Raw genomic sequence first — 72,089 nt, forward strand, 5'->3', positions numbered from 1 at the left:
AGCTTTCTTTGACTGTGGTATTTCACATCAAATTTTCCTTCTGTTGGTTTTAGCAGGTCACCAGCAAGATACACATACTATACACCTGGGCAGATTTTTCATGGAAAATACTAGTATGTCTTTTTACTCTGTGCATATGGAGGGAGAGTCCTGCACCCCTCCTCCCCCCACCCCCAAATTTCCAATCCCAGAGAAGCAGTACAGTACAGTACTGTAAATTCCCTGTGAATTGTGTCATTGATCTGAACTCTGCAGAAATGATTTGTGACGTTTGACAGCAAGTCAACAGCCTGTGAAAAAACCTACTGACTGCCAAGGTTCCCTGTTATGATGCATGTGAGAAATACTGAGTGTACTTCTCACTTCCCTTTTTGGGAGGGCTGTCAGAGGCATTTTCTCTAGTTTTACTGGGAAAAGAATGAGTCTGTATGTTCCCGGCTGCGATGGCCCAAGTCCTGAACATTCCATGAGACCGGAGCTAGAGAAAGAACATCTTCTATTTTATTGTGTACTTCTTCAAAGCTAATGCACATTTGCTTCTACTTTCAAGCAAAGAACACCTTCTGAAACTCCCTCCACTCATGTTCTTCTCTCCCCATCCTGAGGATGGTCTGCTGGCCACATTTTTCGAGCAGCAACAAGCTTCATGAGAGAGATGCCAGCACCCCTGAAGAGATGCCTTGAAATCAGTAGGACTACATATAGGGGTCTATCCATGCACAACTTATCTAGGATCTTTGCAACATAGACTTTGTCTTCCTCTGTGTTTGGAAAGCACATGGTAGGGGCTACCACAGCTTCCATGATAGTAATGTAACACATTCAAAATTGGCTAATTGAGCACAAGTCCCAGTGACTTCCATTGGGCATATGTTTATTGAGTTTATTCCCACGTGGCACAGTTAAAACAATAGGACTCTTTGAAGAGGAGCAAACTACAAATTATTTTGAAGGCAAAAAAAGCAACCTTCAAATTGTTATCCACAGTGGAATGTCTGCTGCTTTAGAAATACCAGAGGAAGGGGTTTATTTTTTAAAAATACATTATTGCTTTTGCTGAGACATTTAAAATGAATATTCACTAGTGATGTGAGGCTCATGCAAAAGCAATACTGCAGGATTTTGTGCTCCTGCTGTTTCTTTAGCAGCAGCAGCAGATTTATCGGCAGCATTCACAGAGCTGCATCAACAGATAACAATTGATAATATCCATGTTGACAGAGAAGCAAACATGAGAAGCCAAGCTGCCTGAAGTTTCATCAAGAAGCACTTAAGAGAGGGAGAGAAAAAGCCAGAGCCTGGTCTAAGGGACTATATACCCAATTTTTTGAGCTGTGTGAACTTCAGAAGTATGGGGATGTTGAGGTGGTGCCTGGCTACTCTGTCCAGGGGTCAGACAGTTAGCGAAATGAAGATTCCCAAGTACCATCTCTGTAAATGGGACTTGCACATTTTTGAAGATGTTACCCTTATCCCCCAGTTTATTCCATATAAGCTTAGAGGAACTGAGGGCACATTTGGGCTGCAAGTGTAGAGACGTCCTGTCTAAGCTACCTCTCATAACCATCCTGGCCTCCCAGTAGAATGCTGCTAATTAGTTCCTTCTCTGATTCTTCAGGGACTGGTAAATAAGTTTGCTGTCAAGTCGAAGATGGGTCTTCAAGCACAAGGTCAGGCAGCCTCTCTCTATGTGACATGGAGCAGCGAAGTCTCCTGGGGCTCTTAAGTTCTGAGACAATCAAGCTGGCTGCATGCATCACACTTACTTAAAAAGCACAGTGACTGGCTGTGACATCTTCACAGTATGGGACACCTCCCCCACTATGCCCCGTGGCCTGGTGTGAGCCTGAACAACAGATCTTCAGTTCTCAAGGCATTGGGTAAAAATAGCATCAGTCTCTTCAGTCATCTTGAGCTGAATGCCGCGCCCCTTATTCCCACTGGTTGATCATGTGAGAATTGAAATGCATGGGACTCTTTCTGCTTGCTTGTGGCAGTAAAATGTTTGCACTTTGGCCCTCTTTGGATGACCTGATTGTATTTTGGACTCAACTGTCATGTCATTGACTATGAACTAGCATTCATTATGCAGGTGGTGTCTGCATAGTGTGTTGCTTCTCCCAGACCCTTTCTTCAGATGCGCTGGGCTGGTTTGAAGTTACGCAGTGGATTCACTCCTCCCCACTGAATGTTACTTAACTTTACATGCAGTATGGACTGTGCAGGCTTAAAGTTCCAGATGGGACAGAGCTACTCCTTTTGTGTCCTTTGGTTAGGTGAGAGACACAAGAGTTAGACCAGGATGTCAGGCCTTGAATAATTTTTCCATAGATTTGCAAGGTATTTGTATGTAATATCACTTGAAAAGTAAAAAACTAGTCAGTACCTCACTGATATCAATGCAATTATTCTTGGAGACAGATACTATTCAAAATAAAAACTTAGGACTGGAAGGAAGGAACCTCTTGAACCCCCAAGTCCAGTCCCCTGGATTCACAGGCAACAGTTAAAGGAGCGTTCAGCCTGTCATATCCACCATAACCACAAATACCTTTTGAACACAGACCTCAAACACCCTACATCAGTAAAGCTCTTGGAATCTGGCCCTTAATTGGATGAACAGATTAGTATCTTTGTTAAAGTATTAGGAAACTTTGACAAGAGTCATCTGTGACAGAGTGGAATATGTCTGGATTTCAGTGTGAACTCCATTCTGTATTCATAGATAATAAGGCCAGAAGAGACTTGACCTCCATCTTGTAAACTCTATCTTGAGGACATCCAAAAGTTCCGGCAACAGTCCAGAGTACTGAAAACAGAAGGCTATGCAGCTGGCCACCTAAAATACTGCAATTTGAGCAATGAGCAATCAGGTTCTTCTGTCCAAAGCAAATTATTTCCACAAGAGTGAAGATATGAAGTATTGATTACAGGGGAATAAATGCTGATAAAAACTAATTCTGAATGTAGAAGACTACTAGAAGAACATGAACATAGCCCTATAATAACATTGAACTCTTGCTTAGAGTTTTTCTTTTATAGAGCCCAAAAGTACTTTAGGAAAATGTTGTTATCTTCATTGTAAGGATTAGAAAAGTGAGGCATGGACAGACACATTGAATACAGACAGTAACAGAACCAGGTGTCTTAAATCTTAACCCAAGTGACCCGGATTTGGCTTCTAGTCTTAGGAGTGCTACTGGCTTGATTTTATCATGTGTTTAAAAGTGACTCTCTATTCACTTGTCACCTTGCTTGTTCCCTTCTGGGAGTCCTGACATTGTGGCTTAGTCCAGGTTTCCCAACATTTATGCTGAGGGGAAGAAGTTGTTTGTTTGGGTGGTATCTGGTAACAGATCATAGAGGTGGGCCTACTGAAACTGGAGCTGCACAGTGCACGAACAGATCTCTTGGTATTCAGGGTTAGGGAGTAGGGCTGCACAAAACTTCGGTCCCTGATTTGATTCAGCAGAGATTCAGCCCAATTCAGTGGCCAAATCTCCAAATCTGAATTGAATCAGGAGACCTTTTAATCTCTCTGAATCAAATCGGAACCCTCCAAATCGATTCGGAAAGATTCAGCGATTCGGACATAGACACAGCTTTAAATGTTTTTTCTACATACCTCTAGGTACCAGGCAGCTTGTCTTGTGAATGCTGTGATGCTGGGGTGGATATATCATCCCACAGGAGTATGCGGTGGGGGAGTGGTCCCCAGCGCACTTGGCAGCAGACCCAGAAGTGGACCAGAAGCACTTCCGGTCCACTTCCAGGTCCTTTGGGGAGCGCACAGGGGGCCCCCCCCGTACCCCTCCGGCTTGGCGACTGGTAACTCCTGGGCCTGGGGGGGGGACACCTGGGGTCCCCCCACGGCCGATTGCTGAGCTAGCGAGGTGGGGGGGGGGGCCAGCAGGCTCCCCAGGAGACCCAGAAGTGGACCAGCAGTACTTCCAGTCCACTTCCAGGTTTGCCGCTGAGCATGCAGGGGCCCCTCCGCGCTCCATCCATCCTACCATCGCAGCATTCACGAGCCATGCCTGGTACCTTGAGGTATGTAGAAAAAACATTTAAAGTTGTGTCTATGTCCGAATCAGCATTGAATCTTCAGATTTGGATTTGGCTGAATTGAGTCAGGGACAGTGATCTGAATCAATGACTCGAATCACTGTTCCTGAATCAGGGTGAAGCCAAATCCGAATCTAATATGGCCCGTTTTGCATTATTAGAGATCTATCTTGTACTATTAGGGATCTGCCTTGTACAAGGAAACAAGGGCCATATTCTCTATGTTCAGCTGCGTTCCCACTAGGGCTGTGCAAAACAACACCATTTCATTTTGACTTCTGTTTCACCATTTTGAAGGGACAGTGTTTTGTTTCATCGTTTCATTTTGAAGCTCTGTTCCATTTCATTTTGTCAAAACGGTTTTGCTGTTTTGATGCTTTTTGAAGTTTTGCCCACAGGCTATAATGGGGAATCATGAAAATTCCTATAATTTTGTCATTTCCTGCCTGCTTTGGATGAAAATTGCAGGGATGGTAGCCCCTTCTGAGGGCATGAAGCCTGCCAAGTTTCAAGGAGATAGACACAGGGGGTTCTGGGAAACTGCACCTCAAACTGCTAAAAGCAAACCTCATGTCACTTGCTGGCAGCAGCAGCGTCCTGCCATCCCATGCACAGATCTGGGGGCCTGCACCCCTGGGAGGACTGTAGGGCTGTGCCAGACTTCTCCCGTGGCTATGGGCCCCCAGATCTGCATGCAGGATGATAGGAGGCTGCTGCTGGCGCCTGGGACCAACACTGGGTGCAGCCTGTGCTCAGTGCCGGGAAGATTGCTGCTGCCACTGGCCCCAGGTGCAGCCCTGGCCAGTGATGGGGGAGAGCCACTGGCCAGGGCTGCGCTAAGAGCCAGGGCTGCACTCCAAGTGGCTCCACCAGCCCTCTGGAGTTCAGCCCAGCAGTGGAAGGTGGCAGGAGAGCCAGTGGAGGAGCCACTCTGAGCACAGCCCTGGCTTCAAGTGCAGCTCTGGTGAGTGGCTCTCCCACACTTCCCACCACCAGGCTCAGCTCTGCGGGGCTGCAGAGCCTCCCATCGACAGGCTGTGCTCACCAGGGCTGTGCTTGGCAGGCTTCATGGCCTCAGCGGGTCCACCACCCCTGCAGTTTTCACCCCCCTGTGGTGTAACACATACACATGACATGAGTTTTGCTTTCAAGAATATGGGGTTCAGTTCCCCCCAAACCCCTCTACCTATCTTCTTGAAACTTGGCAGGTTTCATGCTCTCAGCAGAGGCTAACACCCCCTCCACGGTTATTCAGCAGAGGCTACCACCTCTTCAAGGTTCATCCAAATCAGACAAAAAACAACAAAGTTATAGATATTTAATTGATTCCCCATAATACCCTATGGCTGGATCTCTGAAGTGGCTCCAAAGCTTTCTGATGTGGTTTGGAAGCTCTGAACTGCTTTAGAAAGCCTAAAGAAGCCAGTGCTTCAATCTGGACATGCAGCATTTGCATCCAAAGTGTCTGAATCTTCTCCAGATCTGAAGCGCAGTCCGAAGCCTCGCACAGCCCTACCACTTGGCATCTCTGTGCTTCTAGAGTAATTAATTCTGTATCCCAGCAAGACTACTCCAGCTGGCAGCATTCCCCAAGAACTGCTCACCAGCTAGAGGGGTCTAGTATGCCATTCTGACATTGCCTCCATCACACCCCTCCTACTCCAATGTTAGGTGGAGGAAGAACAGGAACTGTAGGCAGGCTCCAGGCCACACCCGACAATGCCCCAGCACCCAGGGAATTCTCAGCTGGATGGATCTGGCTGCTTTTTGGCCCAGTAGATTCAAAGAGCTGTATTATGAAAACACAGTTCCAACAATCTTTAAATTGTTTTATCAGCTTCTCTGACATGTGGTTTTATGGTCAGATCTCTTATTCAAATGTTTCAAATGCTGAAATGGCGAATCAGTCCCCAGTTGTACAGTCAAAGAAGAATACTCCCTTGGCAAGGGGAATGCAAATTCTCCTGCTTCCAAAATCAATTTGGAATTTCAGTTTGTCAGCTGCAAATTACTGTTCAAATTGATTTCAGTGGCTTTTAGGACTCTTAGCTGGAACACATAAAAAGGTAATAGTCTTTGAATGTGTAGGCTTTCCTAGAAGAGCCCTAGGGACAAGGTCTTACTTGCCCATTGCGATAACTAAGGCATTATAAACAAATTATGAACCTCAATTCAGTCCAACAGGCTATTATCCCTTTTTGATTGAATTCAAGCACAGGCAGATCTAGGATTTTGAAAAGGAGGGTGCAGAAGCTGTGGTACTTCATCACATATAACATGACATATCTATCTACAGTTAAAGATAAATTAGAAGTTTTACTAATATTCTAGGGACCTAGCACTATATTATTCAGGTTAAAATCAAAACAAAAACAAATATAACATTATTGGAAATGTTTACTAATTTTCTAGATTCCATATTAAGTTTTAAACACATAAGAAATAAAATAGGCAAAGAAAATGGTCAAAATAGTCAAAAGATATTGTTTCTTTAGTCCTGTAGTCATTATAGTTAAACATACATCTCTTATTCAAATTTGTAAAATGCAATCTAGTGTTCTTGAGCATCTTGACAGTGCCTCCAAATCTTCACTGTCAGTCATTTCTACACCTGAGCTTATGGCTACTTGAAAACATTAAAAAAATCCCAAAACCTCACTTTACTGGAAGAAGTAGCACATTACTTCAACTTGGCTCTGCAGTGTCTGTAAAGATCAGACACTTCAGCAGGGCTTTTTGGCACTTTTAGCTAAAGCTGATTTAATCAGCTATTAGATCAAAGCCCCAAAAAAGCCCCACTAAAGTGCCCAATCTTTACAGATGTCAGGTGAGTCAGTTTGAAGTAATGTGCTGCCTCTTCTGGGCATGCATGGGGCTCGGCAGGGGAACACACCGAGTTTAAAATAAAGTGCCATTTTGTTTGGGGCTTTTTTATGTCTGCAGGCACCCAGTATTACTACACCTGAGTTAAGGTTTTTAGCTAGAGCTAAAAACAGTCTACAGGGCCATGAAATAGAAGAGAGACATTACCAGGAATGGCTAACAGACAACAAAATTGCAGAAGAAAGGATAGCTTGACCATTAAAATGATAAACTTGTTAACACTTTCAGAGCAGAGAGAGATAAGCAGGAATCATGGAGGTGATAATGAGCCATGAAGGTAATTGACTTTCTCAGCCCTGCCTGATTAGAAATGTTGCTGCCCATTCCAGGCAGTTGGTTTCAAAATTTGAGTGGAGCAGGAATTAAAGCGGGGTGCAATTACACCACTGCACCCCCACTAGATTTGCCCCTGAGTTCATGTACCTAGAATGAAACTTATTCTATCAATGAAGCCAGTGCTGTCAGTCCCGCCACTCTTTTTACCTGCAAGGGAATTTAAGGTACTTTGACTTCAAAGATTTGTTCAAGGAGTTCTCAGGTGGGTACAGCTTTACAGGCTTGAATCATAAAACATCGGTCTGATCTTCCTGTATTTTAGCTGAACAGTGCTCCAGGCATTAACACTGTTTAAAGGGATATTGGTGGGTAGTTGAACTCCAGTCTTGATTTCTATCTGCTCTCTCCTTCATGTTGATTTTACAGCTGCAGCAATTGTCAAATACATTTGTTCACCTGCTCTGGAGTATAAAAGAAAAAGAATCAGTGACATCCAGCTTTCATGAATTCTGTTTGCAGCTTGTGACAGATACAATCAAAGCTCTTGTTAATGCTAATCTAGGTCTGAGGCTTTTCCTACTGTTGCAACTAAGGTCAGGCTGAGTGTTTTTGATGCCAGTCTAAGGTTCATTATCACTCAGATAGGAGGCAAGAAGTTCTCAGGGTTAGGACCTTGTCTGTGTCATTCCTCCTTGACAATTAATCTAAAGCATAGTAAAGTCAACTGGACTCTTATCATTGACTTCAAACAGCCTGAGCTCAAGATGTGAGCATATTGTTGGGGGTCTCTTGGATTGTTTTAAGACTCATAAACTTTTCATTTTTGACTGAGCCTGATTAGGACTATTTAAGCCCTCCTTACTCCATCTACATTTTTTTTATATAAACAAGGAGGACAGGAGAATTGATTTGATTCTAGAGAGGCATGTAACCGGGCCATCAAACCCAGTTTTAAGAACTGAATAATTTTTGTGCGTTTTTTTTGTTTGGAGCATTATTAAAATAGCTGTCCACCATCCTTGGGTAATCTACATTCCCTGGGTCTAAAATTTCTGGGTCATAGATTCTTTCTTAATAAAAACAAATGTTTACCAGAAACACTACCCAAAAGGCTTAAACTTGAAATCACTAGAAAAGCAACAAATAATCCAAGTTGCAGGGCCAGATTCCATTCTCACTTTCATTGGTGTAATCAGGAGTTATGCTATTGAACCCAATGACATTACACACGTATGAATTTAAAGCCCACAGAATTCTAAACCAAGGTATTTTACTTTGGAAATAGCATAGCCTGTATGGATATCTCAGACTGCACAGCTTGACACAGTTCCAAAAATCCCTGTCTCTAAATCTCAAGAAGGGATAAACTCTTAATTCTCTGAAAATGGATCAAGATAAAAAAAGACCCCAACATCATTCAGTTACCCACTTCTTAATGGCCACCTTTTGCCCTCAGTTATCGAGGCACAAATCTGGAACAATGTCAAAGCTCAACACAGTGAAAACAAAATGACAGTGAAAAACAAAGTAGTCACAGAACCAGCTACAAGTGCAGTAGTATTTGTAACCTATACATGCGGGAGTATTCTAAGAAATGGGGATTTGCTTTGTCCTCACTCAAGTCATGGAGGGCGTGATTAGGCTCATGATTCCTAACCAGCCAATGTTGCTTGTAAAATTAATAATTTTCTAAGAATTAGAATTGTTAGTAAAGTTTCTTGGTTGTCTGCAGCTAGAGTTAGAGGGATCACCTCACAAGATCTTCCATAAGTGTGTTGGAAGGCCAAGGATCAGACTCATACTCTTCTAACTTTTTTTAAAATGTTGTGTTTGCTCTTCCTCAATATTTTAATGGGAAAACTATATGGACATAGCTGAGTTCCAAAAAAGTATAGAAAGCCCAAGTATATACACATGCAACTGCTCTGACAGGTGATAATGGCTTCTGCAATAGAAGATGAGGAGCCTGAACTAGGGCTTCTAAACTATTTAAACAGACATTATCCAATTCTTGTACAATACAGGAAGTGCTGGAGTGTCTCTCTTTTTCTTTCTTTCTTTCTTTTTTTTTTGGTTATGCTTTATGTAGAAATCAGAAAATATGCATTATCAAACCGTAGATGGAGAGATCTGGGAAAATCATTTCAGGAGCCTTTTCTAGATCTCACTTCAGCACAGCACCTCTGCATAAATTTAACTTTAAGCGTATGAATTGCCCTATTGATTACATTCAGCAATACAATGAATAGTCACATCGTCATGAAATCCAAACCAATTCTGTTTTCAAGCACAGTATAAGTTCTCAGGGAGGATTATGTCCTTGCCAAGTTTTAAAATTCAGCCATGTTTTACTGTAGCTCTGATCTTTTGTTGTTAGATTATTTTTTTAACACAATGAGGAAAGTGTTTTACTTTTCATTCTCCCATTGCTAATGCTCAGATTTTCCAAAAATATTAACCTCTGGGCAGAGAGAAGTATGGAACTATTCAGTATGAAAGGTAGCAATGACAGAAATTTATGGGCAAGAAAAGAGAGTTACAATGGAAACAGTTATCTTAACCATATAATAGTACCCATTGTAATCTACTGTAGCAGAGATTGTTCTAAAGTTCACCTTTCATACCCCTCAAACAGACACTGATTGTACATTTGCACTGAGAAGGCATATTTAACCCAGAAGTCCTGATTCTCTTCTTACCCTGGCATAACTCTATTGAAGTCAAAGTAGTGTCACATATAAAACTGGCATACGTGACAGAAGAACGTGACCCATAAAATGAAAACTGAGTGGGCAAATTCTGCTGTTACACTGATATATATCTAGAATGACTCCACTGAAATGAATGGAGTGACTGAAGATTTGCACTGAAGTAACTGACCAGTCTTATGATTTACTGAGGGTCCTCATCTCCTATTGCAGTTAATGGGTCGGCTTTACAGCTGGCTTAAACTATCATAGTTCTTTGGAAGTTATGGAGGCTGAGGATCAGCCCCAGTGACATGAATGCTCTAAACTTCAGGGTCCTTCGATGTTAAGGATTATAAGAAAGAAGATCTGGAAGGGACCTCATGAGATCATTATAAGAAAGAAGGACTGGAAGAGACTTCATGAGATCATCCTGGACTAAACCATCTGAGCCATTCAGCCAAGTATCTGTTTAACCTGCTCTTGAAAACTTCCATCTTGTCTTCTCTAGGTAGCCTGCTCCCATCCTTTACCATCCTTATAGTCAGAAAGTACCTCCTAATTTCCAACCTAAATTTCCTCAGATGAAACTTGAGGCCACTGCACCTAATCCTGTCTCCTATGGTCACAGAGAAAAGCCCATCTCCATCCTCTCTGTAAATGCCCTTCAGGTAAATCTCCCCTCAGTCTTCTCTTCTCCAGACAAAATAACCATAATACTTTCAGCCTTTCCTCATAAATCTTGCCTCCCAAGGTCCTAACTGAGAGATGAAGATACTTAGCATCTTGAAGAGTGTTTACACCAGAATAATACTGTGTCATTCTGGATCTAAGCCACTGATAGAAGTAGAAGTTGTCCCAAAAGACTGAATTGTTCCAGTGCAATGCCTTTGTCATTAATAAAGTTTAAGTAAGTCCGACTCAGAATAATTAATTCTAAGGAGCCTGCATCTCCTTGTGTTAATTTCATATCCCCATGTTGTCTGTAAATCAGGTTTAGAAATAATTCCATGTTTCGTATCCATATCCATGTACTTTTTAGATACGATGTGGGGTACTGAGGTCTACTGTGTTTATAGACTGGAGTGCCATTCCACATGACACACAGGTTCCAGCTAGAATGCTGGCTGAATGCCATCATCCCTAAACAGGATTTAATTTATGTTCAACACTGGCAGGATTAAGATAATTACTTATTATTTTTTATTGTTCGCTAAGAACAGTGTGTTTGGTGTTGTCTTGTCCCCAAGGAGCTTACAGTCCAAGACCCTGACTGAACAAGGAACTTAAGCATGTAAGTAATGCTACTGAATGCATTAACTTCTGTCACATCCTGGCCTAGACCCTTCTGCTGTGAGTGGACACCACCACTCTTCATAAAAAAGTGCATCAGCATCCCCATGTCCTCACTGAACGAGCTTTAGTTAAAGCACCCCTGCTGCCATTTTTCAGCATGGGGACGCAGATACATGTGACTCTGGAGTCTGCTGGAGCGTGGTAACTACCAATGCGTTGTAACTACATGATGCACATGTATAGGTACCAAGATTAAAATCAGAGGTGCCAACAGTGGCTGTGTCATGAAATCACCTGAGCTGGTGTTATTCTGCATTGCTTCTGTATGTCTATATGGAAACAAAAAGGGAGAAAGACCATTCTGCATGGTCTCTAAGAGGAAGAGCTTCTATCTTCTGTCACTCTTTTCTTGCAATGCATCTTGGAACATGAGAAATCACCTGGGCAAAGGATATATATATATTTTTGGAGTAGTGGTTGAATCAAAAAAATCAGGGAAAAATGGTTCAGATCAAACTAAATCACATTCTTTTTTCTCAGATTTTTCAATGAAACAAACAAACAAAAACAGAAAAAAATGGTTTTGTATTAACTTGAAATAAAATGTTTTATTACACTTTATTTCACTTTTTGAAAAATGTTTTAAAATTTAGGTTAATTTTTTAACAAAAATACCATCCTCAAAAGAAAAAATGAGAACTTCACTCAGAAAATACCAATATAAAACATTTTGGTATTCCAAAATGAGTCATTTCATTTTAAAAAATTGACATTTTCTACCTTTTTCCCCCCTGCCACAGCTAGTCACCATACTTGGCCCAATTTTACAAGCAGTTTTGGTCCTTTCTAAACTCAATTTTTCAGCAATTTTACTATTTATGAGGAAATTTCACTTAGCTCTACATGAGGACAATTATAGTTTTTCAGGAAACAATGATCATTGAAATCATTTGGAAAAAGTGCATGGGGTATTTGCTTTGTGTTATAGTAAGACAGCAGAGTTGATGTTTTCTACCAGGGGAATTTTAGAAGGAATTTATGGAGCAAAGTCAAGTCATCAAATACTGACAAACAAGACCTTCCCTACTATGGTCATGGCAGCTGACCTTTCCTGTGAAACCTGGAAGTTAACTTTGCAAGCAGAGTTACTATCATTATAGCTGCTTCACAGGTCAAAGCTGTATCAAGCAAGATATTGCTGATATCCCCTGAGGCAACAGTTCTGTGAGAAGACATAATGAGAGAACATTTCCTAAATGTCAAGGCTAGGCTTAGGAACTTTTTGAAGAACTTTACATAGAAGCAATATGAAATGCCACACTTGCAGAATGTGGTTTTCAATATTTCTTTGATCCAAAAGAGTCAGTGTGACTTACTATATATTTTTAATGAAATTTTGCTTCCTAACTCCCCTTACCAGTTTATCAGGGTGAGATGGAGAATTTATTTAATACAAGGCTCTTTGAGGGAAACTTAGGATGAAATCCTCAGAGTTGCTAAGGGTCCTCAGCTGCCTCTGATTCCAATTTAAAGGGCACCAAGGACTCTGCACTTTGCAAGATCAAGTTCTTGCAGAACAGTTGTAGATTAAAGAGCCATGACCTGCCACAAATTAATGTTTGAAATCTGGTAGCTAGTGCTACTGCCTTTGTATCTCTATATATAGCCAGAAGCAGAGCCCTTGTGGGGTTTTGATAAAGAGAGGGAATTGATTTTTCCCACACAGGATCAAAAGGGGTGTGTGTGTGTGTGTGTATGTGTATGTGTGTGTGTGTGTGTAGGTCTGCTGCTATGAAAGTATTTTGGTGAAATGGGACCTAGTAGCTTCCTTTGATCAAATCTGACTGATCAAATCTTACTGAATGGACAAATCATTTTACCTCCTTGTACTACAGCTTCCTTATTTGCACAATGGGAATAAGGACACAGATCCCCTTTGTAAAGTACTTTAAGATCTACTGATGTCAAGTGCTTTTTAAATGCTCAGTGGTCTTCCTCTTCTTCTCACATGATTTATCCTTATTAAGTCACTTAAATTATTTGCTTTGATGGCTTAGAACAGCAGAGCATTGGAAAGTAGAATAAATGCAAAACCTTCCCCCTTTAAGGGTATATCTACACCAGAGACCTTGTGTGTCTAGAGATAGGCTCTCTCCAACATGCCTTGCCCATCTGTGAGTGCTCATGTGCACCAAACTCAGACCATGGTGATTAAGCTTTTCCACAGCCCGCTCTTGAGCAATGAGGTAGAAACTTTCCCTGCTAAGGGCTATCACTTACTTGGTATGCAGGCACAGGATGGTTTTCTGTTTCAAATCCTGTTAGAAAGACACCTTTTGCAAGCAGAGGTTTCACATATAGATAATAGAGGTCCACACGTAGAGATGTGCTTGTGTTTATGGCAAATTCACGTATTAAAAAATCACTGTTTTGTGTTTAAATATATCCAGCCAGAGCTACAGGTTTTTGTTTCAATGGAAGGAACCTTAGATATACTAACCTCAATAATGTAGGTGGGGACAGCACAACTGGCTCAGTGCCACAGAAATGCCAGTGCCAGGGCCACTCCCAAATTTCAGGATTAAGTAGCAAGTGTTAACTGATCATCAGGTGATTTTTTTTTTTTTTTTACCATCTTTGCTTGCCACTTCAGGTTCATCTACACAGTACACTGTGGTGCTGCACATAGATACCCAAGCAAAAGTTAATGTTATTACCTCAGGTACTGGAAGCAATGTAGCCACTAAGAGGCATGGTAAATTAGCTTGTGTGGAGGTTCATGATATTATAGCGAGTCTACTTCTGGTGCCCAAGCTAGTTCAATAAGAATTAACTTGGGTGTCTCTGTGCAGCACTGCAGTGCACTGTGTAGACCAGGGGTGCTTAATCCTCAGGCAACAGGCCAGATCTAGGCCATGGAGCCATGACATCCAGCCTACAGGGATCCCCACAGGTTGGGAAATCTGGCAGCAGGGAACTGGTGGAAACTCCATGCAGCTAGATGCAACCCCACACGGGCCATTGCTGTGCAGTGGAATCAGGGCTGGGCCTAACCCTGACATGTCCAGATCAGGCCAGGCTGCTTCTAGTCCTTGTTCCTGTCCCTGTCCCACCTTCCCAGCATATCAAGACTGGGGACAGGCTATTCCATCCCCAGTCCTCTGCCCCTGGGTGGCCAGATTGGAGTCAGACTTTGTACCCCACTTAGCCAGATTGGGACCCCACTGTGCTGGTCCCTTGTGGCAGACTGAGCCCACCAGCCAGATTCAGCCTATGGCACTGTCCATGCAGCCCACAGAGTGACAAGACTGGGCACCACTCGTGTAGACCACCGATTCTACAGCGTGCTGCAGCATTTTAGGGTGCCTTAAGATCCTTTCAGTTGTGCCACAGGATGCTATGCAATATTAGCTCTCTTCGATGTGCAAATATGAAGATAAACCCAGAAGGCGCTTGTACATGTGATGAAAATTGGCCGTTTTTGCTGTATAATTGTGTCACACTGTACATGTGCAGGGGGTTTTAGGACTTAAACGAGTTTGCTACGTTGCAAACTAAACCACATCTGCATGTAGTTTAGTTTGCAATGTAGCTATTTGTAATGTTACTGCCTTTGACAGCTTGTCCCCCCTGCTGTGGGAGAGGCAGGCTGAAGGCAAAAGCAGCAAGGGGCCCAATCCTTTCTTTTTTCCGTGGAGCCTGCCCATGTCTTCCATGGCTGGGGGGTGAGCTGCCAATGGGCTGAGTGGCCCCTGAGCTGCAGAGGGCCCTAGTCCTTCCTTCCATGATGATGGCGCCCCCTGGGGCCGTCCAGGTGGGCTACTAGCAGGTGGGTGCTGCTCCAGCTCAGGCTCAGGGAACAATTGGGTTTGGATTGTGTGCTGCCTGCAAGCTGGTGCAGCACCTGCCCACTAGCTGCCCACCCACATGGTCCCAAGGGGTGCCACTGCCATGGAGGGAAGGTCCAGGGCTCCCTGCAGCTCAGGGGCCTCTCAGCTCACTGACAGCTCAACTCCCAGCTGTGGGAGAGGCAGGCAGGCTCCACAGGAAAAAAAAAAAGGATCAGAGCCCTGGCCATTTTTTTCTTTCTTAGCAGAACCTGTCTGCGTGAGCTGTCACTGGGCCGTGCAATCCCTGAGCTGCTGGGGGAGCCAGTCCTAGCCTCCATAGCGGCAGTGCATGGGCTCAGGGAAGATTTAGATCCAGAGGGTGCTGCCTGCGAGCTAGGGCAGCACCTGTGCAGGTAACACCTGACCTGGGCAAGCCTGGGGTGCACCACCACCATGGAGGGAAGGACCAGACCCTTCTTCACAGCTCAGGGGTGCAAGGCCTGGTGGCAGCTCGTGCGGGTAGGCTCTGCTAGGGGGAAAAAAACAACAGTGAGAGGCCTGATCCTTTTTCTCCCCCTACGGAGCCTGCACATCTCTCCTGCGGTCAGGCTGAGCTGCTGGCAGGCCCTGAGCTGCATGGGGCCCCAGGTCTTCCTTCCATGGTGGTGTCACCCCCTGGGCAGCATCCGCCTGCTAGCAGCTCACCCCAACGTCCCCAGGGGCTGCTGCTGCCACTGCTGCAGAAGGAAAGACTGAGGCTCTCTGCGGCTCAGGGGCTGCTCTTCTTGTTGGCAGCTCCCCCCCCAGCCACAGGAGATGTGGGCTGGCTCCATTTAAAAAAAAAAAAGGATCGGGCCCCTCACCATACCAGTATTGGAAGCCCCTACATTGAAATAGTGGGTTTTTAATCATCAAAATTAAAAATCCACCCTTTCAGTTTAGGGTACTCAACCCTCACCACGTGCAGAAGAGACAGAAATTTCAAATAGGAATTTGTAGTGTTAAAAACATTCTGACCTGTTGCGGTCTTTCTGAGTGCTTTGTAACAGAAGAACTGTTCTATTATTTTTCTGTAGTCAAGAAGTGAGTGAAAAATAAGACCTGGCATTCTGTGAGGGGTGCCTTCAAACTAAGGAGGGGGTGCCATGAATATAAAAAGGTGAGAACCAATAGTGTAGACAGATTCTCAGTTTTGATACACAGTTATAGGTGCATAGAGTTTATGGCCAGAATGGCCTTTGTGACTCAGACCTCCTGCATAACAATTAATAGATTTCATAGATTTCATAGATTTTTAGGGTTGGAAGGGACCTCAGTAGGTCATCGAGTCCGACCCCCTGCCCTGGGCAGAAAAGAGCGCTAGGGTCAGATGACTCCAGCCAGGTGCTTGTCCAGTCTCCTTTTAAAGACCTCCAAGGTAGGAGAAAGCACCACCTCCCTTGGGGGCCCATTCCAGATTCTGGTCATCCTTACCGTAAAAAAGTTCTTCCTGATGTCTAATCTAAATCTGGTCTCTGTCACTTTGTGGCCATTGTACCCTGCGGGGCACTCTGGTAAACAGAGTATCTCCTATTTCTTGCTTTCGCCCTCCCCCAGTGAATTTATAGATGGCCACAAGATCACCTCTCAGCCTTCTTTTGCCGAGGCTGAAGAGGTCCAGGTCCCTCAATCTCTCCTCATAGGACCTTACCTGAAGCCCTTAACCATACAAGTGGCTCTCCTCTGGACCCTCTCAAAGTTATCCATGTCCCCCTTGAAGTGGGGGGCCCAAAACTAGACACAGTGCTCCAGCTGCAGCCTCACCAATACCGCATAGAGGGGAAGTATCACTTCCCTGGACCTGTTCGTCATGCATGATTACCTCCTTAGATCTGTTCATGATGCACCTGCTAATGCATGACAGCGTGCGGTTAACTTTACCTAGCACTTTGTCACATTGACGACTCATGTTCATCTTGGAGTCAATTATGACTCCGAGATCCCTTTCTGTTGCTGTGCTGCTTAGAAAGTCATCCTGCCAGTCGGTAAGTGTGTTGTTGATTCTTTCTCCCTAGGTGCAGCACTTTGCATTTATCTTTATTAAACTGCATCCTATTCTTTTCTGTCCACTTTTCCAACCTGTCCAAATCCACCTGAATCCATTCCCTGCCCCCCAGTGTGTTTAGGTTGGCCAATAATTTGGTGATGTCCACAAATTTGGACAGAGTGCTCTTCATGCCCTCATCCAGGTCACTGATGAAGGTATTGAACAGCACTGGTCCAAGGACCGAACCTTGAGGGACTCCACTGCCCACATCATTCCAGGTCAATACCAGCCTGTCCACCACCACTCTCTGGGTGCGTCCCATGAGCCAATTTGCCACCCACCTGACTGTGTAATCATCTATGACACAGCCACTTAGTTTATTTTTAAGAATGGGATGAGACACTGTATCAAAGGCCTTTTTGAAATCCAAGTAAATGACATCTACTTCGATTCCTTCATCTAAGCATTTGGTGACCTGATCATAAAAAGAAACAAGGTTAGTCAGGAAGGATCTACCTGCTATGAATCCATGCTGGTTGCCCTTCAGCATTATTTTCCCTGCTGGACTCCCACAAATGTGGTTCTTAATAATTTTTTCAAAGGTTTTCCCAGGGATAGAGGTAAGACTAACTGGCCTATAGTTACCTGGATCCTCTTTTCTCCCAATGGTCACCCATTAATTCCTGTGTCAAGTTTGTAACTTCTAGGTGAGCTAGAATCTTTTAGAGGAATATCTAGCCTTTAAATACTCCAAGCTAGGAAAAATCTATTCCCTTGGTTAATTGCCTTCACCACTAGACTAAAGAGCTCTCTAGTTTCAGATATAGTCTCATGGAGGTACTTATAGGCTGTGATCAAGTCCCCTCTTAACCTTCTCTTCAATAATCAAAACAGACTGAGCTCATAGTAATACAGCTGCAAAAAATCATTTAAAATGCAGCAGTTTTGTACAGATGTGCCCAAAGGCATCTGCAGCCACAAGCTCCTATGTAATCTTGCCTTTCTTGTGTATCTTAATCTTGTATGAGCATTTGTGGTCATCTGACCAGGTGCCGGGGGATTGGAAACTGACTAATGTGGTCCCTATTTTTAAGAAGGGGCATAAGGAGGACCCAAGTAATTATAGGCCTGTAAGCTTTGCCTTGGTGCTTGGGAATCTCTTGGAGAGAATCATCAAGGAGCATATCTGTGGGGGGGCCTGCAGGGGAGATCATGGTCAGGGGCAATCAGCATGGCTTCACCAAAGGCAGGTCCTGCCAGACCAACCTGATTGCCTTTTACAACCAAGTAACTAAATCCTTGGATGATGGTGTCGCTGTGGACGTAGTCTTTCTAGACTTTAAGAAGGCCTTTGACACTGTCTCTCACCCCATCCTCATCAATAAATTAAGTGACTGCGGCATTGATGCCTGCACAGTTGGATGGGTAAAAAATTGGCTGATGGGGCGCACCCAGAGAGTAGTGGTGGATGGGTTGTACTCAACCTGGTGAGAAGTGAGCAGTGGGGTACCCCAGGGCTCGGTCCTCGGGCCTGCACTGTTTAACATCTTCATCAGAGACTTGGACAAGGGGGTGGAAAGCACGCTGTCCACGTTTGCTGATGACACTAAGATGTGGGGCGAGGTGGACACACTTGAAGGGAGAGAGAGGCTGCAACTAGATTTAGACAGACTACAAAAGTGGGCAGATGAGAATAGGATGGGGTTCAACGTAGACAAATGCAGGGTGCTGCACCTTGGGAGAAGGAATCCACAGCATACATACAGGCTGGGGAGTTCCCTTCTTGAAACCACAGAGGCGGAAAGGGATCTCGGAGTCATTATTGACTCCAAGACGAACATGAGCTGCCAATGCCAGACCGCAATCAGCAAGGCCAGCCATACCTTGTCATGCATCCAAAGGTGCATCTCAAACCGGTCCAGAGAGGTGATACTCCCCCTCTATGCGACTTTGGTCAGGCCTGCGCCACTAACAGAAATGAAACCTTAACCTTCTTTGCTTTACAAAAATCATTATAACTGGTCAGAGTAATACAGGGAGTAGCCCTAAAATAACACCCTAGCGAAAACCGCTATATAATTAGTGATTCTAATTAAATTTATGACGTGGCGAAAACCAATTGGCTATTACACAAACAAAACCTGTTTTCACTTCCGTGAAGTCGGAGACCTCCGTACACACCTTGGAGACCTCTGATCACACGTATCAGAGTAATTAGACAATTTAATCACTTGTCTAAGTTCCCCGTCTCGACCAAATCTCAGACGTAAATCAACGACGGCCGGCCTGACCATTTCTGCCCGAACAGCGAACACTTATGCAGACCGACCTGACGAACTCTAAGCTGTAACTAACCAAGTACCTCTGACCTCCGTTATTCACCACCTTGACGGCGTGAGTAAACAATCTTGCTTTGCAACCGATAAGTGTCCACCTAATTAATTCCACTCCAAGCGTCACAAGTACCCGCCTGACGGCCTCTAAGGCTCCCGGACTCCTCGCTGCAGTGCACGGCAGGGGCAGCGGCACCCCTCTCTGCGACTTTGCTCAGGCCGCAGTTGGAGTTCTGCGTCCAGTACTGGGCTCCGCACTTCAAAAGGGATGTGGCCAGCCTGGAGAGGGTTCAGAGGAGGGCCACCCACTTGGTGAGAGGGCAGCAGGACAGGCCCTATGAGGAGAGACTGAAGGACCTGAACCTGTTCAGCCTCAGCAAGAGGAGGCTGAGGGGGGCCCTGGTGGCTGCCTACAAGCTCATCAGGGGGGATCAACAGCAAATAGGCAGAGCCATTTTCTCCCCAGCACCACCTGGGGTGACCAGGAACAATGGTAATAAGCTGATGGAGAACAGGTTTAGGTTGGAGATCAGGAGGCAATATTTTACAGTTAGGGTGGCCAAAATCTGGAACCAACTTCCCAGGGAAGTGGTCCTCGCCCCTACCTTGGGCAAATTCAAGTGGAGGTTGGATGATCACCTGTCTGGGGTCTTGTGAACCCAGCATTCATTCCTGCCTGTGGCAGGGGGTCAGGCTAGATGATCTGTTCAGGTCCCTCCTGATCCTAGCTGCTATGAAAATATGAAAACTATGAAACTCTGTTTCACTATAATGGGACTGAGGAGAGTTGTCATCTTTTTGTGTTATCCTTACATAAAACAGAATAAGGTGGCCTTGCATTGCTTTAGTAAGCTCAAGGCATTCTCAAAGACCAACAACATGGGCACAAGGAGAAAATTGTTTCTTTTTTATGCAGATTTGTAGGTGGCAAATGCTTTTTGATTGATTTTGTCCTTAGCACGTTTTCTTTGCCAGCAGCAGGAACAAGAACCAAATGATAATTCTATGGATCTCTGAAGACTATAAACAGACATTGCCTTTGGAGCAGGATCAGCTGTACCAGGAGGTGTCCTGGCAGAGTCAATCTACTTCATTGGGTGGTACAGACATCACCTGTTGTCCTGAGATGGGTCACAGCAACACAATACAGATGTCTGGGGAAACCCCTGCCAAGGGATTCCCAAGGTGCACCTTTGCAAGCAAGGAAACTGAGGCAGGTTCTCCTGGGGCTTCAGGGGCCCAGTCCTTCAAGGGAAATCCTGGGGCATTAAGGATCAGGCCCCTGAAGCCCTGAGAGGAACTGCTCCAGATAGCTGGAGAGCACAGGCAGGTCTGAATTGCCCACACTTTCCCACCATAAAGAAAACAGATTTTTGCCACAAAGAAGTGGCACAAATTTTGACCACCTCTTGTCACAGTCACAATTCGGGGCATCTGTACAATGACAAGGGGCATAGATGTCTGCTTGTTTGGGCTTTGTGCCACCATAAAAGGTTTCAAGGGTGAGAACCACTGGTGTAGACAGCCATCTGTTTCCAGCCTGATTTGAAATCCATGGGAGTGTAGGGATGTCAAGGAATGGAGGGGCTGGGCATGAGATTTAAATTCATGCTACTTAGAGTGGCAAAGAGTTAATTTTCATGTGTGAGAAAAGGAGCCCCTAGTCTGCAACATCATGAACCAAATTTACGAGCCATGAGAACCTGGACACTCCATCTCAAGAAACTTCCATGTGCAGGAAAAGCCTCCACCCAGACACACACATTAGGTCATAGATGATATAAAACACTGTTTAGATGCTCACCACCAAATCTGTTCATATAAATGTGGGATTCTGTTGTGCTCTCTCCAGTACGGATTGAGGAATGCACTTTAGCACTAATTTCCCCCCAAACATATGCTTCAATTCCACTGTCTGTGTGCTTCCTTTACTCGCGTGCATTTTTCTGAATTGGGCCTCTCAGGCACAGACTTGGAAAATTTACCTCCATGCACTTTGTCATTGCAATGAAACTGAATTGCCATGAAAGGGTTACATTCCCAAAAGCAGGAAAACATTGCCACAGATGTTTCTCACACAGTGCGTGCGCTCACTGAAGACTTCAAAAGTACCTTAGAGAATGTGCAAGGGAGGTTTCACATTATCCTCCTACTGCACAAAACATCATGTAAGATCATATTGAAAACAACTGCCCAGGCAGACACTGCATTATTCATCAGAACGGACCACTGATCTGAGACCAGGAAAAAAAAGGAAGATAAAAAATAACATTACTTAACTGTCAGAATAAAAGAACACAAGGCACCAGGAGCAAACTGTGCCTCTAGAGATTTTGTGCCTACAGGAAAGTTGTAAGCTCTAACATTTTTAAAAAACTACTCTACTTGTTAATGGGAGTGGGGGAGACCCCCCCAGGCACACTGTGCTACATAACATTTTATTTATGGTGAAGAAATTTACATAACCTCACTTTCATTACAGCAGATCTTCAGCATCAGCTAGCACCAGAAGCAGCTGCTGTTTTGGTGGAGGTGGGGATGGTTGCTGAGCCAGTAGGTTTCTGCCTTCCTCCACCTCCTCCTTCCTTGCCACAAATTCTAGATGCCGAGCGCTCTAGCATGATTCTCAGGCATTTTTACTTTGCTGCTGGGTGCTATATTCCAGTGTGCTCCTTTATTAGAAACAAGCACAGCTTGGTGATTTAGGAGGCATTCCCTTCAAATAGTGACAATGGGCAAATTGCAGAAAGGTTTGGAGCAGAAGAGCAGAAAATGTACAACCTTTGTTTCAGCTGGCTAAAACAAAGTTGTTGTCACAAGGGTTTTGTTAAGTGATAGTGCGATCTGGCGAGTAGGGGAGGAGGATGGTAGCCAGGCCTATTTTTTATACATTCATGGTATGCCTAGGCCTACCAAGAACTACAAGCCCTCCTTCAATGGCTAAAGGGAAGCCACTAAATGCATAGCAGCAAATCCCATGGGACAAGGCAGGAACACAAGTGCAGGTTGAAGGTTGGTCATTAGGGTGTCAAGGAAAGGCACTGACCAGAGAACTCAGGCTGCTGTCCGCAGCCCCTTGAATGTATCTAATGAGCAGGGATGCAGGTTTTCCATTTCCCATGGGAAAACAGAAAAAAAACATAGATTTTCCCTTTTACTGGAGAAAAATGCGGATTTTTCATTTTAACAGAGAAACACATGGATTTTACTCTTTTGCAAAGAGCTCTCTGCAGGCTGGCAGAGTTGCAGGGGCACATATGGTCTGGATCTGTGCACAGGCAGGGGGGGTGTGGGTGTGGGCTGCCCATTGCAGGCTTGGGCTCCCCCCCCTGCTGCCGTTCCCCAAGGCCATGGTCTGGTGGGTGGAAACAGGTGTAGAAGGACAGAGTGGGGCCAGGCAGGGAAGCTTGTTGTGGCTGTTGTGAGCTCTGTGCTACCCTGGTGATGTGCCCCCTGCCTGCCCTAGAGCAGTGAGGGGCACAACCCCACACCGCTGCCCCCACTACTCCAGGGCAAGCAGGTGGCACATTGCCAGAGCAGCACGGGGATTACAGTGACTGCAATAAGCTTCCCTCCTGGCCCTGCTCTGCCCTGCCATGCTCGCAGGGCCACAGAGGCCACAGGGGAGTGCACCAGGCCTGGGAGCCCAAGCCCACTGCAGGCAGCCCACACCTGCTCCTGCCCACACACAGATCTGGGGGGTACAGACCCCCAGGAGCACACGCAGTGGCAGGGAGCTGGTCCCCCCCCCTGCCTGAGCCCATAGTAGGCAGTCCGCCCTCTCCCCCACTGTGGGCTTCATTCCAGCCATGCTGCCCACGAGGGAGAGGGAGCCAGGCTCTGCACTCCACTACTCTGCAGCAGCTGCCTCCCAAGGGTAGCAGCTGGGACTCGGGCACTGCTGCAGGGGGCAGGGAGCTGCAGGCCTGGGTCCCTGGCCCCATAGCCCTGGAAGCTGGGGCCCTGCTCCAGCAGGGCTGGGGGGGGGGGGGGGGGGAGGGACACCAGCAGGGCTGTTGGGGCTGTGGGTGGGGAATGAAAGGCACCAGTAGGGCCCAGGGGGCTGTAAGTGGGGAGTGAGGGGCACAATCAGGGCTTGGGGGATGTGGCTTGAGAGTGAGGGGCCTGGACCTACATCTTGATAAGCTAAGGGAGCAGGGGGAGCTCTGATTTTCCATGATAAAAATCCCAAAATCAAATACAAAATTTATAAGTACTTAGAATTTATTTTACTATAGTGATTGAGGCACTGGTAGGCTTCCAAATTGCTTTAAGATTGTAAATATATTAGTAAAACATTGTATTCAATTGATACCCATATATATAATGGTGTTTCAGTTTAATTGCAGATTTGGAGTTTTTATCAGAAAATTTGCAATTTTTTTCATCAGAGAATTTGTGATGTTTTTTTCAGGGAAAACCAAGACCCCTGCTAATGAGCTAGTGGATGCTGCCAAGCATAACTCTGCCCAGAGATGTGCATGCACAAGAGAATGGAAGACAGCCCCATAATCACCCAGGATCCTCCCACCCCTAGCCAGCACCTCCTTTCTGGACTGGTAAATGGACACCTTGGCCAGAGCCATCGGGAGTTAGGGAAACTGGGTTGTTCAGCTACCAACTCTGCTACTAATTTGCGTTTAAGCTTGAGCAAGTATCTTGGCAGTTGCTTACCTCAGTTTCTCCCTTAGGAGAATGTCTATCATAATATCTAAAGCTCTGTTTCAGCAGAGCATTTATTCTCATGTTTTACCATAAGCACATGAATAATGTGCTACTGATGATAAAGGGACTACTCACACTGAGATAAACATGTAAGAAAGCCACAGTGCTGAGTCAGGGCCTCACTTTGTAAAGTACTTTGATAAAAGGTGCTAGGAAGCAGAAGCCATTATTTGTATTAGGCTATTAGAAGTTATTTTAAGACATTCATTTGTGAAAACTTTGATATAAGTATGATAACCATGCCATAAATACCTAGATAAGCAGAAAACCAACCAAAGGTAATTATATTTTGTTTCATACAGATACTACATTTTGTGTAATCACAGATGTGCTAGAAAGTCAATGTTTAGGTAGTGTTGGAGTGATGTTGTAGCTGTGATAGTTCAGGAACCATAAGAGAGACAAGGATCCCAACTGCATGGTTGGTATAAAATTAGACCTGAGGAAGAATGCCTTGCATTCAAAAACTTGTCCAGCTTTATCCCAACCATGCTGCAGTTGATCCAATAAAAGATATTGCCCACAGAAAATCCTTCCCTCTCGCATAGGAAGTCAATAGCATTCAGTTTCATAGTTCCATAGCTGGTGAGGTTGGAAGGGACCTGAGCAGATCATCAAGTTCGCCCCCCTGCCATGGCAGGAAAGGATGCTGGGGTCAAACAACCCCAGCTAGGTGATTTATCTAGCCTCCTTTTGAAGACCCCCAGGGCAGGAGTGAGCACTGCTTCCCTTGGAAGTTGGTTCAGATCCTAGCCGCCCTGACTGTGAAGTAGTGCCTCCTGATGTCTAGCCTGAATCTACTCTCAGTCAACTTATGGCTGTTATTCCTTGTTACTCCTGGTAGTGCTTGGGGGAACAGGGACTCTCCCATAGCTTGCTGGTCCCCCTTGGTAAGTTTATAGACAACCACCAGGTCCCCCCTCAGCCTTCTCTTGTGAAGGCTGAACAGGTTCAGGTCCCGTAGCCTCTCCTTGTAGGGCCTGCCCTGCTGCCCCCTGATCATGTGAGTGAAATGCAAGTATTGAAATCAACTATGAAGAATAAATTGAAAGCTAAGCCATCCTCACTAGTAAGTCTGCAAACTTTTTGCACCCAAATAACTCAGCTGGTTGAATTTTTAGAATAGGGGTGAACTTCGCGATTTACAGATTTGAACAACTCCTGACAGAATTCTGACAACTTCAAAATTTACCAGTGAATAAAACCTGCATTTTGCACAGAAATATACCTGCTACACTTGAACCCCCCCCCCCCCAAACCTGGCATTTTAAACCAACTTGTTTACTTGAAATAAGGTAACACATGTGGACACACGCCTATATGTGTGTACAGCACACACACAAAAGAACACACTTTAAAATTCCAAAATAATGGTGTACAGCTCAAAACCTGCCAACTATCTCCAGTACCCCCACAAACTGCACACCGGACTCTATCAAACACAACAATACCCAACTACCTGTGGGGGCATATTCCTCACCAAAAAAATACTATGCCTCCAGTCTCTCAAAGTGCTTCTTCCAATTGACCTGAAGCTTCCCCCAAACAAACCACAAGACAATTTCAGTTGGAAAAGAAATGTATACAGTACGCTTGGGGAAGACATTTTAAAATAGATATTAGGGCTAAGTACTGGCAGTCAAAAAGCCCAAGGCTGAATTGATTCAGTCGTCACAGGTTAGTTTAAGCTGCATAGATTGAACCAATAAGCAAGTGAACAGACATTCACTTTTGATTCCAGTAATGCAGCCCATGCCTGCCAGGCCAGAAGCTGGGGGGTGTTAGAGCATGCCTCCCTGCTTGGCTGGAGCAGACAGCCTGGACCAAGGCTAGCCCACCCACCCTGTCCCTGTGAAGGAGGATTTGGGGAGAGGTGCAAAACATCCGTGGATGCTGGAGAGACTATGAGTTAACTTGAATCTGGAGGGAATCTGGGACAGAAATTCAATAAACTGATTTAACCTAAATCAGTTAAGTCTGATACTACATCCATTCACATTTATCTTAAACCAGTTTTGGCCATTTTGAAAGCGGTTTATGTGCACTGAACTTCTGTTGTGTTACAGATTTGAACTGGTTGAATCACTTATACTGGTTTATATGTAAATTCTGTTCCTATCCTATAGGGCAGGGGTCAGAAACCCCCAGCATGTGTGCCAAGCATGGCACACAAGGCCATTTTGCTCGGCACATCACCGCCAGCCCGGGCTCTAAGCAGCTGCTGCCAGCCACAGAGTCCAGGCTGCTCCCAGCAGGCAGCTGGGAGGCTGCAAGCCCTGCTGCAAGCAGACTGGGCTCCGTGGGCTGGCTGCAGAGGAGGCTGCAAACAGCTGTTTCGGGCTCCAACATGTTGGCACTCCGGCACCTTCCAAGGTAGACATTGTGTTTTTTTCAACACTCCGGCCAAAAAACATTGCCTACCCCTGCTATAGGGCAAAGTGAATTGCCACCACAATTCACTATGGAGTTGCTAGTTGCCATTAGATGGCAGTTTCCTGTTTGAGTCTGAACTGAATTATTGTGCAAGGATCACTGTGCTGCTGGGATGCCTAATTCCCATGAGATATTCCTTAGTTCTTGACCATCTATCATTATTAAAGATCCCCTAGCACTTTTACTGAGAAGTAAGAGTGTTTTCCCCAAAGAACTTCCACTTTGAGTAATTATATTGTGGCTAACTTTCTTTTCCCTATAGTTTCAGCTGGCATTGTTGGCAAACTCCTCACCTCCTTAAGACCAATGGTAGCTTTGTCATAGAGTTCAAGGGCCCAAGGTTGTATTGCTTCCTGCCATTCCGTATTACTGAATTCTTTTGCATTTCAGTAAGGTAGGGACATGGGAGCAGCTGAAGTGTCTTGCTGTGTGAAGACATGCATTCAGGCTCTGCTCTGGACTTGTGCCAAGGCTACTCCTAGCTGTCTGTACTGTAAATTGGTACCTGGTCATTTGGGCTTGGGAGGCAAAGCAGTCAGATGTGATGCTGCCAACATCTCTCCCTTATATCCCATTTGCTACTTAGGTGGACCTTTCAACTTTATTTTTATTACCAGTAAGGTTCCAGGGCATTCCAGGCTTGATTAAACTTCTGCTGAATTCAACAGAACGATCAATGCCACTCGATAAATGCTCTTGTTCTGAACTTTGCTATCGATGGCTAAAACAACTACCATGTCCCACCTCAGGACTGGGTGCAGGTCAGTGGTATGCAAAAAGAGATTGCTATACAAACAATTTAAAAAGCCTTTTGGGGTTCTTTCAGGCTGAAGGGTATTATGCAAGTCTGAGACAATATTTTTCATAGTTATTTTCTCACTTTTTACAACTAAAAAAATATTGAACTGGGGGATGTATTGTTTCAGAGAAATTTCTAATTTTGATTTTGTGTGGCAGATGTTGTTGCCATACTGTTGTCTGTGTTGCTATGGTACCTTTTTATGTGTTTCTATGAGACTGTGATTGGTTAGGGCCTCTCATAGTATGCTCTACTCATACCAGCAACTATAGGGATGTTACTAGGGTGAGTCATATAATAATTTCCTTTGATTGGTGGATTGCAGAAATAGGCCAGCAGGTGGAGTTAATTAAGTTCAGATAAGTACAAGGGGGAAAAGTAGAGGAAAAAAGGAATGCAGACCCTCCTTGACATACACTTGTAATTTTGTTTTTTATGAGATAGCAGCCATCAAGATACTTGGAAGTGACTACAGGAACGTGTTCTTAAAATAACATACAAAACAGGCTTATTGCAACGTATGTGTATAGAGTATCTGGTAGTGAGCTGTGTGATGTTGCACAACTCATTTGGTGTCAGGGTGGTCATTCCTGATGGAAAAACCTATAGACTGACAAATTAGTAAATGGTAGGGTAAGGGCCAGGAGGTGTCCTACTTAAATTATAGCTGCAGGGGCAGGGAATCAGCAGTTTGCATGTCGCTCTGACACAGACTTTTTGGGTGGCCATATAGACTGCTTGTCTTTGCTCTGCCTCAGGTTTCATGTCTGCAAAATGGAAATAATTACACTGGATTTATAGATGCCCTGCAAAATCAGTTTAATAGCCCATAGAGACCCCAGAGGTGTTGACAGAAGTTGCTATGCATCAGACAATATTAATACTTCTTATTTGTAGAGCCATATTCACCTCCAGATTAATGCAGACCTGCTCTCCAGACTGATTTCAGTGTGGTTTCTCAGGGGATGAATTTTGCCCAACTAGGAGGAGGAACTGTCTTACTGTTTTTTTGTATCCAGACTAAAGCCAGCTCTTGAGGAGTTCTCACCTAGAATTTGGAAACTTAGAACTTTCTGAAGCCCCCGTGGCCAACTATTCGTGGGGTCTAGTGAGCTCTGCAATTCCAATAATCCTATATTTTCAGTACCTTGTTATAGGGTCTATGGAATTGGAATACACTGTCACCAAAGGCAGAATGCTGTGTTTCAAGGAGGGAACTCATGGGACATGGTCTTTAATGGGCTCATGGCATCTTCCATGAGCTGAGAAAGCTTCTAGCATCTCCCACTCTGGATTTGTTACTCAAGGCTTTTGCACCTCTGTCCTAATTCCACAGTGATTTCCAGCCCTGTGAACCTGTGGAGTCCTCTGATCATTTTGTGCACTACAGCTTCAACCCAGAGGTGTTCAATCCCTGGCATCTGCTGGCCAGATCTGGCCTGGGGAGCCATGTTATCTAGCTTGCAAAGCTCCCTCCAGGTCTGAAAATTTGCTAGGTGGTAGCATTAATTACCACTCCCCTGCTGCCAAATCTCCAAACCCATGGGGATCCCCCATGGGCTAGAACCGCAAAGAATGTTCCTTTGTGGATGAATAATGGACATCTATCTACCTACCTCTTCCCTCTTTCCACTCCTTCTTTAATCAGCACTCCATCTGACTCCTCCCTCACCCTCCATGGAGATGTCACCTTCAACCCCCTTGACTCATTCTCATTCTCTTCTCTTTGAGCTTGAATCTCACTGTTCCTCTCTTCACAGACCCCTCCTTCATCCTCAAACACTTCAGCCTCTGTGTCATTGTCTGTTGGTTCCCTCATCCCCCACCACTGCCTCACCTTCTCTCTGGATAAGGTGGCCATCATAGGAGACAGTCCAGTTGTCCTCTATTGATATGAAATCAGATGTTTTTATGTCCTCTATTTTTGTTTTCAAGAGAAAAGTAGAGGACATAAAGGCACCTGGTTTTGTATCAGTAGAGGACAGAGTAGCAGAAAACCGGAATGTCCTCTATGATGGCCTCCCTATCTCTGGCCAATCTATCTATTTATCCTGGCTTCCACTATCTTGGGGTGCCAGTGACTCACAGATCTCTCTTTCCAGCCCTGATTCTCTCTTTCCATTCAGTCCTGTATCTCTGTTCATCTGACATCTCAGCCTCTCTCTCCTGGATGTCTCACAACTGAGTTAAAAAACAGCTAACGCCCAATTCCTTGTCTTCATTCTCAAAGTCTCCTGACTCCACAACTCTTCCCCTCTCACTGTTGACACCACCACCATTCTCCCTGTCACCTGGGCCTGAAGCCTGGGGGTTAACTGTCTCGTTCCTCTCTCAGCCTGAACCCTGTTGTTATGTCCAAATCTTACTGCCTTTTCCTCCAGACCATTTCTGGGACTTGGCTTTTTCTTTCTCTATATATCTAAATCTCTTGCCAGGCTCAGGAAAAATGAAACAAACCAGAGACCGTTTCCTTGCTCACAGCACTAAGCCCAGGTCTGCAAAGGGTTTCTAAACTTCATTGAGACAACTGTATTACTGGAATGGGGTCCTAGGAGAGCTTTTCAGGGGTGATACTGCCATGGCTGCCACAGCCAGGCAGAACTGCCCTGTGCACCTCTATTTCTAGGAAGAGCATGCAAGGTCAGACTGTGAAGGGCTGCAGCAAGAGTGGGTGCTCATGCCTACTTTAAGTTTAATTGGATAACCTAAGGCAGGCAGCTGCTTCCTGATCTGGCTCTGCAGCCTGTGTGGAGCAGTTTCACTTGGTGGGCATGGCAGCATCCCAGTTGAAAACCCCTAAAGTAAGCTGAGGCTGCACAACACTGGCTCTCAAATGGGGTGCCGTTAAATTCAAAAAAGGGGTGCCTTGAATCTGAAAACATTGAGAACCACTGTGCCACTGCCTGTTTGGTCAGGCTGCATTTCACTTCTCCTTTTGTTTCTCTCCTGCTTCTCTTTGTCTCTTCTCCAGTGGCAAACATCTCTGCTCAAACAGTACCCAGTGAAGGCCATCACCCAGGTTGTTTAAATTCCTGAGTGGACTGATTTATTCCTTTGTCTTCATCTTGTGACTTTTATCACCTCATAACAGAGCCTAACTGGTTTTTACCATTTTAAGTGAAAATGGTGGTTACACCTACCAGTTGCTGGTTTTTACCATTTTAAGTGAAAATGGTGGTTACACCTACCAGTTGCAATAACATGTGGCCCAGTCTAGAGAGATTGTCACACCTAGGCAGGGTAACCACGAGATCTTATCACTGTTATCCTCATTCTTTCCCCTCTGTCTTTTACACCCGCTTCTTGCCTCTTCTTACATAAATGTTAAGCTCTTCAAGGCAGAAACTGATGATGACATCCTATTAGTCTGTCCAGCACCTAGCCCCTGGTACCATGATCCAGCTCGGGATCTCTTGGACCTCTCAAAATATGAATACTAGACAACAAAGATAAAATCCAATGTCCCAGGAGGCAGGATGGTCCACTGGATCGGATACGGGACAAGGAGACCTGGGTTCTATTCCCAGTTGTGTCACCCTCTTGTGTTGTGACTTTGGGCATCCTTGCATTTCTGTTTTCCCACCTGAAAAATAGAGATAGTATTATCTGGTCCCCTTGCAAAGAGCTCAGAGGTCTGTGATTGAGGAGTTCTAAGTGTTCTGTCAGAGACTCTTCTCTGACTGTGAGGCACTGTCCTATGTTGGGGCAATAAGAAGTTGCACCATCCCCAGAGAAGATCATGGAGGTATTGTGCCCAGGTCATATGGAGAGATGAGCAATGCCATCACCCCAGCTCCTCTCTACCTCTTTTGAGGGAAGGGAAAAACATGAAGGGAGGGCAGGAATTGCTATCACCCCTGCTCCTTGTGCTGGGTAGATGTTGGAGGAAATGCTTCTTGCTCTCCTCTGAGAATGTACAACTTATAAGGTAAATCTTACTGTCAACTTGGGGCATCTTTCTTCTCCATTTCATTATTGTGTAGCCAGATAAACCTACTAGGTAGAAATAGGAGGTAAGGGAAATGTGGAATGTGGACAGTAATTGTCAAAAGAAATACTCCCCTATACTACCTTTTTAAAGCTTTTTTGGCTTAAAATATCATAACTAGTATTTGCATTGGGTCTCCTCCTTCCCCTATCATAGCTAAAAAATTATTCTTACAGCTTTTGTATGCCTGCTTATCTTTCAGGTGGTGCTCTGTAAAAGCAGGTACTCTCTGCACAGATCTTAACTGCAAAGGCTTTATATTTATGATTTGTACGAGTTCACAGTTCAGAAAGCTAAGAGTTCATGACTCTTAGCAAGGGCTAAATGCAGAAGGTAATGTGTGAAGGAGTCATGTGGGCAATTCTGAACAGGCATCTTTTTTAGCTGCACCTTTTTTTACATGTAGGACGTGATTCTTTAGACCAGCAATACCTCATGTGGGTGGGTTGAAGTTGTGACTGTCAAAAAAAAATCCTCTTTACCTCCCAGAAGGCTCCATCACAAGAAGGCTTTCTGGGGCAAACAGTTTGGGGAACATGAAGTGGCCTAAAGCTCAGCTCAGATTCTCATCTGAACTGAACCCAAGAGATTTACATTTGAGAACTGGGAGGGGTGGGGTGTATCTTGAAAAGTGTTCTTTCATGGTTCCCTATAAGCGCTGAAATCCATCTCAGGGTTTCACAGCACAGTCAGATGGTTTTGCTTTTTTGGCTGCTGTCCTCAAATTTCATGAGTTCCAGATCTCCAGAGTAGAGGGAATAAGGTATCTTGGGGCACCTCTGCCCCAGGAAATCCAAGGAACAGTAGAGCTCTGAGTAAGGGAGCTAAAGTTCAACAGAGTATGTGTCAGACCCCAAACTCTCCTGGATTACCTCCTGAGGAAGAGGGACTTGTAGAGACTGGGACAAAGGAAATAAAAATCAGGAAAAGTTTGGGGGAGGAGAGAGGATGACCTGCTGAGGGGTCACTCAAAGGGCTGTTAGGTAGTGGGAAGTATGAGCCGCGGGATAAGGTACAGCATGTTTCTGCTGAGTTGGAAGGAAAGAGAGAAAAAGAAAAGGTGTTGGAGCAAAGGGAAAAGACCTCAGAAAATCTGGATACCTCATTGGACTTGGGACAGGAAGAGGAAGGGAACTAGCATATGGGCCTTGGGACATGGGAAGTATCTAACCTGATGGAAAATAAGACACGATGACCTTCCCCGCTCAACTGATTACATAGTTCTGTTATCACACATTCGGAACCCAGGTGTCACACGATAGCTCCTGAAATACAATGACGCACATGCCACTGTGAATATTTATCTCACTAAGGAACCCAGCTAGACACAACACCCCTGTCCGGAAGGCACTTGCACATGTACGACACATGTGGCTCTCCCCAGAGTCTAAAATACAGATGCTCGGGTTTTGTTCCAATGTGTGGGCCCCAGGTCACATGGGGCCCAGAGTGAGATGCACCCTGTGACCTGCCTCAAGGCTTGTCTAGTTATCATCAGTAATCCGCTACACACAACAGAGCAGACCGCAGATGGAGCCTTGGCTGCTAAGGAGTTAGTTCTGTATTAACACCACAATTGTTCTGCTGCCATGGCAGTGGAAACTCTGTTGCATCCTCTACTGAAGTGATTGTCAGAGATTGACTGGGTCCCTGTCAAGTTGCTATCCCCAGTTTCCCTTTTCTCTTTCCTTCTATTTGTGCCACCATGAAGTCTGTGCTTCTGATGTAAAGATGCCCACGCACATTCAACCAGCTCTTTTTATAAAACTGTATTATATAGAGCTAGCTCTGCATTCATTAAGGACGAGACAAGTCTAGTGCCTTAGCACTTGGAAAACAAGTCTTTCAGCTTTAATTAACCAACCCAAGAAATATCCCTGAAGCAATCTAAAGAAAATAATCTATATGCTGAAATGAAAGAAAGGAAAAAAGATCTATTGAATCTAAAATGTTTTCAGTACTTTTCCCTCTCCCCACAACTACCTATTCTTAGGTTTGTGTCCTCAGGGCTAAAACCCATAAAGCAGCCACTTAGTGGAGACGCTGTTGTCAATGGTTAGAACAAGACACTTGGAGAAAGAAGAGGTCGTGCATAGGAACTGGACACAATTTTTTTTAAATAGTGTGTGAGCCCTCTACTGGTCATCACTTTCTTCTGTGCCCCAGAAGCCATCAGAACCTTGCTTAAAAAGGGCTACATCAGTAGCATAACAAGGGGTGGGCAAGCAGGGCATCAATTCTTGGCCCCAACTTCATGCCAGAATGGCAACTCCCTGGAAAGTCCATGCCCTGGTAACAGCAGCAGTTCCAGGCTGGATGCAGGGACCCCGCACTGCTGCCGTAGCAGCAACAGTTGAGGTAGGTAGACTGTGCTGAAGCAGGAACAGCTGGGTTCTTTGAGTGTCCTGAGCAGGTAAGACTCCTGCCCTCCCTGCCCCTCTTCTCATGCTAAGCATTCCCTACTCTCCAGCTCTCAGCAGCACCCAGGGCACAAGGTGCTCAGGGCTCAAACCCTTGTAGTTATACTCTGGGTTTTAACATAGGCCTCATATGTCACATATATGCTTAATAAATGAAGTTATCTGCCCCTCTCTACCCCATGCCTGTGCTTTGCATCTGTTATACAAAGAGCAAAAGACGTAATATGAGAGACAGATTCTATTTCCTGCCTCACTGTTGACTTTGCATCTCTGGGTCTATTCAAGCCACATATTACAAAAGTGCTGAACCTCCATAAGATGCTGGGTCCTGAAACTTAGCCTGCTTTTCTCTCTGAGGCCTAGTTTCCCTATGTGTAAGAGGCATAGAAATAGATCTATCATCAGGTTGTTGCAACTAGCAGCTTGTAAGGTATTTTGAGATCCCCCAAAAGATCTCAAAGGCTCAGATAAACTGAGAGCACAGGGAGAGAGTCACCAGAGCCACAAGGTCCCAGAAAGCTGCTGACAAATCTGACACTACTGACAATTGGAAGGCATGGTCATAGAGCACAGATTGATGAAACAGGATCGTTTGCAAGTTATCGGGTCAAGATGGAAGTAGAAGCCTTAAGGAGTGCAGGGATGTTACTGAGTGTGCTGTAGGCAGGAAGAGGGTGAAAGGCAATGCACTCCCTCACTTCCTTTTTCCACTCTTCTCAAGGCATGCTGTCCTGCTGCAAACCTATTGTCCAATGATAATTAATATAACCTGGTAAATAAAAGGGATTGAGCCCAGGAGGTGCTAAACAACTGCACCTCTTGTGGAGGCCAACATTTGTCATGCAATGCTACATAGAAGCAGAACCCTTGAAATTGTTTCCCACAGGTAAGAAGGTCTGCCAAGCAGAGTTTGTAGGGCCATATAAAAAGGCTTTTATTTGTAATACCTCATCAGTTCAGTGTGTTTTGAAAGTAACACCTCCTTTATTCATGTGTTCTACATAGATTTATTCACAGCAAAAGAATTAGTTCTGCCATCTATCATAATTAATTATATAAAATCAAGCTACCTGCTTGATTATGGATTAAACAGGCATTGAGTTTCTAAGTATATTAAGACCCACATCCAACAAAATGTAATCTGAACATATTTGACACTTAAATTTGCACTGTAGAAACTCTTTGGAGATCAAAGGTTTTCTAAGTTCCTTGAAGTTGTGCTTGAAATAAACAACTTTTTTTAAATCCTGCATTTTATTTAAAGATCACTGATAGCTGGTAGCTTGTGTTTATTCTTAGTTTCTATGTGGGGTTCTTTTTTTCTTGTAACAAAACTTTTTTTTTCTTTAACCCCTTCGCAGGCTGATCTTGGAACAGACAGCCTTTTACAGTAGAAGTAGGAGGGAGATATGCTGAACACAGAAGGCAGATCTAGTACTGCAGGAGGTGTCCTGCCCTGTACATTGGGTTTTGTGCTATATTTCCTTAAGTGCTCAGGCCCCCTATATCTCACTGTACTCATTCAGCTCAATCCCTTTCATGAACTCATCCTCATAATGTAAGGCTACATTAGACTACAAGTTCTTGGGAAATGGCTTTCACTATAGGTTTGTACAGCTCCTAGCACAAGTAGATTGCACCTTAATTGGCCCCAGGCACTACTACCAACTAAATGGCTACTAGCGCACAGAAAACTAAGAGAAAGTTACAGAGATTACAACATCAAGTATTTGCAAATGATGAAATGACATGATTAAGGTTATCTGTGCAGCTTAATTTGGACTCCCCACACACATGCATTTTGATGAACTCCTTAATTATGTGATCACATGCTAGATTTTTCACTGAACTCCGGAGGCAGAAAGATTGCAGTTCCAGTGGTTGGAACTGAGCCATGATAAACAGCTGAAAACATCATCTTGCACTGGAAAGTGTCAGGCACCCTTGACTTTAGGTAAAGCTACCAGCTCTGCTGATAACAGTGACTGTAAAAGTATCTCAAGGACAGAGCTTTCAATCTGTGTAGGTGGGCAGGCCTGTGTGTGTGTGAAGGGAACACACATGCAGCACCCATGCCAAAGGAGGCAAAAGGCCCAAATGGAACATTTAACTATGATGATTTTACCTGCACTCAGCCAAGACACCAATTCAAAGCTGGTGGAAACAAACAGTTGTCTTATGATGTTCCCTGTTTTGCACTTGGGTGGAGTAGGCGTTCTGCAGCTGTCAGACCGGACTCGGTAATGGAGTAATTACAGAGACTCACACCAGGGACTGTCAATGTTTGTAATTCAAAGGCTGCTAGAGACTGCTAATGAGAGATGGGAACCACTGCCTGCCCACAAAGACTGAATGTGCTCTCCCTTCAGCACTCCAAGCCACTAACAGCAGGTGGCTAAAACAGGCAAACAAACCTACCGGTGATAGAGTGATAGTATGAGCACTGACCCATAAGCCACCAGCCCAGGTGGAAATCATTTATTAACAGCGTGTCTTTCCCAGGATTGCAAAATAGTGCAGGGATTAAAACAACATTGACCTGTTAGCAAAGGAAATGCCACGGATACTGACAGAGCAGCAAGTGGCTTCCCCAAGCTAACTGCAGGAATCCTCTGTCACTTCAGCACATTTCATTATCATTTTGTATCACCCAAATTAATTTCAAAGGGAAGCAGGATGGGTCCTGCCCTGCAGTTTGCCTGTGTTTTTGTAATGGTGTTCCAAGCCATAAGCATTGTTTTTTCGTATGGATTTCCATGTAGGGAGGAACCCATTAAAACCATTATGTGCTGCTTTATAAACCTCCATCAGCAGTGTCCAATGGTTAAGTAAGTGACATTTCTTTATAATACAATGTATAATTAGACCATCTATTTTTAAGATGGGACATCTCATAACAAAGAAAGCACAGTACCTCAGAAAATATTATTAGAGCTGGAAACAGGATTATTTTCTTTGTTCTTACCAAGGACAAGCAAGCTGTTTCAGAAGCCATATGAACCTAACAGCAAACAGGAATACCTCTCTGGTCCAGACTACTACTACACCTGAACCTCCCAGATTTTGAAAGGATCCATGCAGCCTTTCTCTGATTGGGCTCCAATACCATGAAGCTTGCTGTGATGGGGAACTTGAGAGCTAATGCGAACTGCAGCCTCATCCTTTGTTTTCAGGTGTAGTTGTTAGTTTCAAATACCTTTAACATTTTTAAAAGACTGTTTGCTTTCCTCCTTTTTTTTATTCTTCTCTATCATTATTCTCATAATTTGTTCCTCCTACTCATGTGCTTTCCTTGGAGTGTCTAATTGGGTTTCTTTTTCCTACTACTCTCTCTTTTTGCTGCTCATGTTTTCATGTAAACTCATAATTAGAGATGAGCCCAAACCAAAACCCTTGTTCCCCAGACTGGCAATCTAAATCTGGCTCCTCTGACCCACCTCTGAATCACAGACCCAACTAAAATGCCAGGTGCAAAAATCACCACTCCCTGAATCTGCCTGATGGTGTCACAGGTTGTTCTCATCCTTATGCTAAATTGTGTTTCTATACATAGCAGGCTGGCAGGTCTGCTCTGAGCTGAGGGAGTGACAAAGGAGACTTATACACAAGTTCATTACACACATGCAGTTCAAACAGCTCAGTAGCCTTGTGGAGCAAAGAGAGTCACTCTCTCTCTGAAATTGAGTTGGAAAAAAAGGAGATCAGAGATGGGTGACTCAGAGCTGATTGTATTTTCCTACTTCTGGTCAGGATTCTTCCCCCTGCAGCCCCAGCCTCAAGGGAGTGTCCCAGTGTCTAACCTGGGCTTGTCCTGGGCTGGGGAGCAGGATTTCACCCAAGGCCCTGACCTTCTATGCTTTATTGCAATGTGAGTTGGCTAATGATTCATATGAACAGCTAAGAACTCAGGCTCACATCTGAATTAAACTCAGTCATCCGTTTCTAGATTTATCTTTCACAATGAATTTACAGCAATATGGACTGCCACACAATCAGTTTTCCTACCACTCCGGATGAAATCCTCAGCTGTGCTAGGCACAGACATTCACCAATGAAATCAGTGGGTAACGCAGATATTCAACACCTCTCTGGATTACGGGCAACAGAAGTGTAATATCCCCAACTGTGTGCACACAGATCTCATGGTAGCTGAAGGAAGCACTTGTGGCAATGAATCTGGTTATTTTAGAGTGGGGTTGACGGGCATCTGGTTATTTTAGAGGTGGTTGATGGGCATCTGAAACAAACGGCAAGCTGTTTTTCTGAGTTCTCAGTCACTTCACTCGGAAGCATCTGATTTTCTTTTTTAAATGCAGCAAGAGATGACTTTGATAGATGTTGATAATTCATATTTCACATGAAGAAGCTATAATGATGAAGTAGAATGATGAGGGAAAATAATGTCCCATGTCTCTTTATGGGGCCAAAAGAGTATCTGTTCAGTGTTAACAGCTTTCATTAAATCAAATTGCCCCAAAGAAGCAGGAGCTATAAATGTGGGCAGAAAAGTCCAGCATAGCATATAGACAACTTCTCATATACACTGGTAAAAAGAATGAAAAGGATAAAGGGCAAGACAAAGAATAGGCATTCTTCTTTCCTTTACGCTGGCATAAACCGGGAATAATTGCACTGAAGTTAAATGATCTAGTTCTGTCTGCGTGTCATATTATGACTTAGTGCTAGCTGTCTGTATATGCTAGGTGTGCTGCATAGTGTTCCAGACAGAGAAGGAAGCCTGGTGAACATGAAAGACAGTTGGCAATCAATCTGTATAGGCCTTTTGTTTGTTTGTGCTTGTACTTGTAGCTGTTTCCTTTAGTAACAGAAAACGCATCTGACCTAATACAGATAACAGTTTTATATTGTGATGGAAGTGAGAAGTGAAATCAGGCCCAATGACTTTACTGTAGATGCTGTATATACTAGCAGCATTCTCAGATAGGATCTTTGGTCTGGTCTGATGATACAAAAGGCATTAAGAGAGAGAGAGCAGAGAGGGATTGGAAATGGGCAGAGATGGATGTCTATGTGATGTTGCCTAATAAATAAGTGTTATGCTGAAAGAAGAGAAAAGAAAGCTATCTTGCAGTTCCTCCCTGAGAAATGCAAGGTTTCCTTTATTCATTACAATTAAGCAGAATTCAGCTGTGTGCGCTCTATGCAGGCTAACATATGTTGTATTGCACGTATAGTTTATTTGTAATATGCTTTTCTCTCTATCTCCTTACAGGATCTGGTTTTAACTAAATAATTTAGGGGTCTTGGGTTGTGGTGGTTGGGAATCTCTCTCATGCACCATCCCAAACAGGGCTTTTGATGTGCCATTCCAGAACGAGGATCAAGTCCCACCAAGTAGACTTATAAGTCCCCCTTGATGGGCCGGGGTGGGGGGGGGGCACTAAAAGCACATCACTGATTGCTTGGGATACATAAAAGGCAATATAGGGATGGGAGTGAAGGTCAATGGTTCACATTGAGTGCACCAAGGTAGGACACAGAACAGAGTACACCAGACAGTGCCTGCTGACTGTCAAACATGGTCAACAAGCCAACAAACATGGACTAGTGAAATTGCCTGGACATGAATGGACTAGGTACAGGAAGATGGCACCACAGTTCTAGGTGGTCTTGCCAGCCAAAGCCACCTTTCTGGTCAGAAATATCATTAACTGTGCTAGGGCCAGGAGGAGGTTGGCCAAGAGGTTCTGGGATTTGGTGGGGTCATGGATAAGGAATACATAAACATAAAGGTGCAGGGAGCAGTGCAGCCAGAACCTCAGCAGAAGGTTTTGGAGGAGTCGGTGAAGGGGCTGCAGCCTGGCACACTCCAGGTAGGCATGTGCCAGGGTTTTTCTCTGCTCACAGAAGGGGCAGGTGTTGGGGAACTCCACCATCCCAAAGAAGAACCCTCCCTTGTTAAAGATTCCTTGGTAATGAATCTTTTCTTAATTTGGGTACTTGGAAGAAGAGCCCAGAAAAAAAGGAGTCAACTCCCGGATGGCATACACTCATGGCACTATGGTTCTAGTGGTCTCCTAGCACATTCCTCCCATTATATAGGAAAACCAAGTTGAAGGGAATGCAGATAATTAATGGAAAATATAGTTAGCTCAGCAAATATTATTAGTCATTGAAGTGATGTGTTAATTAAGAATCATAATGTCCTGAGAAGACCATGCAAGAAGAAAGGATAGCAGGGAAAAATTAGGCTTCTTCATCAGTAAGTTGCTTGGATAAAAGTGCTTTGCTTTTTCAGCTATGAATCATGTAGATCAATAAGGAGATTCATTTAAATTAAACAAGATCAGATTTTTTAAAGGGAAATAGGCTATTTTATTTAACAGATATTTTTAAAATCTAATTAAATATATTTTTCATTTTAAGGATAAGACTATTAAATAATTTTACAATTATGGAAAAATTATGTGAAGACCATAACTTATTACAATCTATTCCAATTAAATTTAAGAAAAATAATACCAACAGTATGTATTTGCTGATGAAGTTTTAAAGAGGAAGCCATGAGCCAGGCCTCTTGAACCAGGATTTGTTGAAGTGCTTTAACTGGCAGATGCAGGGAGGATTTTTTTTTCCATTTCAGTTTATTCACTTCAGTAACTAACTCATTCAAAGTTGAGAAATCAATTGAGAGCTGAAATAGCACGAATACTTGTTTTCTGCTTCCAATACACAAATAAAGCTAGAGGTGAAAGGACAAAATCTACTAGTTCTAAATTGTGAAAGATGTGGTAATTAGAAACAATCAATGTCCCTCACTAGGGATAATCTTTCCTTTGTTTAATACACCCATTTTAAATGTAATGCATGTTCAGCTAAAATTAAGCATTTCTTATGCATCTATCTAATGCAGGTGAGATGGTTGTATTTGACGAATAGGAAACACATTTTAAAATGCTGTTTGTGCATTTTAACTGAATTTCAATTCCATCCAAATAGAGTGTGAAACAAATAATGAAGGCAAAATTAATAATCAAATAGTAAAAAAGAGGCCTTTGTTGTTTTCTAACATCTGTAGAATGGAAAAATGATGTCACTGAATAAATGCTTAAATACAGTTAAGCTATATAGCAGATTAAACAAATGTGCATAGATAGAATGTATTCCCTCAGTTAGCCTTTACACTAACTTGGTCACTTTTTGCTATATTTATTGGTTAGATTTAATGGTTATTACCAGGGATCCAGGTTTTCCGTTTCCCACAGAAAAACGGAGAAAACCACAGATTCCCTGTTTTTATTGGAGAAACTGTGGCTTTCCCCTTTTAGCAGAGAAATCCGCAGATTCTCCGCTTTTGCAAAGGGCTCTTGCAGAAAGGGTGGGAAACCCCCAGCCCTGCCCAGGGGGAAGGAGGGGGGGCCTGAGCCTCTGAGTCAGCCAAGGCTGGGCTCAGGCTCGCCCTTTGCTCCTGGATCCTAGAGGTAAGTGGGGCTTAGGGGTTGTGGGAGAGGTCTGGGGAAGGTGGCTGAGGGAGTGGGGGGTGCTGCTAGCCCCACACCATCCCTTGCCACCACTGCATAGCCGGGGCCACAGAGCTGTGCAGCTGGCTGCATGTGAGCCCCCCCTCCCCTTCTACATGGCGGGCACCACCACACTGCGTCCCATGCCACTTGCCTGCAAAGCACCCCCCATGAGCTGGCACGCAGCCACCACCACCCTGCACTGCCGCGGAGCCATGCAGCCGGTCACAGGGCATAAGCAGCGGTGCAGTGGCAGGTGCTGCATGCAAACTTCCCTTTTCCCTCCCTGGCCGCGTGGCATGTATGGGGCCTGCACACAGTGGTCACCACCACAATGCTGCTGCCGTGTCTTGTGCCGCTTGCCCACAAAGCCGTATGGGTGGTCGTGGGATGGTAGTGCAGGGTGCAGTAGCAGAGTTGCGGTGGCGGCCTTTGTGTGCAAACCCCGTCAGGTCGGCCAATGTGTGTGGGGCCCGCAGAGTGGCACTCCTGCCTTCACCCCCTGGCCCTGCTACTGGTAGTGGGCACAGGGGCACACTCCCCTGCTTCTTGATCTACACCCCCAGCACCTTCCCTTTCCCCTGCCCTGCCCCCCCCTTCCCCCCACACACACACTTACCTGCTGGGGTGGGTGTCAGTGTCTGTGTGTGCCTCTATGTCTGTGCCTGCATGTCTATGTTTGTGTCTGGGGGGCTGTTGTGGGGGAGTGAGGGGCATCAGGAGGGCTGAGGAGGCTGAGTGGGGGGGAGTGCGAGGCACCAGCAGCACTGTGGGGGGGGGCTGGGGGGGACCTTTCATTTTTATCAGGGATTTGGGTTTTTAATCAGAGAATTTCATAGACATTAGGTCTGGAAGGGACCTCAATGATCATCAAGTCCAGCCCCCTGCCTCAGGGACAGGAAGTCAGCTGGGGTCAAAGGATCCCAGCAAGATAAACATCCAAACATTTCTTGAATAAGTCCAGAGTAGGTGCCTGCATCACTTCTGGAGGGAGTCTGTTCCAGGTTTTGGGGACTCAGACAGTAAAGAAATTTTTCCTTATGTCCAGCCTAAAATGGTCTTGGAGGAGTTTATGACCATTGGTCCTTGTTTTTCCTTGGGGCGCTCTGGTGAACAGACATTCTCCCAGATCCTGATTCACACCTCTTACATATTTGTAAGCAGCCACTGGGTCCCTCCTGAGACTGCGCTTTTCCAGGCTGAAGAGTCCCATGGCTCTCAGCAGCTCTTCATAAAGCCTATTCTCTTGCCCTCCGATCATGCGCATGGCTCTCCTCTGGACTCTCTCAAGTTTCTGCACATCCTTCTTGAATTGTGGAGCCCAAAATTGGATGCAGTACTCCAGCTGCGGCCTCACCAAGGCCGAGAACTGTGGGAGGATGACATCCTGAGATTTACTTGAGAAGCATCTATGGATGCAAGCCAGAGTTTTGCTTGCTTTGCCGGCTGCAACATTGCATTGGTAGCTCATGTTCATCTTGTGGTCAATCATGACCCCCAAGTCCCTTTCAACTGTGGTGCTAGCAAGTGTACCACTGCCAAGCCTATAAGCATGCTGTGGGTTTTTTTCCCCCGAGGTGGAGTACCTTGCATTTCTCAATATTGAACGTCATCAGGTTTGTGTCCGCCCACTTACTAAATGTATCCAAGTTAGCCTGGATCACTAGCCTGTCCTCAGGTGTGGATGCTACACCCCAAAGTTTAGTGTCATCGGCAAACTTAGGCAGCGCGCTTCTGACATCAATGTCCACATCGTTGATAAAGATGTTAAAAAGAACTCGTCCAAGGACAGAGCCTTGGGAGATGCCACTGGACATGGGCTGCCATGATGATTTGCTCCCATCGACCACTACTCTCTGGGTCTGACCTCGGAGCCAATTACCCAGCCATCGGACTGTGGTGGAGCCGAGGTGACAATTGGCCAATTTTTCCGTGACGAGGTCATGGGACGCCAGATCAAAAGCTTTTTTAAAGTCCAGATATATGACATCAATCTCTTTTCCCTTGTCTAGGTGATATGTCACCTGGTCATAGAAGGAGATGAGACTGGTCAGGTGAGACCTACCTGCAACAAACCCATGCTGGCTATCCCTCAGGATGTTGCCTTCAGCCAGCTTATCCAGAAGGGTCTCCTTGATAATTTTATCCAGAATCTTACCGGGGCTTGAGGTCAGGCTGATTGGCCTGTAATTCCCAGGATCTACTTTCCGCCCTTTTTTTGAAGATGGGTACCACATCGGCCTTCCTCCAGTCTTCAGGTACTTCACCTGAACACCACGAGTTTTCGAATAGTTTTGCCAATGTTTGGGCTATGACACCTGCCAGCTCCTTGAGTACTCTAGGGTATAATCTGTCAGGACCCTCTGACTTGAAGGAATCCAGCTTCTCAAGGTGATCCTCAAGGTGAAATTTGTAATTTTTAATCAGAGAAAACCAGGATCCCTGGTTATTACACAATAAGAATTAACCCTATTTAAAGGAAATAAATGAAAAGCAAATGTGAAAAAGACTACAATTGATTATTTAAATCAATTCATGGTTTCCTTCTTGCTCCTTTAAATGATGAGAATTGATTATTTTAAATCACTTTGATTTAAATTAATCTCTCCTGGTTGGCAACTTGCAAAACAGTCCCTGCAGGAGCATGAATGTTCATTGTTGCAAAGGCTTCTACACGTAAAGAACAAGCACGTACTGCAAGCAGAATTCTGCTTCCTACTAGGAGAGCAACAAAACCAAAAAGAGCAACAGTAGGGTCCCCAGGAGAGACTGCATCTCTGCTAGAAGAGACATCACCTGAGAGGCAGGAATCACTGGAGCAACAGGCAGATTTCTCTGCATTCAAAGGATGTAGAAAACAAGTGGTTAAAATACAAGATTAGGTAAAAGGACAGGACTCCACAAACAGCCTGCCACCTCCAAAATTGGGGGAGTCTCCTTCTGCAGGCTGGCTAGCCCACAGGGTTTACTTCAGATGGAGGCTGGGGTGTAAAAACACGATTGAAATTACCATTTGAGAAACCAATGAGCTAATTTCCTGAAGTGCTTAGTCACTTGTAACAACTCATGCATCATCTGTGCTATGTGTTTGGGAGTGAGTCATCTGAGGGGCGCTATCGAGATGCTAAAGAGAACAGCATGGCATCTAACAAAGCTCAGATTTGCTGGCTAAATGAATTTGGCACCTACTAGGAGCCAGTGGCACTTATTAAAAATTGCATTATATTTTAAATGATAAGGTATAATGATGCAGCAGTGAGAAAGACGATTGCTGGTATAAGGGGCCACAACATGCTCACGCTGACAGTGCTTTGGTTTGACTAATACCTTTGTCACTTGTCTTACAGATACCAGAATTTAATCAGAGCAGGTGAGTCCTGCTTTCTTCACTTTCCTGCCCACAGAGAACAGTCACGTTGTAAGAAACATGCAGCCTCTGGCTGAGTTGAGCTTCCCCAGCTCCTACATCCCCAGCCAGAATTTGGCTCCTTTGGTCCACTAGAGTTAAATAAAAATATTAAAGTATTGTTCCTGATTAGTGTTGGAGATCTATATGGAGCCCTACAATTAGGAGTCATGGTTACCTGATTACAAAAGCATTTGGTTACCCCCTGGCTTGAGCTTCAGATAAGGGCTTTCAAGGGCAGGGCAGCCAGAGGATTGTATGCACACTCAGAGGTAGATTTCTCTGCACCAGCCCACACTGGACTTTCAGAGAGACCTGTGAACAGGCTGGGGAATGGTGAGGGGACAGAGCACAGGATCCCTGATTGTACAGCAGGCTCAGCTCCTGATGCAGTTGACCTGAAGGAATCTGACGTAGAGCCCACTACGGACCCACTGAGTGCCCCAGAGGGCTGCCAAGCTAAAGAACATAGTGGCAGCTCTAATCCAAACTACAAACTAGAGTAATTTTATGAGTGGGCTTTCTGACCAGGACCCTGCAGAGAGACAGAGTCCTAGTTTGAGAAGGATCCTTTCACCAGCCCCTAAAGTTCATATGAGGAGAGGCTGAAAGACTTCGGACTGTTCATTCTGGAGAAAAGAAGACTCAGAGGGGGCTTGGTGGCAGTCTGTAAGTATGTTAGGGGCATACATCAGGGCCTGGGGGAGCATCTGTTCACCAAGGCACCCCAGGGGAAGACAAGAAACAATGGGTACAAACTGATTCAAAATTGCTTCAGACTGGACATAAGGAAAAGCTTCTTTACAAGTTGAGTACCAAGGGTCTAAAACTGACTCCCCCTCAGAGGTGGTATAGTCACCCACCCTGGCAATCTTCAAAAAACACCTTGACGCCACCTTGCCAGGGTCATCTGACCCCAGCAGTCTTTCCTGCTCAAGTGCAGGGGGGCTGGACCCAATGATCTTATAAGGTCCCTTCCAGCCCCTATGAATCTATGAAAATGCACCCAGTTCTGAACATAAAAGGCTTGTTAATTAACCAAGGTCAACCTCACTGCGTAACTATTCAACAGAGAAAGTGAGTAGGATCTTGTGGGACTCAAAACACAATGGGAAATGTAGGTACAGTCCCAAAAAAAACAGGAGCATCCTTCACATGTTCCTGTTTTGCAAGTGTTTGAGCAAATGAGATTTACTGGGACTATTGTCTATGGGACAAGTCTGAGTGCTCACCAAAACTGAATGCTCTATTCTCAGAAGCCTGGAATTGTGCTGAAGTGCTTACAAACTTCTCCAGTCAAATAGACAGAACTGCCACATGACTGACTTACAGAGATATACCAGGATGGTGGCTCTTGGCCGTCAGTGACAGTTGAAAACAGCTGTAATATTTGCACCCCATAAGTCAGCTCTTGGGTCTGCAACCCCAGTGGCCCCATCCTCCTCCATTACTTACACTACTACTCAAACATGTAGTACAGCATGAATTTAGAAAGTTGGCAATTGAACCAGAAAGGCAAAAAAAAATAAGAGATTCTTAAGTAGTGATTAAATCTGAGGAAGTACAGCATTTGGACATCTTCATCAAACAGAAAGAGGCTAATTTAGTTTGTTGAGTTGTATTGAATAATTTCTTTAAACTTTGAGCACAGAGCTAAGATGTTTTTTATTTTGATTTCTTATGGGGCTTAGTTTCTTATTTTATTCCTTTAAGATGCTATACGCTAGTTTTCAGCAACAGCTTCATCTTCACTGCATTAGGAAGGTATGTGCTACTTTTCCAAAAAGGTCACTTTCCACTGTGCTACTGCTGGAGAACTTCAACTTATTCCAGTACATCAGGTTCCCGCCCCACCATTCCACTTCTTTAGCAGCAGCTACACTAGGAAGCTTAGCTCCATGGTTTAAAATGGTTTCAAGGTTGGTAACCAGATATTCTTGTTGCTTTGCAAAGATGATGTGCTATGAAAAAATGTGTTTGGAAAACATTCCGTACAACCCCTGTCCAGGACAGGACTATTCACAGCTGTAATAAACAAAAGAGAAACAAAAGCACAAGGCTAATGGAAGAAGGAAGGGAGTTAGCCAACAGCTATCTAGAACTCTGCCTACTCAAGATGGGTGGGTGAGGAATGCCATGAGCTTCTCCCTACTGGTCCCTCTGGCTGATTTCAAAACTCTTAAAGAGTTTGTCCTTCCCTACCTCTGTTTCTGCTTCCCAACTTAGGTCTTTGGGAAGAAGGATATCTAAGGAGTTGATGAAAACCCTTGTAACCAAGAAAACACCCAAGTAAGGAGAGGAACAGCAGTGGCATCATTGCATTCTTGCCAGGGGTTGGACCAGAAGGTCCTTGTGGCCCTTTTCAGCCATATGAACCAGCAATCACCCTAAACACACCAAGAAAGCTGTGATATACAGCCAAGCCCAAAGATACCACCGAATTTGCACTGAGGAGAAAACCCGGGATTGCCATGTGTCACAGCGGGGTCCTACAGGAGGGCCGGGATCTCCTTAAGGCCCCCTCTCCGTGTCAAGTTGGCCCAAGGGCACCCTCTATTTCTTGCCTGCCATGTCTTTGATGGTTTGAATTGGTTGGGAGGCTGCCTTACGCCCTCTCGGACACGTCTCTATGTTTATTCGGGCCCCGTGGTTTTCCCGGATTCCTCGTTGATCTTGTCCTACAAATGGGTGCTTTGAGGCACCCTAGCCTTATGGGCTATGCGTGGCTCCAGCCACCCCTGATACCATGCCCCAAGCCTTGCAGATGGAATCGACGTTGGTCTGTCTCTCTCTCTGTACCGCGACCCTCTCTCTGGGGCCTTCTCTTGTACTGCTGCCCCCTTTCTGGGGCTTGCCAGGCCCGCACTGGGCTTCTCAGTATAACAGCCCCCTCTCTGGGACTTGCCACGCCTGCACTGGGCTTCTCAATAAGGCACCCCCCCTCTCCGGGGCTCACCGTGCCCAACTTGGGCTTTCCAATAATATTGCCCCCTTTCTGGGGCTTGCCATGCCTGTACTAGGGCTTCCCAATAGTGCCCCTTTTCTGGGGCTTGCTATGCCTACGCTAGGGCTTCTCAAAAAGTGCCCCCTCTCTAGGGCTGGGGTCTATACACCCCATATGCTGCGCCTTCCTGGGTGCCGGGGTCCTCACACTCCGCTGTGAGTCCCCAATGAGGATACTGCGCCCTCACTGGCGCCAGGGCCCCCACACCACTGTGGGTCCCTTTATGAGTATACTGTGCCTGCTGTAGTGCTGGGGTCCTCACACTTCGTTGTGAGTCCCCAATGAGGATACTGCGCCCTCCCTGGCACCAGGGTCCCCACGCCACTGTGGGTTCCCCCTGAGGCCTCCTCCAACCCCTAATAGCCTCACCCAAACCACCGGTCATAGCAAACAACAAAACAAAACACAAGCCCCTAGGCTACAACTTAACTTAAGGCTGCCCGGCTATAACAACATTGTGATCAAACATCAAGCTGCCATCCTTTACTCTGCTAGAGTTCTTGCATCTTAGCTTCAGGAGCTCCTCTCTGTCTGGCTGCTGGCAGGTAACTGCCAGCCTGGCCTCAGCCCTGGGCTTTATAAGAGCCAGGCCCTGCCTCCTACAGGCAGCTGACCACTGGCAGGTGTGGGTCATTTGCTCCCTCCAGTTGCCCTGGCAACCCACAGGTGGGCTCCTATTCCCTGCTAAGGCTCTTTTCCCCAGAAGTTTCCCCTCTCTAGGAGCAGGGCACCTTAGTGCTCTGCGACACCATCTCACAAATCTTTAAAAGGCTTTCACCCAACAAGGACACTCTTCCAGAGAGATAGATCACACATTTGATCTAAAGTCATTTGATTAAATGATCAATCTGATTAAAGTCATTTGAACACCTGGATACCACATGAAGAATTGTTGCAGTGCAGAAGAAACCACCCCCCCATGAATCGCACACTGCTGGTTATGACGTATCACTCCTCCCTCGAACCCATACAGAAAATTCTCAAACAATTGCAAGAGAAACAAGAAACAAGAAAGAGACCCTATTCTTAAAGAGATCTTCCCAGAGCCACCCATCCTAGCCTTCAAACAAGCACCGAACCTCGCTAACCTCATCACCAGAAGCAAACTTCCTCAACCCCAGAACACACCAAAGGATCCAGACCGTGCCATGATAAGAAATGCAAAACCTGCCAACACATCTCCACCACCCCCACAATAACTACACCCCACAACAGAGCCATCAGCATTCCTGGATCTTACAGCTGCACCTCCAGAAATGTAATATATCTCATCCAATGCGCCAAATGCCCTGATGGAAAATACGCAGGAGACCAAACAACAACTGCGCGCCAGAATGAATGCACACCAGAAATCTATCAAAGACAGAAATATCCAGTTACCTGTGGGAGCACATTTCTCACAAGAAAAATACTCTCTCTCCAATCTCTCAGTCCTGATCCTCAAAGGAAACTTACAACACACTTCTCAGAGACGAGCCTATGAACTTCACTTCATTTACCTCCTGGATACTAAAAATCATGGACTAAATATAGATATTACTTTATGACACATTATAACCTGCCTGACATCTGACTCCCCAGGTACCTCTCCACTATTCAACTGCTACATTCATCCCACTTCTCCCCCCACCCCAGCCTGTCTCTCACCCACTGACTCCTCAATTTACATCTTCACTGACTGTCTATCTTGCATGCAGACCAGCCCTGCCTCTGGCTTCTTTACTATTCATTCCACCCAGGGAGAGCACACACCAACTGCAAATGCTTCCTCAACCTGACAAAGGGTTTTTAAACCCATAAGCTTGCTAAAAATTTTTTCCCAACTATTTAAGTTGGTCTAATAAAAGATATCAGATTCACCCAAAGAACCTTTTCTGCCTATATACTCCTACTGCACTTTGCTCTGATCCCTGAAAAACGTTAACACAAAAGATGGGTGGGTCCTATACCTCACTGCTTTTATCAATTTATTCTTAAGGCTCAGATGAAGGCATGTTAGAAAAGTAGAGGTGTTAACAGTTTTTCAGGGACTGGAGAAGAGCAGACACTGAAGTACCACTTTTGGTGCCTAATAGGTGGAAAAGGATCGGACTCAAAGAGCTCTCTAGTCATCCATAGATGATTTCAGGGTATTAATGAATCTTCAAAGAAAATCAAGCTCTCTGTATTCCTCACAAAAGAGCAGTGCTGCTTCTCCTTTGCTGGTCATCTTTAACACAAGCATGTAACAACATGGGGGTAAATTTTGGCAGCCTCACTACAACAATCACCAAGTGGCACTGACAGAGCAGTTAAGGGATTAAGTGGACGCTCTGTGCTCAGAGAGCAGAGATTCAGTGGGTAAGCAAGTCTCAACAACAATTCTCAGGAAAACAGCTACAGAGCCTTGGAACAAAATGTAAGCAACAGAGGAAGCAATCCTTGCTCTAGAGCAGTTCCCTCTATGACCATCCTCAACTTGTCTACAGCTCCCAGGATTGAGAGAAGAGGCAGCTGCTGATAGATGCTGTGCGAAGTCATCTCACAACATGTTTAATCAGTCTACGGTGTGCCGCTCATTTTTCAGCTAGCATTTCTGGAGATGGAAGCATGTTTTGACTGTCAGGCTTTTAAGCAGAGATTGGGACAAGGCAGAACTGCAAAGATAAACTGTTGGGACCAGACCCAATAATGCTGCTAGGGATTTTAAGAGGAAGTAAATGGTCAGAGAAAACATTGGGGGAGCAACCGCCTCTGACTGAAGAGACAGGAGAGCCAAGGATTGTCTCTGCCTCCCACTCTCCAGCCTGTTAAACCATATTTTTAACTCATTTAAGCTAAAAGGCAGCATTCCCGCCTTGCCAAAGAAATTCAGCATTGTACATCATTGGCTCTTCAGCTGATGCCAAGAGGTGCTGCTCTAAGAAAGGCCAGCACAGACTCCTGATCGTGGTTCCTTCACTAGGTTTTCACTTGGCCTACAAGGATGTGGGACAGCACACAGTGATATGAAGAGAAGCTGACTGTGTCCTTGTCTCCCACTCTGACTCTCAACAGTCCCAGTGGTGTAGGTAGTGGGATGCAGGAGTGGAAATCTCCAGAGGGAATTTTAGTAACTTCAGGAGCTCGAGAAACTCATCTTCAAGGAAGTCAAAGTTTTAACAGTGTAAGAAATTCAACATCACTGAAGGCAGGAAAGACTCCCTTATACTCCCCTGCATTCCTTTTTTGTTTCTCTCTGGAGGTCTCCATTAACATATTTCCATGTCTAAGAAAAAGAGAGCAACCTCCTACCATTCTGCGGCTTGCTGCGGTGAATCTCCTGGCTCAGCTGAACTCCTGGTGACCCTATGTCTTACTGTACACTCCTTTCTTTGGGAGGTATCTCAGTCCTAAAAGAGCAGCAGCATGCTTGGCAGAAAACTGGACCACAAGAGCACAGAGACCGTGAGAACATGTCAGTATGCTGTCCAGCTGGATGGAAAGCAGATGTTGCATTGTGCATTCACAGGGCAGGAGGATAAGCAGGGGATGTCCAGGCAGCTACAGAGAAGACAATCCTGGAGAGCTGGATCCTGCTGCTGTTAATATCTGCGAGGTGCAGGAGATGTACATTGCTCTTGGGGTCCTCCCTGAAGTGAAACAGGCACTGAAGCCAAGGGGCAATTCCCCTGAGCAAAGACCAAGTGAAAACTGGGTGAGAATTTCAGGGCAATTAAAAAATATGTACTTGATGTTGTTTTTTAAATGGTAGATAGCAGCAGAAAATAAAAGCTCATCATTTTTCACTCTGGTGAGATGGGGCTTATGCACCTAACTAAAAGCAGTGTCTATAGCAGCATTCATGGGCATAGCAAGGATCACTTTCATGTAGTACTGACCAAGGAGCTCTATCAGAATAGGGAAACAGCCTTAAAACAGTTCCTTCCCTCTCAGCTTCACTACAGGACTTCTGCCTAAAATCTCTTTCAGGACACATCCCGCCTGTGATGGATTAAACGATGCAGTACGTGTATCTGCACAATAGCCACCTCCATGGTCTCAAATGAAGAGGGATTTTCATCAGCAGCTCATATAGCAGGCTTTGGCATCAGTACAACATGCACGTCAGATACAGAGATGTTGTATTTTTGTCAAATACAAAAATTGTTGCTAGGAGCACAATGAGTGCTAGCACATGGTCAGCACATGGAGGGTGGGTGGGAAGATGTCAGCGATGTTCACAGGAGGCTGATGTAGCCGACAGTGAACTGCAGTTGCTGTGGCAGAGTTTGCTTCCCATGAGTCTGTACTGTACTGATTCTGTCTCTTCTTCAAGACTGGCATGTTAAAGAAAAAAAGAAAACCTTCAAAGAGTGCAGGGAGTGAGCTCTGTATTTGTTTTTCCTGCATGTTGTGCAGAACAACCTGTTAGTGACAAAAAGACATACTTCCAGTGACAGCAAAGGCAACAAGATTATGGAGAAAGTCACTGAAGCAGCAGTAATGCACAGGTTACAAAAGAACAAGGCATAATGGTATTACTAGAAAAGCTGCTGTGTGTCTGGTGGACAGTCAGGCTCCCCACAGCATCATGTTCCCAGATTATGGTACTGGATTTACTCCCCAGTGGGGAAATCCATGCCCTGCCCAGGGAAATTAGCACCAGGTTTATACTCTACTAAAATCTCATTTCACCTGTTGGGCCCAGTCCTGGGACTGATCTGTGTGGGTAGACCCTGGCATTTCTGTAGTGCTTCACTGGCTTCAGTAAGGTCTTCTAAAAGCACCAGGCTCCATCCAAGCAGTTCCCAGTTTTGGAGGCAGAGAAGGTGTTACATCCACATGAGGATAATACATCCAACATCTCCTTCTTTTTTAGGTCCTGCCACTGTTGATAGCTGTTGCCTGTTCTAACAAAGTAAACTCTCTGCACTGCCTAGGGGGTTCACATGTTGCGATGCTAAGGGGTTTAGCTATTTTGACAAGCATCAACAAGTGGTACTGTCACAAATGTTTCCAAGTAATTTTTTTTCCTGGCAAGTTTTGACTCTTGGGAAGACTAGCTGCAGAGTCATCAGCTTCAGAATTACACAAGGCTCTGTGGAAGGCATAAGGCTGCTGTGGAAAGCAGCTTGCAGAGAGATGGAGTTGAGTGAGGAGGCGGGGAGCTTGTTCTCCAACTCTGATTAAAGTCAGTTCCAGAGCCTGAGCTGCCTCCTGGGGAACCAGTCATCACTGCTGGTGGGCTGAGACTCTTGAGGAGAGGCACTACCTTGCCTGGTATTTGGCTATTTTACTTCAGGACTGGTGTACATATTAAAAAAAAAGGTAAAGTAAATTTCTCCACATCACAGATCTTGTCTCCATTCCAGATCTGACCCACAAGACCCCCAGCAGCCTTGAGCAGGAGAAAGTGAAATGGGTATCAGAACAGGATGCAGATGTGAGAAGCCAAGGCAGCAATGTACCTCTTGGAGGTCTTCAAGAGGAGGCTGGATAGTTACCTGGCTGGGGTCATCTGACCTCGGTCCTCTTTCCTGCCAGGAGCAGGGGGGTCGGACACAATGATCCATTGTGGTCCCTTCCAACTCTACAATCTATGAATCTATGAATGTAAATGGTGAGGTGACAGGCAGGTATTCTAGAAAAAACCTCTCTGTGGCCCTGCAATAGTAACTAACTAGTGACCTGACCTTCTGTTCCAATTTTAGGACTTGCTTGATCAAAGGCATCTAATCCAGTGACTATTTGACAAAGTGAGCAATTTGGGGTTCCAGCCTCCAAAGCCATGAGTTCTCCTATGCTCTCAGCATTTGAAAATCTAACAGATATATAATGCAGCACATCTGTTTCTTTTGCTTTGTCTTTGTTCCATCTGGCAAACACAGTAGTTACTTCAAGGCGACTCTTAATATTTTTGCAGTAAATGTCTTCCTATTCTCTCTGTGCTGGCTGCGAGCCTGGAGGTATAGGCTGTGGGGCAGAGCCAGGAGGAAAGGCTTGCTAAGCCCCAGTGTTACTCTGTCTCTGCTCAGCGCTCTGCTTTGTTTTCTTTGTTCTGATTATTATTAGCATTGCATTGCCCTGGGGTACATCTATGCTATATCCCCAGCATGGCTGGTGAGGGACATGCTCCAGCATGTCCCATCCATCTACTCCTGCTTACACATGTCAAACCCAGACACAAAGTGTTTGAAGCTACTGTAGGGGAGTCCCCACTATGGTCACTCAAGACCTCTGCCTACAGGAAGTATGTGAGCAGCTGAGGGTCATTTCCAGAGGGGCTTCACTGCCGCATTTCTGGAGTTGGTGTGTGTGAGTGGGAGTGGGTGGGTGGTGCATGCTCAGGTGTGCCAACCCCTGGATATAATGGGGATGTGGTGTAGACCTACACTTGGCCCCAATCATGGACCAGAACACCAGCATGGTAGATGCTGTATAAGCAGAAAATAAAAAAGATTTGCCCTTCACCAAGAGTTCATTGTTTTATTGTATGACAAGAGTGAATAGGTGGATAAAGACAGGTTGGGGAGAACAAAGAAACAATGAGACAGACTGATCAGCAAGCTGGGTGGTTTTTAATGCTGACCAGTTTTGTGTTGCTGTTTCTTTCTGCTCCTTGAGGTACATTGTATTTCATAGACATCATCATCATCAGGGCTGGAAGGGACCTCGGAAGATCATCGAGTCCAGCCCCCTGCCCAAGGTCAGGAAGTCAGTTGGAGTCATAGGATCCCAGCAAGATAAGCATCCAGTTTCATCTTGAAGGTGTTCAATGAAGGCGCTTGAACCACCTCCGGTGGCAGGCTATTCCAGACCTTGGGGGCTCGGACAGTAAAGAAGTTCTTCCTTATGTCCAGCCTGAAACGATCTTGAAGTAGTTTGTGACCATTCGACCTCGTCATCCCTTGGGGCGCTCTGGTGAACAAACGTTCCCCCAGATACTGGTGGTCATCCCTGATAAACTTGTAGGTGGCCATCAGATCACCCCTGAGCCTGCGCTTTTTCAGGCTAAAGAGCCCCAGGGCTCTCAGCCTATCGTCGTAAGGTCTGTTTTCCTGACCTCTGATCGTGCGCGTGGCTCTTCTCTGGACTCTCTCAAGCTTCTCCACATCCTTTTTGAATTGTGGAGCCCAAAACTGGACACAGTACTCCAGCTGTGGCCTCACTAAGGCCGAGTACAGGGGGAGAATGACGTCCCGGGATTTGCTTGAGAAGCATCTATGGATGCAAGCCAGCGTTTTGGTCGCTTTACTAGCCGCCGCATCGCATTGCAGCTGCCTTTCATTCTACACGTAGATGGTAAGCCTTCTAGCGCATCGACTGGTCCCTGTTACATTCATAAAATATCTACCCAGAACCCGTGGCTTCCAAGGGTACCATCATATATGTAACCATCACTGAATTACCTCATAGAGCATCACACCATGGCATAGAGCATTTGCAGGACTCACAACCATTGCAAAATGGACAACTGTATCTCATTCATTTTGCAATGGACCATATTGGATTGGGACCACTGGTATGTGCAGTCACACCTGGAAAGACTTCACAAGTCACATGCCAGCAGAGAGAAGCAGCTACTAAATCAGCATTAGACAGCAGGGGGAGGAGAAATCTGACCATAGCCATATATGGAAACTTTACAACTGAAGCTGATACAGTTCCTATGCCTGAATTGTTGGGGCCTTCTCCGTTCCTCTTGTTAATCTCTCCTGCATCAGCTTACAGTACTGGGGTAGAATTCAGTACAGCATGTTCTTCTAAATGCTTCCTAATATAATATCAAGGAAAGAGGAAAGTTGCTCTAAATACTGGTATTGGTTATCTTTGAATATCTGCATCAGTTTATTTCTTGCAAATGATTAGGTAGTTCAAGAAGGGCATAAAATAGGGAAAAGTGTGGGATGAGCAGCCAGAAATAGCTCCTGACACTGGGTCAGATTCACTGTGCTGTGCTGCTCTGGCTATACAAAGCAGACTCAAAGTTGGCTTTGCTAACAATTTAGGGATTCCCTAGTGTGCGGTAATCCTTAGATTTCATGGAGTTCCTCAAGGGGAAGATTGGGGGAAAGAGGGTATGGCTGGGAAGCCATTACATTTACTTGATACCTAACTGCTATAAAATCTTCCGTGCTTTGGACCAAGAACTGGGTCAGGATCTGCTGGCCCCAAGGTGACAGTCAGTTTGGTAGCCTTTGTAGATTTGCACAGAGCACAACTGAGCTAGTGCAGTGAATCTGAGCTCTTGCTGCTGTGCAAGTCCTAGGCTCTGGAACGTGCTTCAGCTTCTCAGATGTAAAATTGCCTACCTGCCTCACTTCTGCACACCAAGAAGGGAAAGATGAGGTAATCAGAGAAGAGCTTTGAAAATGAAGATGCTATTAAGGATCGCTTTGCAATAAAGAATGAGAATCGTAATGCATGCAAAGATCCTGTTTTATCTAGCTATTAGATAAGAACCTTTAATAGTTGGACAGATGATTTTTCAGAGCTCAGAAAGAACTAAAAACATGTTTTGATTAGACATGTGTGCTATCAACCGAATGTGCAGCTGGTGCTTTGCCAGCCAACACAGTGCTGCCAAGAACAGAATTTCCAAGCCAAATATTTCCTGTCTTTCTGCTCTCATTGGCCAAGTGGTGGCTGGTCCCATGTCACTGTACTTTTCTTTCTCTAGTCAGCCCACTCTTTGATGACAGGATCAGAGAAACCCTGCCATGTGTCCCCATATGTCCTCATTGTTGGTTTTTGTTGTTCTTGTTGTTGTTCCTTCTTACTGCAGAGCTTCCTAGGCAGTCACAGTCCATGCCCTTCTCAACCTTTTTTACCTTTGTATCTACCATGAGAACCTAAAACAGGGGTAGCATTGCATGCACTGGTAACTCAACAAAATGTCACAGGCAAACAGGGATGAATAGAGCTGTGACAGCTCCTCCTCATGGTCTCTTAAGTACAGGCTCATAAATATGAAAGAAATCTCACAGTCTCTTAAATATGCAGGAAATCCATATGCAATCAAGAGGCAGCTGTTGTAGAGGCCTCCTAGGATTCTTTCCTTTAGAGAGTGAAGAAAGGATACAATGACTATGAACAGAAGAGAAGGAATGAGGGATGTGGAAAAGCTCAGGATAAAAGAAGAATGGATGGAATTAGAGAAGGTAAAATTAGGTGCAAAGAAGGACAACTTGCTGTGAAGGAAGAGAAAAAGAGAATGATGTATATGGATAGGACATGTGGTCACTGACACAGGTGAAGAAGAAAATATAGAGTCCAGATATGATTTTAGTTGCTGGAGGAGTGGGCACCTGTCATTCAGTTCCCACATGCTACTACAGTGAAGCTCAGTAGAGAGAAAAATACGGCCAAGGTGATGACCTGTATTTTTTTTTGGTATCCAATTTGAGATGCTTTCAAAGGAGTCTTTTCTCTGGAAATTCAACCCATTCCACCTGTCTTAAATTAGGTACCCAAATTACTAGTAACTTTGAACAATGTTGTCTTCACACGTTAAAAACAGGAAGAAAAAATGCAGCCCAGTATTGTGAATGGACAAACAAATGTAACAAAACTGATAAATGTTTCTGTCTCTGGAGGTGCCTGTACATAAATGTGGAGGCTGCTCCGATGCAGTGTGATTACAGCGTATCAGAGCAGACTCAATTAATTGAGTTTGCTGGAGCAGGATAATTGCTGTGCTCTACCAGCCTCCGGTGTCTCATGTATCAGCATCCCTGCACTTCAAAATAGCACCGCTTTAATTAAAGCACCACCCTCCCCACCCCCAGAGCACATGTAAAAGTGTCCCAGGATTGTGACAATTGTCAGATTGGCCAGAACTTTAAAAAATGTTCCCCTATAGCTGTTTGGCCATTTCCCTGCTGTAGCTGTCAGGGAAGTTGTAAAAAATATAAAGTTCGGAAATCCTAAGCCAAGCTTTGTATGTTGATGAGAAAATCAGAAAAAAAAACAAGAAAAGGACAAACAATGAATGAGAGGAGTATTGGATTGGGGAGGTGTCTGGGGACTTCTACCACATTCTTTCCATAGGCCAAATGTAGAGTACTTCAATGAAGAGCTTCCCGCACTTCTCATACTTTTTTCCTGGTTGCTTCTGTAGTCATCAAACCCCCTTTTTGTGGTGCAAGGCACCTTTATATAGCACCAGCCAATCCAGCCTTCCTCCTGCAAAATCCCTAAGGAAGAAGTGTCAGCTCATGGTGAATGGGTATGTCAGGTGGCTCCCATACACTGTAGGACAATGTGCTACAGTTGTACAGTGTATGCAGAGAGTTTTGGCTTTCTTTGGGTATCTGAGGTCACACTAAGAGGGGGGGCTTCCTATGATGTTAACACTGATGTTAAGGATATATTTAAGTGCCAATGCTTCTGCCTGCGGTCGTTGGTTGGTTGTGCTGACCACTTCTACTAATTATGGGCTGTGGGAGTTAGCTCTTAAAACTGCTTCCTTTCTCAAAGGGATTGAATGCAGGTAAGAGGACTGACTGCCTACCTGTTACTGGTTTAAAATATTTAGGTCAGCATTAGCACTCCTGAAAAGAGACATTGGCAGGCTACTGGCACAAGGATAAATTGTGACCTTGGTTACGTATGCCTGGCTCCTGTCCCAGGACAGAACTCTTCTTGTCTTTGGGGCAAACTGGTCAAGCTTGCCCTTTTGTTCTCACAATATCAGTGCAACTCAGCTGCGCCCTCTGAATCTCTGTTATCACAGTCCTGGGTCTATGCTGAACAAGACAAGCACTGCAGGGACAAGGGTTGCATTTAATGCTTTGTCGTCTCACTCCGCCTTGCAACATTTGGCACATCTACATCCATGGGCGGATCCAGGATTTTGTAGAGAGGGGTTCAGGATGCTTCAGGGGTGGCTGCACCCCTCCCTCCCAGCCTTCCTCCCAGATGGGTTGGGTGTTGACTGCACTGTGAGAGCAGCAGTCAGGGATTCTTTTAATTCCCCAAGAAAGTAAGAATCCCACCTCTCTCCCTCCTTCCTTTCCTTCCATGCTCAGAAACACATTCCCTTCCCCATCCTATTCCTCCCCTTCCTACCTGCTGCTGCCACTGTGTCCTGTTGGTGGATTCCCTTCCTTGAGCCTTCTCCATACCTGGTGGGGAATGCCTGAGGGAAATCAGCAGGGAGGAGGAAACCACACACCACTTCTGCTGTCCCTGGCTGAGCTTGGCCCCCACGCAGCCTGGCAGGAGCAGCTCTGGAGCCCTGCTTGCCCCAGGTCAGCTGGGGTCAGTGGCAATACAAGCAGGGGAGCTGGGAATGAGAGGGAAGGGGATGTGTCACTGAGCACGGAAGAGGTGCAACTGTGCCACTGCACCCCTTCTGGATCTGCCTCTGTCCACACCAGAGCACTGCTGCTTACAGAATCGCTTTGGCACATCCACAGACAGTGTCCCTGCAGGCCAGCGATTCTTAACCAGGGTGTCAGGGCACCCTGAGGTGCTGCCAGATCCTTTGCAGGGTGCTGCAAGGTGTGAGGAGATAAGCAGTTAAGCTAAGTATATAAACTCAGGCTCAGTCTTGTCCCTGCCTGAATGATCCCTCATCTCTCCCCACCCACTCAGCCCCTCTGCAAAGAGGTAAGCAGTATAATATATACATTTAGTTCACAAAAGTTACAAAGGGCTGCCTCAAGTTCAAAAAGGCTGAGCAGCACTGCTGTAGGTGGTAGCACCCTTGCTGAGAGAAGCATCTTTTGGGGGAGACCCCAGTGCAAAGTGCTGCATGGCTTGGGATGGAGAGCTTGGGTGAAGCAGTGTGCAGTAATGTTTGTGACTCTCATCTCGCTGCAGAGAAACCTCCAGGTTAGCAAAAGATCTTATTTTCGCTTGTCACCCGCCTGTTAAAAGGTGACAGGATTTGGCTGTACATTGGCAGGTGGGGGGAATCTCTCAGTTGATGTTAAACTACTGCATTGAAATGCCACCCCCTTCCCACCCTACATGGGCATTGCTACATGGGGGTCTGTAAGACTATATTTCGCAGAGGTGGACAGGACTATGAGCATAGTGGTGTCGGGAAGCACTGACTGAGGCTACACTGAGTTTGATAAAGTATTTTTGCTTTGTTTGTGAACATAGATTGTTCTCCAGGTTGGTAGCAGGGACAGCAATCATTAACCTACTGCACCACCTAGAGTAGCTAGTCAGTAGTTACCTTCCTGATTGTTAGCAGCTGGTAGCATAAGCAGAAAGAAGAGGGAACACAGGGTAGCTATTGTCGGTGCCTACTTGTGATTGAAAATAGATCCATCCCAGTCAGTGCTGAGGGCACCGCAGAAACAGAAGTGAGACAGGTGAGCAACGACTCCCTGAAGTGCCTGCCTCCTACTGAGAGAACCTAGGTCTTAGTGCAGGGCATAGAGTCTCTGCTGGATAGTGAATCAGGCTGATGGCTTATACCAACGGTCAACAGCCTTTTAGGCAGGGCAGGCCAAATTAAAGACCTCAGTCCAAAGGTGGGGTGCTGTTTGTGGCCCTGATGCCGGACTGCCACTGGTTCCCACTGCCACCCGATTGCAACCAATGTCCTGGATAAAATTGTTTGGTGATCACCAACCCTTGACTTGCACTGTATCCATCCCTTCCAGAAAGCCAGTGCCTATTGAACACTATGTTTAGATAGAATAAGGAACAGAGTAGGTTGAGTTTTGCATTATTTACACATTGTAGCCGTGTTGGTCTAAGGACATAGGCAGGCAAGGTTCTTTGAGTAGATGTGATATCTTTTATTAGAGCAAGTGAGTAGTTGGAAAAAAACTTCTTAGCAAGCTTTTGGGTGCAATCACCTTTCTTCAAGCCTGATTCAGGGTGATTGCGCCCAAAAGCTTAATAAGAAGTTTTTTCCAACTACTCACTTGCTCTAATAAAAGATATCACATCTACTCAAAGAACCTTGCCTGCATTATTTACACTACTTTCCTTCTTGGATAGTAGCATCCAAAGCCCTCTTCAGGCTGACAGAAGACAGGAACCCACATGACCACCAGAATGGGTCTCTTTAATTCCCCTTTTTCAAAAGTATCTGAAAAAATGCCAACATTCAGCAAACACCATTTGGTCTTAATGGGATTTATTTCCTGTCTGTGATCTGCCTGAAGTGATAAATTATGACCCATTAAGTACTATTATCAGCAGAGGAATGAGCTTTCATTTCAAACAAATCTAAAGCAGCAATATCCAGGCAATAAACTTCCTAAGAGGCAACATCCAAGAGGTTCAATGGAACTTCTCATGCAGACGGCAAGGCAGATTGTAAGGAGGGCACAGATGGGCTGAGCGGGTTATGTACTCATGTGTACTCTCTCACTTTGGCAGTGTGGCTGGCGGAGGTGCCTGGACAGTGGAGCTGCTCAGCAGAGAGACTGCATGCCTTTGAGATGCCTGCAGCAACGCTGTGACATTCCCTTGCCCACAGTGGCTCTGAAACCAGACTGCAGAATTGGCACCACTCCCACTATTTCCCTCTCCTACTCCTCTCATGCCAAAAACAGTAATAAAACAGCCAGGCACACAAGGCCATAGGCATGCTCCCACACAGGGGCAGAGTACAGCATCAGCACACAAGCAAGAGGGCAGACTGCAGCCTAACTGGGGGCTTTGTGTTTCAGTACAGACGCAGAGGAGATGAGACCAGGATTCAGAGTTCCTCCAGGTAGCATGCCTGCTTCAGTGTCTCTCTGGGGCTTTGCAGGGCCACAGAACTGCCCCAGATCCTACCACTCCAGACACACCCTCCTTCTTCCTCTCTGTTAGTCTATCCCTAGTGCCAGAGCTCTGCTCCAGAGAAGATTCATGCCTTCCCTTCAACTGCGTGTGTGCCAGCTTAGCTGCCAGACAGCAGCTATATAGTCATGATCATTCAAGCCCCCCAAGTTAATTAAAGGCAGATTGTTTATAACTGACAGCAAGAGGCAGTGCAGAGTTCACAACCTCATGGGTGTGCTGAAAGCTGCAGAGCTCCAGCAAGGAGCACCATATCTTTTCCAAGGGAGGTGGCAGGGAAAGCCATCTGTTCCCCAATTCTTTCAGGGTACCCAGTGCCCCCAAAAACATATGAAGGGAGCAGTCTCGTGCTTTCTTGAGCCTGGAGAGTAGAATCCACCCAGGCTCTATGTAGACTGTACGTGAGGGAGCAGGGAGGGACCAACTGCAGTCTGGCCAGTTAAGAATAGGTTGGATTGGATACAGCCAGGACCGCAGACTGTAATATTTGGTCAAATGGGCACTCTGGCTGAACTAGATACTTGGCTGCCTGATTTTAGAGGGCGCTGCCTATCTCTGCTTAGGCAAGTGGCGAATGCCCACATTATCAAGCTGAGGGGGCATAGAGTTAGCCCTCCGAATCCACATAGCCCCCTATGCAAGCAGGCTGATTTCCACCTGCAGACCCGTTGGCTTGAACAGGAATCATGACTTATTAAATAGCACCTCTGAAAAAGAAACAGTCAGGCTGAGTTTCACAGGAGGGTAGCACCACCCTCCTCCCGCCCCCCACTTTCAGCTCCTGGCTTAACTTTATCAGAGAGGCTTTCCTACAAGTGCATGAGCTGGCAGGCATTTATGCTCTCCTGCTGGATTCTCAGCACGTGGCCAGGCAGCTAGTGTGGGGAGCTGGGCAGGAAGCAACAGCATTGAACTGCTTATTCACTGGTGTGGCACCCATGAATCACAGCCAAAGACTGCAGCTCTAGTGAGCCTGCTATTGCACCATTACTGAAGGCTGGCACCTGGAGGGAGAGAGGCTCCTGGGGGTGGCTTTGAGGGGGTGTTCAGAAGGCTGAGTCTCACGTCACGTAGAAGGGAAGATGAAGGGGCCGTGGTAGTAAGCCGTGAGAAGTAGAACACTGAGTAGTATTGATTCAGCCTCGTCTGGAAAGAATGCGTGCGCTGCATAATGATTTCAAAACCCTCTGGCAATGGAAAATGCATGCTAGTCTCACGAGCAAGGGCCGCTGAGGGTAAATCTTTGTCCCACTGAAGCTAATAAAGCTTTGCCTTTCGTTCCAGGAGAGCAGGGCAGTGACCTTCCATACAGACAATGGCCATTAAAGGAGGCTGTATTAACCAGCAGCAGTTGAACTTCTTTCAAGTACAGGGAAGATTCTTCATTGAAAAGGCTGAATGAAAGAAGGGATTAACTGCAGTCCCAAGTAAGAGAGAGGGAGAAGGGCCCTTCTCCTCTGTGTTAACCTTTCACTTCATGTCTGCATTTGGGAAGGGATCACTGTTATTTAAACAGCTAGGGTCCAATCCTGCCAGGACATCAACACCTGGGAGATGCCGGGTCCTCTTTTCCACTGCTTTCAGTGGCAGCAGATGGTGTTCAGCAGCTTACAGGACTGGGGCTTGGGAAGGAGAGGTATGGTGGGATAAACCAAGCAGTGCCACCAACTGAGTGTTCCCTGCTTCACAGGTTCAGACAGTCTTCAACATCAAGGCTGAAGTCTTGTTATAGCCATGATGGACTAGGAAATAATCCTTGCCCTTCAATATCGAGAGCAGTGTTAAACAGGTTGTTTTCTAGCCCAGAAGCCTGCAGCAAGTACCTCAGGTGTTAGGTACCAAAGGCAGATTAGTGAGCTGGGAGAGGCGGTGGACTGGGGCTTTAAAGGGTTCTGGGAAAACCCACCTGCAGATGAAGTGGCAGCTCTCTGAGAATCGTTGGGATGGGCTTGCTGCCAAAAAAAAGAAAGAGGGAAGAGAGCAGCCCAACGGCTTATGTGTTTTTTCACCACAGTCACTTGTAACTTCACCCTTTCAATGTCTTGGGTCAATATTTCTATGAATAAGCTTAATTTGTGGCAATGGGTCTTGACATACGTACAGTGCAAGCTGTGGCTTCTAAAGCCAGGCAGGGCTATATAAAAGAGGTGGAGCCCAGCAACCATATCTGCAGCCCCATCAGTGACATTTCACCCGAGAGGTGCTGGGATAAACAGATGCTCCCCTTCTCTGCAAGAAGTGCAGTGCATTCCCTTCTGAGGACTGCCTCTTGCCAGGAACTGGTGCAAGGTGGGAAGGCAGCCTTGGAAACACACCTACTCTGCCAGACCCCTTTGATGTGAGGAGCTGCTTGTCTAGGGGCAGGCAAATTCTAGCCCATGGGCTGGGCTGAGCCTATGGCAGACTCCATTTCCCAGCAGCCCCTGTCTGTGTCACTGCGGCCAGTTTCCACAGAGACCTCAGGAGCAGCAGGGCAGTGACAGCACAAGGCCAGGGTTTCCATGGAGGCTGGCAGGGCACGCCGCTGGGCAGGGAGCTGCTCTGGGGCCAGGATCTTGCAGCAGTGACAACATGGTCTGGAGCCAGGGCAAAGCGGTGATCCACTGCCTGTACCCCCCAGGCAGGGGCATGCAGGCAGCGAATCATGACTCTGCCCCAGCTCTGGACCATGCTGTCACTGCTGCAAGATCCCAGCCCTGGCCCTGGAGCAGCTCCCCATCCAGCCACACACACTGCCAGTGCTGCTGGGGCTGGTCTCCACGGAAACCCTGGCCCTGTGCTGTCTGCCCTGCTGCTCCTGGGGTCTCCATGGAAACTGGCTGCAGTGACGTGGGCAGGGGCTGCTGGGAAATGGAGTCCAGCTACCAGCTGGATCTGTCACATTCCCCACCCCTGTTCTAGTCCATCCTTCATGCCCAGGGACTGCAAGTACCAGCCTTCATCCTCCATGGCTCCACAGGGTGTGCCAGTGGCAATGCAGTCTACGAGATGCAGCATTGGAGAAAGGTGGAAGAGACCTGGCTCCTAATCCCAACTATGTCACTGACCTAGTAAATGATGCTGGGAAGTCACATCGCCTCTGGATGCTTGCTTCCCCTCTATAAACTCTTTTGATGAGGGACTATGTATGTTGATGCCTAGTGCTAGCACAATGGGATCCCAGGCTTAGTCTGGGCCTTCTGCTACTACCATGGTATAATGAAAGAAGGGAAGACATTATTTCTGCTGCCCTGTAACTGTAGAATTTAATGCATTCAGTGTACAGAAAGGGAGACACAGCCTCAGACTTTTAAAAGTGAAGCACAAAAAGGGAGCGGGAACTAGCCTTCTGAAACATCTGGCACCAGCTCCCATCATGCAGGGGAAAGCTGTCCTTTCTAACACAAGCAGGGAGATATTTTTAGGAGTGCACTGGAAACTGCTTCCTAGTCCATTTAATGAAATATACAGTTGATTGATCTGTGGAGGGGAAGAAAACCAGAAGCCAGTTTAGCTAATTGTAAACATTTTATGGTTTGATACCTTGACAATGCAGAAATGATCTGCAGAATCAATTATATGGATACGATCATAAAAAAGCAAAACAAGCAAAGCCAGTGGGATGCTTTTTGGGTTGCTGTTGCCAATGCTCATCCTCTCATTTTGAAAGAGGAGAGACACTAACAACTCCCCAGATAAGCAGTCAGCACAGTTGCACTTCACAAGTGCCAGGGAGCCATATGCCGCCTCATTTATCTGAGGATCCAGCATCCTCAGCATCCACACCTAGAAGAAAAACAGACAGCAGTAGATGAGTGTCCTTATTAGACTCCAAGGAGGTCACACATGCAGTCATAGTTACTGGTGAGGGAAGTAGGTGATACTGTATGTGCAAGGGCAGCTCTAATACCACCATACCAGACAAATGCTTTCAGGGGCCATGTTCCCCACCTTAGTGGGCATGGGAATGAGAAATTTATAGGCTCTACTTAAAATATGAATGAGGGGGAAGAGAGGTGTTATACAGCCAGGGCAAAACCCATGTCCCTGGAGTCCATAACCACTAGGCTGCCCCATCTTACACCTCTGCATGCTGACTTATTTGAAAGGGCTCTATGTTGAGGAGAGCCACACAAAACTTTGTTTTTGGTCCCCTATATCAAAGCCTGGCACAAGGCACCTTTATATAGCACCAGCCAGTCCAGCCTTCCTACTGCAGAAACCTTGAGGAAGGACAGTGTCAGCTGATGGTGAATGGGCATGTCAGGTGGCTTCCAAACACGTGTATGACAATGCACAGTCATACAGTGTATTCAGAGGAATTGTGGCTTTCCTTTGGATATCTGAGCTCATGCTAAGAGGAAGTGTTTCCTATGGTCACTGATGTCAAAGATATATGTAAGTGCCAATGCTTCTGCCTACAATCATTGGTTGGTTGTATTGAGAACCTCTGCTAATTATGGGCTGTGAGAGTTATCTCCCCATGCTGCTTCCTCTCAAAAAGGTACTGAATGCAGGTAAGAAGAGTGAGTTGTTACTTGTTTGAAATATTTAGGTCAGAGTTAGTACCTGTGGAAAGAGACATTGGCTGGATACTGGCACAAGGATAAATTGTGTCCTTGGCTATGCATGCCTAGCTCCTGTCCCAGTACAGAATGCCCCCTGTAGTTGGGGCAAACACTGGTTAAGCTTGCCCTTTCATTCCCCCACAATACCAGTGCAACTCAGTTGTGCCCTCCAAATTGGTGTTATTACAGTCCTGGGACTCTGCTTAGGCTGGGTCTATACAGAACAAGGCAAGAAAAGAAGTTCCACGTGCTACTTCAGCCAAAAAAAAATTAAAAAGAAAAGAAACCATTCAGTTCACCTGTGCTGAGCAGCCCATAGGGCTAACCAGGTTCAGGCATATCTGGTCCTGTGGCTGATAGCTCACAAAGGAATGGCAGGGCCAGCATCAAACCCACCTGCCTTTGACCCACCAGCCTAAATGAGCAGGCAGGCACTTACATATATGTTGCCTGTGGGTGACCAGAGGAGAGTCAACAGCAAGTGTTATCCCTCCCCCATGCCTGCAAAGCCATAGTAAGATGCCTTCACCTCTCTGCCATTACACCCCTCATAGCTAAAATACCTATCTGCAAAATCATGCCTAAGAGAGCCTGTGACTTCTTTCTCTAGGAAAGAGATCCTGTTTAACCCAGCACAAAGCAGGCACTAGACTGTTACTTATAACAGATCATCATTCTCATCCTATCATTCCTTACTGTGTCAACAACACTAGTAAAATAAAAGCCAGGGCACTCATGCAGGGGTTAACAGACAGTGAGTCATTACAAAAGCTCAATTGACTACTGTTTTCCACCTTTACCACTATTTCTATCAGGAGGCTTTAATTAAGCCCCTCTAGACATAAACTCTGCCTGTGCTCCCAGCATGGCACATGACACTGTCTCCTCACACCAACAATCCTAATTCTGTGGGTTTAAGGCAGCTCCCCCACAAGAGCCTCATCTTTGTATACCTGTGGTCAGCCCCGTAAAGTTTGACAAGGCTGCTTACATCATATTTGTGTGCAGGAGCTGGTCTAAAATAGGGACTGGCTCCATTCCTCCTATATAATTTTCCACCTTAGTAACATGGTCATTAATAATTGAGTTTAATAATAGCTTGTGGCTTCATGTTATTGCTCACTCCACCATCACACTGATGGGGTTGTTCACAGTCTCTCAGATCAACCTGTTTCACTGATCCTCTCAAACAGGTTGGCCCTAAGATCCAACATGATTCGTGATACTTTTAACAGCCTCATTTTAATTTGCATAGTTTAAACAGAGAAGCTGCCTGCAACAGCAATCTTGAGCCTTCACTAGCCTATACTGAATCAGCAATATGCTGTGGGCACATCATATTTTGCTCTCCCTGCCAACCTGAAGAAATATGTGTGTATGGAAAGCAAAAATTCCTGTGGCTGTGAGCAACATAAGAGGGAACAACACACATCTTGGCAGCCAGGGCTGGTGACTTGGCCTAAAGCAACTGGCAACTTTAAATGCCAGTTTAATACAAATGTGTAAACAGGTCTTCAGCAAGTTCCTATTTCATTTAAATTTAAATGTAACTGCAGGTGGCAGGTAGAAAATATGCATCGCCTAACTGCATTTATATTTTTTATGGCCTGACTGCCATCTTGCTATGTGAGCACCATTGTGACAGGTACTGAACATAAGCATTATGAGAGAGAGCTCACCTCAAAGTCCTCAAGTAAGAAAGAGCAGAAGAGGAGATAGCCACACCGAGAGATAAGTGACTTGCCTATTATTACACAGGAGATCAGTGGCAGAGTGGAGATAACACTCCAATTTCCTGACTCCTGCTCCAGTGCCCAGCCCACTAATCCATGCAACCTCTCCAAATACACCTGCAGTTGAGGGCTTTCTGCTGAAACACAGGTTCAAGTACACAGCAGTATATGACCAGCCAACTGGCTCCAAACCCTTTCACAAAAGATTCAACAACTCCATGTTCAGCTCCAGTAATAAACAAGAATCAACCCACAGAGAAAATAGAAAACTTATAGAATTTATGGCACATTTTGAACTAGAGATGATAGAGAAGAGATTACTAACCAACAAGTCCCAGCTATCTGGTACCATAGAGGTAGAGAAGGAAAAGGAACATGAGGTTCTAAGACCTGTTCCCAGACACGCATACACCCAATCTGACAGCTCTCTTACCTTTACAGCTGCATCACACCCACATCCCAATCGGTCTCTCTCCTCTTTTCACATGGTTTTTTTCAGCTCTCTTGGCTCCCTGTGCACAGATTGCAAACAGATAATGAAAACATGCAGAAGATATGCCCCATCCTTTTGTTCCAAGTCCACTCCAATTCCAGTAAATCTCACAGGTTCTATAACAAACCTTGGACTAGTTCCATATTCTACATTGACCGCTAGATGGTGCTATCTCCCATGCCTTAGAATAAGACAACTACTATCCATTTCCAGTGAAATCTTGTTTATTCTGTGTTGCATTTACATTCTCAGTAGCACTTATACCTCATTTGTCTGAACTCAGTGAGGCATATGGTGAGGTTTGCATATAGGAGTAAGTGATGAGGATAAACTCTCATTTTACCATACTGGGAAACGGTAAAATGGGAGTTTTCAGAGAAGCTTTGTTCTATTTCAAGTCCCACATTATTTTTTTCCGGATTGCATTTTAATTGTATGACAACCAACAAAATCAGGACAGCCTGCAGAGGTGCAGAATAGCACCAGCCAGAAGCATGGAGTAACTTACAGCCTGCCTGGACTCATACAAATATTCTGGATTGCTCTTGGACTCTCTTTCCAATAGAGAAATCATATCTTGGTGTCAGTGTAGGCTCAGACCTGCAAGGTCTAGTCAGGTAGTGACACTCTTGGGCACCAAGGTAAGATGCCTGCAAAACATCTACACTGATGAACCTTGGATCCACCATTTGGTAAGGGGACCCAGGAAAGGTAGTGGAAGGGTTTGTTCTCCCCAGAAATAAAGGGGAAATTGATTTAAGAAGGCATCTCCATTAATTTAACATCATCAGAGTGTTTAAACATGAAGGTAGTGCTTCTAAAGGGGTCCAAATATTAGAAGCAATTAATAAAGTTCATGAGCCATACAGCAGATAGGGGCAGCAGCAGCCATGGAGAGATGAACATCACCAGCTTCTCAACATGGCTCAAGTAATATTCAGAAGGGTACCTGCTAAGCCAGGCTCTCAAGTCTGCTGACTCAGACTGGAAATTGTAGAACAGGATTTCTCACAAGAGAATCTGCACTTCTATTTCTGGCTGTAAATGCCACAAAGTAGCCTTCCCTTGTGCTGTCAGTGTAATGTGGGTTTGCTTCAACTGGAAGCCAAAATATGATACGAAATGTACACACAGATCCTTATGGACACTTGTTCTCAGTTTGGTTCTGCATCAGGCAGGTGACAGAATTGGCTATAGACCCTCCCTATTATTTTAGCCTCACCACATGGTTCCTTCTCTCTGCTTCCAAGACAGATCAGACCTGCAATGGATTGAGAGGTAATTCATTCCCTTTACCCATTCACTTCTTGGCCATGCTCTTGAATATTCCTACCAAAGGTGCCAGCTGGCACCAATGGTAATAGTGCATAATTCTGTCAACCCAGCTGTGGAACTATTGCTGATCAGAAGTTTGTCGGCAAAATATTTTTCAGTTAGAAACTTCAAATTTTGTCCAAATCAAAATGTTTTTCAGAACAAAGACCAGTGCTTTTGGCCTAGGACAGAATTTCTGGTCTGTGAGCCCCACCTCACAAAAGTCAGTGGTCAGGGCCTGCAGCTGGGGTGAGAGAGACCTGGATAAAATCCCCACTTTGCTCAGTTCATAATGGAGCTTCCTTCCTATGAATCAGGCAGGACAGACACTTGAACCAGAGCCCAGCCCTGAACTCTTTTCTTAATCCCATTGCCATATTTCATAGATTCATAGATGTTTGGGTCGGAAGGGACCTTAGCAGATCATCGAGTCTGACCCCCTGCCCTGGGCAGGAAAGAGCGCTGGGTCAGATAACCCTAGCCAGGTGCATTTATAGCCTCCTCTTGAAGACCTCCAAGGTAGGAGAGAGCACCACCTCCCTTGGAAGCCCATTCCAGATTCTGGCAACCCTTACCGTGAAGAAGTTCCTCCTGATGTTTAACTTAAATCTGCTCTCTGTCAATTTGTAGCCATTGTTCCTACTTACTCCAGGGGGTGCCCTACTATATAGAGCATCTCCTATTTCCTGCTTCCCCTGAGGAATTTATAGGCAGCCACAAGATCACCTCTCAGCCTTCTCTTGCAAAGGCTGAAGATATTTAGGTCCCTCAGTCTCTCCTCGTAGGACCTTGCCTGCAGGCCTCTGACCATACAAGTGGCCCTTCTCTAAACCCTCTCGCGGTTGTCCACATCCCTCTTGAAATGTGGCGCCCAAAACTAGACACAGTACTCCAACTATGGCCTGACCAATGCCGCATAAAAAGGAGGTATCACCTCCTTGGACCTGTTTGTCATACACCTGCTAATGCATGATAAAGTGCAGTTAGCTTTACTGATCACGTCATCACATTGATGACTCATGTTCATCTTGAAGTCTACAGTGACTCCAAGATCCCTTTTCACTGCTGTGCTGCTGAGAAGGTCCTCCCCCAGCCTGTAAGCGAGCTGGTGATTCCTTCTCCCTAGGTGCAGCACCTTGCATTTGTCCTTATTGAATTGTATCCTATTCTGTTCCGCCCACTTTTCTAACCTATCCAGATCTGCCTGGATTTGTTCCCAACCTTCTGGTGTGTTAACTTCACCCCATAATTTGGTATCAACTGCAAATTGGGACAGCGTGCTTTCCACACCCTCATCCAAGTCACTGATGAAGACATTGAACAGCACCGGTCCAAGGACTGAGCCTTGTGGGACTCCACTGCCCACATCTTTCCAGGTCAATACTGACCCATCCACCACCACTTTCTGGGTGCGACTCCTAAGCCAATTTGCCACCCACCTGACTGTGTAATCATCTATGTCACAGCCGCTCAGTTTATCTATGAAAATATAATGAGATACCATATCAAAGGCTTTCTTAAAATCCAAGTAGATGACATCTACCTCGATTCCTGCGTCTAAGCATTTTGTGACCTGGTCATAAAAAGAAACAAGGTTAGGATCTACCTGCTGTGAACCCATGCTGGCTGCCCTTTAGCATTGCTTTCCCACAAATGTGATCCTTAATAATTTTTTCAAAGGTTTTGCTGTGGATAGAGGTGAGACTAACTGGTCTATAGTTACCCGGATCCTCCTTACTCCCCTTCTTGAAAATAGGGACCACGTTGGCCCTTTTCCAATTCTCTGGGACCTGACCTGAGCACCATAAGTGTTCAAACAACTGTGCCAGTGGTTCTGCTATGACGCTGGCCAATTCCTTCAGCACCCTTGCATGAAGATAATTCGGGCCCGCTGACTTCAACACATCCAGCCCCTCCAAGTGTCTCTTCACTAATTCGGCGCTAACAATTGGTGGACTGGTTTCCCCCTATTGCCTGTCTATGATACAATTGGGAGATTTGTCCTGATCCGAGTTCAGGAACAGAGAGGCAAAAAACTCTTTGAAGAGTTCAGCTTTGTCCCTCCTATCCGTCATCAATTGCTCTTGTCTATCCTGTAGAGGTCCTGTATTACCCTGCACCTTTTTTTTTGCTCCCTATATACCTGAAGAAGGACTTTTTGTTGTCTTTAATTTTTTGTTGCCAGCCTAAGTTCCGTTGCAGCTTTGGCCTTTCTCACTGCCTCCTGGCAAGTGTAGGCCAAGTAGATATACTCCTCCTTGGTAGCTACCCCCTGCTTCCACAGCCTGTATGCCTCTTTTTTGCCCAAAGGTTTTCCTGGATTTCCCTGTTTAGCCAAGAGGGTTTCTTGGCCCCTTTGCCCCCTTTCCTGAGCAAGGGGATTGTCTCCTTCTGTGCCCATAGGATCTCTCCCTTTAGGAATGAGCACCCTTCCTGGACTCCCATCTCACCAATTCTCCTGTTCTTCAGTGCCTCACTAACTAATCCCCTGAGCACACTAAAGTTAGCCTTTCTGAAGTCTAGCACTCCTGCCCTACTGGTTATCTTTCCCACCCTATGCCAGATAGTGAATTGAATCAAGTGATGGTCACTGTCTCTTAGGTTACCTTGTGTCTGTAGATTCCCCCACCA

Source organism: Alligator sinensis, unplaced genomic scaffold (genome assembly GCF_000455745.1).
Source record: "Alligator sinensis unplaced genomic scaffold, ASM45574v1 scaffold219_2, whole genome shotgun sequence".
Classification (NCBI taxonomy): domain Eukaryota; kingdom Metazoa; phylum Chordata; order Crocodylia; family Alligatoridae; genus Alligator; species Alligator sinensis.